Source organism: Protomyctophum parallelum (genome assembly GCF_964188405.1).
Source record: "Protomyctophum parallelum genome assembly, chromosome: 14".
In the NCBI taxonomy this organism is placed as follows: Eukaryota; Metazoa; Chordata; class Actinopteri; order Myctophiformes; family Myctophidae; genus Protomyctophum; species Protomyctophum parallelum.
The window spans coordinates 23,524,623-23,594,116 of NC_139709.1; the positions used below are offsets into that span (position 1 = coordinate 23,524,623).

The window sequence follows — 69,494 nt, forward strand, 5'->3', positions numbered from 1 at the left end:
GTGCTGCTGGTATTACAGATTGCAAGAAATGCATGCTTTCTGTGCATGAGAGTGCATCCAATGCCTGCATTTGTGCTCGCCCACGTGGATGTCAGTAGTAGAAAGACATATTTAGCAGAACTAACCACAGTCCAGTTTGGGCACATACAACCTAGGCAAACGGAGAGATAAAGACAAATGTGTTAGTAACAAACAGCTCAGCCCTACAGGAAGATCACAAACCAACCTGGTAGTAGTGAGTGAGTTAAAATTATACTCAACTGGATTGATCGTCCCTTTTTTATGGAGCTGGAAGGGGCTTTAAAATTTTGAATGACCTCCAATAAGTTCAAATAAATTGGCCTTTTAAGGTTTTAGAGAAAGTTGTTTAAAACTGAACGTGGAAAAACGCAAAGTTAAAGATTTAACTGCTTTCCCCAGTGGCATTACTGCAGACCAACGGAGGGCTGTTTATGCTACTAGTATGGGGTGACAAAGCAGTAGTATATGTTCCATCAAAGAGCACCTGTCTAGAGAGCCACTTTATCCGTGCAGCGCTTCCTCCCTTTATATTGATCTACATGTAGGTTTAAAATCAAAATGGTTGTAACCAACAATCTCACTCTCATAGTGTAAAATGCTATGAGTACTATAGATATTAATCTGTGGCACAAACTGTTGGGAAAATCCTATTTTATAATAACAGGCTTCTGGTGAGAGCATTTCCCCTTTGGGTAAAGTCTAAGGAAGGGTCCTAGACCCCTAGCTCATTAAATCTCTAAACGAGTCAAATCACCAGCCAGTCAGAGAGCAATTAGTCACACTCAGTCAGTACTCACTTTGTCAGCAGAACCAGATGGGCCTATGGTGCTGCTAGATGGGATTATGGTGGTGCTGTTCACTGCTTCCAGACCAGAACCAGATGGGACTATGGTGCTACTAGATGGGATTATGGTGGTGCTGTTCACTGCTTCCAGACCAGAACCAGATGGGACTATGGTGCTGCTAGATGGGATTATGGTGGTGCTTTTCACTGCTTCCAGACGCACAGAGCTGCTGTTCACCTGAACCCAGAACGTTGTGTAGTCCTGGATGAAGGTGACGCTGCCATGACAACAAAAAACAGTAAAACCAGGATAAAGGGCAAGTAAAACGCCAGTGACAAGTATAACAAAAATGACTACAAAAAAACCTGGCTACTTTTAATAAAGTGTAGTGATGCTGTGTTATGGTTAAAGCATATTGTTTACCAAATTAGTTAGCATTTACAAAAAACAGGTGAGTTAAGGGCCAGACCTGGGGCAGATTTAGCATAGTAATGATCAGACGTATTAACACTGTTGTTGTTTTATTTGTTGTTTTTTCCAACAGAACCTGTCAAACCATATAGGTGTTTACCTGAAGTAGATATCTCCATAGTTACTGTTGCTAGGGGCCTCCCACGTGACACTGACCTTTGTTTTCTGTTCTGAGGATGCCTGACTAACTGATGAGTTCTACAAACACACACACACACACACACACACACACACACACACACACACAGTGATAACTTTGTTGTAGCAAAACCTCAAAAACCCTGAAATTTGGTTATTGTCTGTTTTTGAGGAGAACTAGCCCCTCCTATGCCAAGCTTTGTGTGTTTGTGTGTACAAGAGATCATTTGATTAATTTGCTGACTTTGTGTGTACCAAATTTGATGAGCATGGAATGATATGATATGATATGAACTTTATTTGTATAGCGCTTTTCAAAACATAGTTCCAAAGTGCTGCACAGAACAGGATTAAAAACAAGAAAAAACAGACAGTAACAAAATTATAAAGGCACACAAAACAATAGCAAGCATGTATGTACAAATTGGCTAATTAAGTAGTTAAAGAATATTCTGTATAAAGGTGGGTTTAAAAATGGGGACGGACGGGGCTACCCTAATGTGCACTGGCAATGCATTCCACAGTTTGGGAGCTCGAGCGGAATGTGTGTATGTGCCCCACACTTCACTTCACTTCAAATACATTTAATACTTATACAAATACAAATGCATTGGACATAAAAAAGACAGTCAAATTGGAATACTAGGCCCAGGCCGTAGCGTAACGGTCTGGGCACCGGACTGGTGATCCAGTCGTGGTGTGCCGCGGGTTCGACTCCCGAACCCGACACGGCCTTTACCGCATGTCATCCCCCCATCTCTCTCCCGTTTCCTGTCAGCCTACTATCTGTCCCTTAAAAAAAATCAATAAAAGGCGTAAGCCGCAAAAAAAATTAAAAATAAAATTGGAATACTAGTCATTAAAGTATGTATAGGGGGTCATGTTTGCATGTTTGGAATTGTAACAGCTGAAATCAATAATATAATCAGTATTCCGATATTAACCTGTAGGCATCATTAACTGAAGGTGGGGGCCGCCAGTTGCCCATGTACAGTATGAATTAGACCCATAAAACACCCACTTCTATTCTTACAGGAAGCAGTGACCAATGCTACACTGGGCCTATATACTGAGGTTTACAAATTAACCAGTTTTAATAGTTTTATTATGCCATTTTATCACACTTGAAGTTCCCTACAGGGTTCATAGTCTATCTCGCACCTTAGCTTCATTAAACTTATGTATCACACTGACCTGTACAAGTCATTGATGATTTGCCAAAGAAACTTGTATAACACGAGATGTGCAGTGTCTGCATTTATTCGATTTTTAAACAAATCCTGTAAATTTTGATTTACAATTTCACAATTTCAGTACTCTATCTCAGACCTCATATTCCCAAATGATTTAGTTGACAGAATAATTATATCAAAAGTCATAAGATACATTTTATAGTACAGTCCTCAACATTAACATTACAATATATTTATTATCACAATGATTGTTGAAATTATTTTAGTAAAATGTATAATAATAATAATCACAATTATTATTATAATTGGGCAGTAAATAATGCATAACAATGTGACAACAAGATAATTGTCTATTGATAAACTCACAGATTAGATTATTGCTTAAGGATAGATTTGTTCAATTTGACTCTCATATTAGACCACAATATTATGGATTAAAAGAGATCTTATCATCATCCTCATTCTCGACATCCCCCTCCGAGTCTTAATCATTTTGTTTTCCGAGTTACTTTGAGCTTCCCAGGTAAAATCTTCAGATCACCACCAGTAGTGTAAATGTACGGAAAGAGTCTCTCAGTGAAAGTGTGTTTGAAGGTGTGTATGTGTGTGTGGGTATCAGGATCAGAGAATGACAGCTTTCCTTTGTTCCATTCCAGGTGGATTCTGATCTTCTGGGGGTTCTGTGTTACTTGGAGAACAGTGACTGACCCTTCTGAGGTCAGTGCGGTGTATTTACCATTATGTAGTGTTATTCTCCAGTATGGTCCCCCTCCATTACCTCTCCTCTGAAAAGACTCTGCTAACACACCCAGTCTCCAGTGCATATTGTCTCCAACCTCAACATCCCAGCTGTGAGTCCCTGAGTTAAATCCCTCAGAACCCAAAACAACTTTATAGTGGTCAAACCTCTCTGGGTTGTCAGGGAGTTGCTGTCTTTCTCCATCGCTCACTCCGGTCAAATCATCGGAAATTATGTATCGTGGATTGGCTGTGTTGGGGTCCAGAATGACAGGAGTGTAGGAGACAATGTCCTTCATCTTGTCCCAGACTCTGTAGGTCAGGTTACCCAGGTGTTTGGCCACATCTATCAGTGCTCCTGAGACCAGCTGCGGGTCCTGTAGTGTTAACTGGACTCTTTCCGTTGTGGTCTTGTAGTGCAATGAGATGTGTTCAGCTCTCAGCTCCTCTTCTAAGTACCAGATTGAGTGTGAAACTGTTGCTATCTCTCTGTTCAGACCCACAATCTTCTCCTTCATCATCTGTGTTTTCTCCTCCTCTTCCTCTCTGAGTGCAGCAATGCTGGCCTCTTCTTCCTCTTGTAGAAACTGACGAAGCTTCTTAAACTGCGCCTCAATCTGCCGCTCTGTCTGCCGGGCCTGGACCTTAATGTGCTCTTCTGTTTGGTCACAGTTTGTTTTAACTTTATTAAAGACCTCCAATTTTGCCAGTAAGAGCTTCAGTGATTTTTGGACTTCCTTCTTGTGATTCATTGTAGCTTCCTCAATGGGTTTGAATCTGTGGTTGGTGTGTTTCTCTGAATGAAGACACACAACACACACTGGCTGTTGATGTTCCAGACAGAACAGTTTGAGTTTCTCAGCATGCAGACTGCAGAGATCCTCAGACCCCGTTGAAGCTTCCATTGCTCTCTCCTGTTTGAAGGACTCACACAGGTTCTTCAGAGCCAGGTTACAGAGGGAGGAATCAATTGAGGATATTTGCTTACAAACTGGACATTCATTTATTTCCTTATCTGTTCCCCATTCCTGCAGGCAGGCTCTACAGACACTGTGACTGCATTTCAGAATAATGGGATCTTTAAAGATGTCACAGCACACAGGGCAGGTGAGGTTTTCATGAGATGCCTGGGAAGCCATTTTGTCTCTGAACGAAGCTACACAACCTCAGGTAATCAGTCGAAACGCTCCTCAGTCCAGAGTCCAGCCAGTCCTAGAATGTTCCATGAAGTTTACTTCCACTTTGAATCCTGATTCTTGTAGAAGTAATCTGGGTCAGTATACCCTCCTGTAGACTTCTCAGTCTCAATGGAACTTCTGTACAAGTGTGAATAGTGTCAGTCTGTCTCTGTGTGTGTGTGTGTGTGTGTGTGTGTGTGTGTGTGTGTGTGTGTGTGTGTGTGTGTGTGTGTGTGTGTGTGTGTGTGAGAGATAAGGGAGAGAGAGAGAGAGAGAGAGAGTCGTCGAGGACTGTACAGCCAAGGTTCAATTGTACGAACATCAACTCTTAACTGTCACAAGATCATCGGGCGTGGTGGGGACCTCCTCTTTACTTTGAACTTTGAACACCATTCTGGTAATGTATTTAATTTCATGTTGTTGAGGAGCACTAGCCCCTCCAATGCATGCTTTCTGAAATGACGTCATGTGACAGCCAAAGTCTAGGGACTTTAATGTTTATTTAGGGCAGTTATGATGTAATTTGTTTGCCAGCCAAGTCTATAGACTTTAATGTTGATATAAATACATTGGTATAAATACATTGGAAAGAAAGAATACAACTGTAACCAATGTGGGAAAGGTTTCACGAAGAAAGAAACGAGCCAGGACGGAAGAAGGAAAGAAAGCATTGTAGAAAACTTTTCAGAAAAATCACAATTTTTAAACGTCACGTTATGACCCCCACCACATGACGTCATGTAACAGCCACAGTGGGTGCCTACTTCACATGACCCCCTACAGGTCCTAATAAATAATTTGAAGTGATTAAATGTCTCATACCTCTATACCGTTACAGGTCAGCACAGTGAATGTGGTGGCGTTGAGATTGGTGAACCTTCCCACTGCCAGCGTTCCTGATGCCACGCCTGCTAAATTTAAACAACAGCAGTTGTAGTTAATAATAAAATAATGCATTTTAATCATGTATAAAAAGTAAAACACAAAGTTTTTTTCCCCCATGATCTCACCCTGTCCCTCTCGGCTCCTGGCCTGTAACAAGAAACCCTGGAATGCATTGGAATGGTTCCCCAGTGTCTCCATGGTGACTGGATTAGGGGGAGAGGTGAGAGAGGTTAATTTATACTTCGTCGCACAGTGGTGTCAATCACAGAATCATTCATAATATAACAATAATACATTTAGAACACCAGAGGAACGGAGTGGACAGTTTAGGGCAGTGTTTCTCAAAGTGGGGTCCGTGAAGTGATTCCAGGGGATCCGCAGTGAAATTAGTTAATATAGCATCACAATCAGTTTAAACACTTGAAACCTTTGCTATAAAATAAAAAAGATCTACAAGCTTGCAATGTGTTGTGAGCTTGTACTTGCTATTTATTTAATTTTTGAAAGATTTTGAGAGATATTTAAATAGATGTGAACATTTTGGAACAATTCTGAAATGTTTTCTTTTAACACAAATGTTCTCTTGGAGTCCCTGGCACAACACCTTTTCAGATGGGTGTCTGCAGCCAAATACATTTTTGGAGGGTTCTTGACATGAAAATGTTTGAGAACCACTGGGATAGTGGAGGGGTGATGCTAACGGGGGAGGGTGGAATGTGTTAGAGGACTTCATATGCTGAAGGAAAGTGGAAGAAGTGAAAGTCGAACACCAAAAATAGCCGAATCTCACAACGCATCACAATGTGATGGGTTGTGTAGATTGGCTATTGTTGGTGCACGACACTGCTGTGCAACTAACTATAAATCAGGATTTGGGAGAAAAGTGAAGGGGGAGGTCACAGTGAGTGACCTCTGAACTCTGCCCCTGTTACACAACACCACCTCTGGGAGGAGATGAGAGGCAATTAGAAAAGTCAAAGGTGAAGATGGGGGAGCAGAAAGAGAAAGAAGGAAAGTAAATGGGAGATTACAGAAAGGGGAGGTGGAACAGGGGGAAAGAAAAAAAGAGATGACTCAAGGAAAAGTAATTTGTACATTTGTATATAGAGTCAGACCTGTATTAGACCTGTAAGGGTCCATTTGGTTACATTTGTATACTCTCTGAGTTAAAGGATAAACTCTGAGGTTGGCAGTGTATGAAGATATAGGACTTGCATGTCAACATGGTGAAAACCAAGTTGTATAATAACACCACCTACTGTATACGTCACTGTCCACACTATGGAAGACACATTGTTCAACACCAGGACAGACATCATATGTGCCTACTGCCTATATGTCACAGGCCGGTCCTTCCTTAAGCCAATTTTAATCGAGTGTAGAATTGCCCCTTGAAGGGTAGTGCATAAAAGGGGTGACCTGCAGGTTTGAGGCCTCATGTTTGACCAGAAGCCTGATTTGAGTTTCTGTTGGGGACCTGGAGGCATGAGGTGTATAGCCTAGTAGGCTACTTGGTAAGAAAACCTCAAACAAATCATGATCTTTTGATTATTCATTTAGATTATATGGGGATATATTAGTTATATTTTATATTCCAATTACAGATTTCGGCAGGTGTGATGTGATTTTGACATGGAGTGAGTAAAGGGTAGGGGAATAGGTTTTAAGAGGGTTTTTGACATGGAGTAGGTAAAGGGTAGGGGAATAGGTTTTAAGAGGGTTTTTGACATGGGGATAATGTTAGTCAATCCTCTGTACTTCCAGAGCCTCCAGGTCCTTTCATGGTGGTATTCAGTGGGAACTTTGGGAAGCCTTGGTTTTGGTATTTTGTCATAGTAGTCAGTTTTCTATATTTTGTATAATGTAATGTATTTGTATTGTGATCTATTTTAGGAGGACAACTGACCTATTACCTATGTCTAACCTACAACCTTTCACTGTTTTTTCCCCTTTTTCATAGGCCTACTCCTGAGAGGGTTTTACCAGCTTGTTGGGCCATTTGCCTCTGGTTCTGTTCAACCTGTACCAAATTGGGGAACCTTACCAGCTTGCTCAGTTACATTGTCCAACATAATTATACAGTATGGTTAATGATATGGTTAATCTGTTTGTAGGATCCCTTACTCCTATTTGTGAGGGTGGTGTAGTCATTTCATAATATAGCCCTGCTACAATAGCCCATATATGGGCATATCGCTTGAATATGAACGACTCGACGGCGGGCACCACACTCCCTCGAGTCCTTTCCAATGCACATGCCGAGTTTGAAGTAGCTCGGTCCCAACCGGCCCATATAATGCACATGACCATATATGGGCATAGCGGTCGTATCTGTGGCTCTGGACAACCGGTTTGTTTATGGTTATGTCTGAGTCATAGTGACGTCATGGCCGTGGTCTTACCTATATATGGCGATATCAGCTTTGTTTATGGTTATGTCTGAGTCATAGTGATGCCAATTTTAATATACCTAGGCTGGTTCTCACCTGTGAGGATGTCACCGGGCCTATAGATGGCAGCAGAGACATAAACGGTGTATGGAGAGCTGGAGGTGGCAGGGAGGAAGGGTTTGTGTCCTGGCATCATACTGGCACAGGAGTATGCCACAGAGCCATTGGAGAATGACACGCACTTCTCCACGCAACACACACACAACACTGACAGCCCATACACCACAGATTTAAGGGCCATCTGGATATTAAGACAGGAATGAGGTACATATACATTAAATCAGAATAAGTCAGATTAAGTCCTCCATACTGACACGTGGTTCACGCATATAAGCAAATATTTGACATTTTCATTTTTGAAAATATATACAAGCTCATTTTTTGCTATGGATTTTCTTTCTGAAATATCATCTCTGGTTTAGAGTAGAGGCAAAGTGTGGCAAAAGTGTTCAGAAAGTAGAGAAGCTTTCACATGGATAGCTGGCCCATGCCACTGGTCAGCAGTGCTATAGAGAGCTGTGTTCCAATGTTGGCACTTAAGAGGCCATAAGTCTAGCAAAAGGACTATAACCAAGTAAATAACCAGCATGTTTACTTTACTTTCAAGTAATTTGTTGTCATTTTCAATCTGAATATTGTATAATTGGCCAATTTATAGCAGGTTTTAATTTAATTACACATTACACACTTTTAAATAATACAAACCTTAATTACTTAAATTGTAATTTTTGACTGAGGTGAACGTTCAACTGATATAACAATTCTCTTCTGGGGTTGGAACATACATGACAACAAATCTGTCCGACACCTCATACACAAATATTCAGATCCATTATATAAGAATACAGATCTTTATCCAGTCCATTTTTGAGTAGTAATCTAACTAAATGGCGTACATAATTATGGCACACTCACCTCAAGTTCTTCTGGGCTGGAGTTGGACAGAACGTATCCTGTAAAACGGTGCTGTGCAGAACTAAGACAGGTTTGAACTGAACAGAGATGTGCTACTGCAGATGGTTATTGAGTGGTCTGGATGCTTGTGTGTGATTATTAGGTTTCAACAACACACGCATCACATTTCTGGTGATCTTTTAATGACTACCCTCAGTTCTGTTCTGGTGAATGCGGTCTCTGCTTTTCATCAATTATCAATTTACTTTCTGGTTCAGCTCAATTTGAATTACTATGATTGAGTCTTTTGTCCAGTAAATGCTGATTCTTTTTGTTTATTGCATTGTGTACTAAACATTCTTCTACAGTCATGTGAGTGCTGGCAATTCCTCTCTTTATTTAGTGTCCCAAAAAACGTTATTTACCAAGGCGGGGTAAAAAACACGTTTCGGCCTCTGTGGCCTCCGTAAGGTACAGTATAATTGACAAAGGCCACAGAGGCTGAAACGTTGTGTTTTTTACCCTGCCTTGGTAAACGGTGTTCAAAATGGTGTGCAGACTTATTCTTTCTTTTGCAGTCTGTTCTTTTTGTTCGAGCACCCGTCGAATTAGCCTGGGATGTGCGTGCACCTCCTGACAACTTTAGGCTACAGCCTGTGTCAAACCTGGATTAAGGTAAGGGTCTATTTGATTCCTAGTGATCAATCATTTAGCTGGGGACCCTCTAGGACCCTGGACAATCACGTCATTTTGGAAATGTCACTTCCATAGCTCCAGATGCCATCGGAACGTTAGTGTTCAGCTGAACAAAAGACATATTTGGGTTACAAATGGTTGTCCAAAAACTGTTTCTTTATTCCTCACCTCTGACAAAGTAAACAATAACAATAACAACAACAGCTCTGTAAACAATGTAACAACAGTTAAACAACACTTCTAGGAGAGACAGACACAGGACAGATGGATACAGAGCAATACACTAAAAACCCTGAGTATTCGTTCAACTATGAGAGTATAAATTAAAGCCTCTGCACACTCGAAACTGTGCAAAATCTGAAGCATCTTTGTTTTAATATATTTAGCAAGCTTTCAGTCATAGACCCTCCGGCATAAAGCAATCAGTGAATATGACAGTAAAGGTTCAGGGCATCATCACTTGATTGTTGAAAGTGTCACCTGTGGGTGTGGGTGTGCGTGTGTGTGTGTGTCCTGTCTCAGTGGTCACCTGTGCCCTTTGTGTCCTACAAGTGTACAACAAAAAGCCAAAGGACACAAGTGACCACTGAGACAGGACACACACACGCACCCCCCCCTCCCCCCCCCCCCCCCCCCACACACACACACACAGAGACAAAATACCCTAATGAACCCCCAGATTTGTGCACTCTCAGAGTTAAATGAATACTTGGAATTTTACTGTGTAGACAGAGTTTGATAGATCCTTGGCAGCCATATTAGGTCTTAATCCTCTTCTATGGTCTTTAATGAGTAATTATGGTTAACAGTATTGATCGTATTGGCACAAATTGGCAGCCAACATCTCATAGTTAACAAAAAGAGGATCAACACGGTGCCAGTGGTACAAGCTGACCTATCTCTCAAGACAAACGGGATGGCTCCCACAGTTTTCCAATGCTTCTGCCTAGACTGCCTTACAGTATGTACTTTGGAAGCTCTGAAAATGAGTATAAAATAAAGCAGATGTCCCCCCCACTTATCTCCTGTGCAAATGTGTATGACTCTAATGGAAACCAATTTAGTCCAAGCTTATCTAGCTAGCTGCTAGGCAGAAATGGAAATATATTTAAAAAAATACATTTACATGAACACTGCATCGTAATTGGTCGAATACCCCTCCGTCCGGCTTGCTGTTCTTGACTTTTACAGGGTAGAATTACAGTGTAACAGTAATTCAGTGTAGCAACAGTGTAACAGTGTAGCATTGGAATATTGTGGAAGTGATGGTCTGGCTTGAGAGACTACTGACCAAACTCTGCATACTCTGTGTGTACAGCAGAGGAAATGGTTGGGACCGAGCTGAGGCTCGACAGTGATTGGTCTCTGGTCTGGTCTCTCTAGTTCTTGTTGCCACAGTAACGATGGAGCTGCCTTTTGTGTTCAGGCAAAGGGCGCCAACCTACACAGAACACACCCTTCATTGTGGTATATTATAGCACCTTAGGATGAAGAAAGGCCGGGGAGGGATTGGGAAGCTTAAATGGGCAGAGAAGGGGGATTTTAGCACCTTGAAGTCCTGAAGTGACACAGAAAGAGGGGAGGGTGATGCCCCAGGAGTTATATTGGCTCATTCTGTTTCAGAGGTAAAGGGAAGGATTGGGAAGAGATGATAGAGGGAAACGAACGGTAAAGTGTGTCCTATACGTGGACTGTCTTCACATTGTGTGGGGAGGAGGTGATTGGGGACCACGGTTATGGTGAACGTCAGGATCAGGCGTTCCCTGACTAAAGCCTTCTATCTATTAAAGGACCATACTGGTGGTACTGCATGTTTAGACCACACACACACATCACATATACTATACAGTACATTATTGATGACCATTTTCTATTATTGTGGAATAACTATCCGATTTTCCAGTTGCTATGGTGGCCTATGGGGCGAGCCGTTTAAAAGAGGGGTCTGTCTTTGTGTACAATTGGTGAATATTCTTTGTGATTTCGTAATCTCAGATCCACTGTCCCACCATCCCTTTCCTTCATATTTGAGCATGACTGACCTAATCAATATGATGTGATCAGAAATCCCAGGGAAGCCACAATGTTATTAGACCCCATCTTGTTTAAACTCAGGTGATAAATCAACACTAAAATAATCTGCTTCTCTGATCTTTCTTTTAAAAGGAATCTGCACTTTCAATCGCATTAAAACAAAAAACAAAGAAGTAGTGAGTAAAAACAAATAAATCATAAAGTTCATGGTGCAAGTAAGTTTCACGTCTCAGCAAGTTGATTTTCCAAATGTATTGGAATTAATAGAATGCAATGGCTTCCTCGAATGCTTTGTAAAAGTCAGCAGTGAAGGTGTGTGAATTATAGCATTTTTTGGTGGACCCCAGGAAGACTAGCGACCACTTTGTGGAAGCTAATGGGGATCCGAATAAAGAATAGCATGACTCATGGTCATTGGTCTGAACATGCAATACCACAGTTATGGTCATTTTTAAAGCTATGAGAGGTCTGATAACATTTTCAACCTTCAGTGATTCCTTCATGAGTAGGATAGAAATGGGAAGGATGTGACCATTAACTCCAGTAGTAGGGTGTAAATGGCTACTAGGTTAGGGTTAAGGGTCGAGGAAAGCATTTGACCCTCTGTACCAATGGTAGGGGGGGAGTTGGGGTTAGAGGTTGTAGTTGACAGCTCACGGTCTTGGGGCCTTGCAGGACTGGCAACAGGCCTTTCTGTAGTACCAGTGGGAACACAGTTTAACCTTCAGCACTAAGGCACAGTTGGCTGTCGGCTTGTCTTGACAGGAGTCTTCTACTGCTGCTGATGCCACTGGGGCTGGGGCTGAGACGCACGCACGCACACAGACACACACACACACACAGACACACACACACACACACACACACACACACAGATTAGTTGAAAATCAGGTTGTTTCACAGTTATTACAGTCAGTGTGGCGCAAGCCTCTGATCATTTATACTGTTGCAATGGGCATGCACTCAGAAATCCAGTTTATAATGTGTAAAATGAAATACTGGGACCATCTAATCCTGAGATGGTATCAAGAGCAAGGATAATTCCACCTGCCGATGCTCAATGAGTTTGGAATGACTTGGAGACATGCTGAAACGCACGCACCCATTCAGTCCATTTTCCTTCTCTCTCTCTCTAGTTTGTGCCACGCGTCAACACTCCCAAACAGAACAGAGCTCTGAAAGACGCGTCAACAAGTTTTGACGTGTCTACTTGGCGCTTCCAGTAAGGCTACAGCTGTTGTAAACAATGTGTGCATCTGATGCCTGCAGCGTGTCAGGGCCTTAACTACCTGGTGGCTCAGTAGGGCAGCTCTGGACCTCACAGCTTTGTCTGGCTTCTGGCTTTAGGGCAGAGTCACAGCTGTGTCCCCTAGTGATCAGCTCCTCTCCCTGGTAACACTTCACCTCTCGAACACGAACGCCACTGCCACACGTCTTACTGCACTGCAAGGAGAGGAGAGGGGAGAAGACAGCCTTTATTTTATATTTGTTTAACCTTTATTTATCCATTCGAGATATTACGAACAACTTGACAGATACCTGCGACCAGGACGTAGTAAACCATTTGGAGCAAGGTCTTTGGAAGCAGGCGTCGCTTGTCCCAGGCTTGTGGGCGGGGTCACAGCTACTGTCAGGAAACTCTTTGAATACACCTCCTTCCAAACCAGCACACACTACCTGACGCTGACGCGTCCCTCGACCACATGTAGCATTACACTGACACACACACACACACACACACACACACACACACACACACACACACACACACACACACACAACACACACCTTAACATTATTAACATAACATTTGAACAAATCGTTAATGTATAACTTTTATTCAGTTAACGTCAATGGTTTAATTCAGAAACTATACTGCTATGGTCATTTCAGACAGATTAACCTGTTTTTAACCATATTTCTGTATGCTGCGTTGCTGCCCTGTCTGTGTACCTGTTGCCATTCCTGCTCCACCCAGTGAGGGGCGCAATCTCGGTCACCACATGGATACACAGCCAGAGGACGCAGCGATTGGTCACACTGCTCCTCTGACATCACCACCCCACCCGACGACCGACATGCCACTGTACGGAGCATCCTGCCCTCCCCACACACACCTGAACACTGACACACACACACACACACACACACACATTTGAAATGTTTATTAAACAGAAGTACAAGGATGCCTTAAACACTGCCATTGCAGTCAGACAATAGGAGAACAGCCAGTTACAAAGTTCATAGACAGCAGAACATTGTTACATACAGTATAGTTGACATACTAAAATTTGCAAGTGGTTCACAAGGGTTTTCACGTGTCTTCTAGCAGCAAAATGTAGAAAACGTCAATAGTTTGTAATATATATTATAAATAATATTCTCAAAAATGCAAAAAATCATGGTAGAAAAATGTGTTGCATGAATGTGAGTTCCATTATGTTTAGTGCCTTGTTGATAGTCTTGCATTACAGTTAATGTTACATTGTTACTGTTGTTTCTGTTGACTTGTCACTGCACCACATTCCAAAGTAAATTCCTTGTATAACTTGATAATAACTTGATTCTGATTCTAAACATACCCTGTGTTAAGTGATTGTGTGTAAAACTCACAGGTCCCCAATCAGAAACTGTCCATCGTCTGTCGCAGGGCGGGCCTTCACATTCCTGGTTTTCTACTGGTCGAGAGGACTCGTTACACAGCCTGGTTTCCATGGAGCAACGAACTTCGCGAGTCCGTACACCTCGAGACCCACAACGAGCAGAACACTAACACATGTACAGGTACACACAGATAAATACTTAAATCAGCATCAGCTTAATCCGCTAAAATATACAGATACATTTTATTGAAAGAAGAATTCACAAGGGAATATATTGTTGGAGGTATGGTTGAATACTGAATACACGAAATGTAGTGTACGGAAAAGATGTTTGTTTTGTGTAGTTAAACCATGGTCATTAATTTTATGCTGACAAGGTTTGATCATAGGGGGAGCTGTGGGGGGAAAAAGCATGTTAGCAATAGTTCCAGGAAGTGAGGTACCAGGAACAGCTATAAAAGTACTGGAAGTAAGGCAGCTGGGCGTTCCATTTTGGGTATCAAAAAGAGTGTTTGGTTTGGTGGTGGTTTGTGAATAGTTTGGTTTTGTGAGTATTATAGCCAATACTAAACCATAATAAGAAATTGATAAACCACAGCGTTGTGGGTCCAGAAAACTTTGAGATCTGGAAGAAGACAAGGAACATTTCTGAGGATTTATCTCTGAAACCCTTCAGAGCTTTAGGACAAAGGATTTAGGACAAAGGATTTATCTCTGAAACCCTTCAGAGCTTCAGGACAAAGGGTTTATCTCTGAAACCCTTCAGAGCTTCAGGACAAAGGGTTTATCTCTGAAACCCTTCAGAGCTTCAGGACAAAGGGTTTATCTCTGAAACCCTTCAGAGCTTTAGGACAAAGGGTTTATCTCTGAAACCCTTCAGAGCTTTAGGACAAAGGGTTTATCTCTGAAACCCTTCAGAGCTTCAGGACAAAGGGTTTATCTCTGAAACCCTTCAGAGCTTCAGGACAAAGGGTTTAGCTCTGAAACCCTTCAGAGCTTCAGGACAAAGGGTTTAGGACAAAGGATTTATCTCTGAAACCCTTCAGAGCTTTAGGACAAAGGATTTAGGACAAAGGATTTATCTCTGAAACCCTTCAGAGCTTCAGGACAAAGGGTTTATCTCTGAAACCCTTCAGAGCTTCAGGACAAAGGGTTTATCTCTGAAACCCTTCAGAGCTTTAGGACAAAGGATTTATCTCTGAAACCCTTCAGAGCTTCAGGACAAAGGGTTTATCTCTGAAACCCTTCAGAGCTTCAGGACAAAGGGTTTATCTCTGAAACCCTTCAGAGCTTCAGGACAAAGGGTTTATCTCTGAAACCCTTCAGAGCTTCAGGACAAAGGGTTTATCTCTGAAACCCTTCAGAGCTTCAGGACAAAGGGTTTATCTCTGAAACCCTTCAGAGCTTCAGGACAAAGGGTTTATCTCTGAAACCCTTCAGAGCTTTAGGACAAAGGGTTTATCTCTGAAACCCTTCAGAGCTTTAGGACAAAGGGTTTATCTCTGAAACCCTTCAGAGCTTCAGGACAAAGGGTTTATCTCTGAAACCCTTCAGAGCTTCAGGACAAAGGGTTTATCTCTGAAACCCTTCAGAGCTTCAGGACAAAGGGTTTATCTCTGAAACCCTTCAGAGCTTCAGGACAAAGGGTTTAGCTCTGAAACCCTTCAGAGCTTCAGGACAAAGGGTTTAGCTCTGAAACCCTTCAGAGCTTCAGGACAAAGGGTTTATCTCTGAAACCCTTCAGAGCTTCAGGACAAAGGGTTTAGCTCTGAAACCCTTCAGAGCTTCAGGACAAAGGGTTTATCTCTGAAACCCTTCAGAGCTTTAGGAGAAAGGGTTTAGCTCTGAAACCCTTCAGAGCTTCAGGACAAAGGGTTTAGCTCTGAAACCCTTCAGAGCTTCAGGACAAAGGGGAACCGGCTGTGGCCTCCTGACTTGAAGGCTGGGTGAGGAATATTCTCAGTTCCCTTTTTGAGCAATGCATTGCATTTTTATTTGATGACTTTATGGAGTTCTTGATTTTCGGAAAATAGAAGCTCTACAATTTTCGGTTCGATTACTTTTGGATTACTTTTTTGATACTCATTGGAAACATTGAAAGGAACTTTGCGTTGTTATGTGGGAAAAGAGAAAAGAGTATATTTTTTTATCCAGTCAGATAAAGATAATTACATTTCAAAAGAAACAGTTTTGTGTTTTCCTTTTGGTCTGCAATACAGTTTGGTTACCGTATAAAGAATCACTGACACAAGTACAGGACCTTTATTTCCTTTCCTTTCTTTAATACAGACAATTTTATGAACCCCCTATATGATCTGAGACAGACGTTTCTTTATGATCACTAACCAATCAGAACCCCCCTATATGATCTGAGACAGACGTTTCTTTATGATCACTAACCAATCAGAACCCCCTATATGATCTGAGACAGACGTTTCTTTATTATCACTAACCAATCAGAACCCCCTATATGATCTGAATTATCACTAACCAATCAGAACCCCCTATATGATCTGAGACAGACGTTTCTTTCCAACAGACGAACACAAAAGCTTTATTTACAGCACCATCCTTACTTATGAGAAAGTTCCACAAGTGCTCAGTGGATGTCAAAGTATCACTGTTTAAAGCATTCTGCACACCATTATATACGGCTCACTTGTGGAGCAATTACAAGGCTAGTAGTATGCACAAACTAAATGTGGCCTACAACGATGCATTAAGATTACTTATGAGGGAACCAAGATGGCACAGTGCCAGCCAACTATTTGTCAGCCTGGGGGTGCCTACCTGCCCGGCCCTTTTAAGAAACTTGATGTACAAATTCATGTGCCGTCTAGATAAGTCTGATAACAGCATCATAATGGTTTTAACGGACCCTATGAAAAGCTCATGTCGATACACGTCCTTGATCAGGAGACATTGGCATAATAGCCTATATAGATTATAGGTTTGTGTATACTGTGTATATATATAAACATATGCTATGTTGGATGTATCTATTTGTTATTTTATTCTTATTTTTTATCCTTGTGTTTTATCCCCCTGTCTTCTTGTCCTTTGTATGTGATATGGACCTGAGTCTGAAATAAAGATTTATTATTATTACCTCCGACCAATCAGAGACCTCCCACTGCGGTCCACAGCTCTGTCCAAGGCAGGCCTTCCTATTGGCTGGCTTGTGCAAGTCCTGTGACAGACACAACAGGTCGTAGACAGAGGAGTCCAGACCAGGTGACAGCATTTTCCAGCAGCGTACGGTGCGATACTGGAAACCCTCGCCGCAGGTTCGAGAGCACTCGCTCCAACCACTGGTCTCCCACCTGAAGCAACACAGTGTGTATCAAGGGTTAGTGAAGAATAAACAGCTCTGAGACCAAAGGTAGAGGTTCCAGGCACAAGGATGAGTCTTCGCCACAAAATAATTTCCTTGCATCACATCTCACTAATCAGTTTGAATTATGGAGATGACTCCCACCAATTGGTCCAGTCAGTCTGAGAAGTTACACATTCTGTCACACCGTTCTTATGCATTCATTCATTCCTATCTGATCTGTTCATTCTAGAGTACTGCTTCAGTGATGTCTAGTTCACTGTCCAACCACCACCACTATCAAGGCTATGATGGCTCCATGTTCTCAGACTGAAGAGTAAGCATACTTAGGGGTTAATAGATAAACTAAGAGTGCATTTATGGGATATTTAGATGATGAATTTATCTCAAAGTAGTCCAATTATCAACATTGTTTATTTCCCCAGTAATCATCATATAAAAAATAACCAGCACTTTCCTGCCAAGTGCAAATGGCACTTGGCATCCAAATACATACATTAGCAGGATAATTTGATTGTTAGTTTCCTACAGTGTACATTAAATTAATGTAGAGTGTTACATTGCAGATTTAACTGTGTAAAGTCAGTGATTGTAATACCGAGGAGGACATTCCTTTCCGGTGCAGAACTCATGGGTAGGTTCAGGTCTGGTCACAGAATCACAGTAACTATCATCTACTTCAGTGCCATCATACCGCACACACAGGGCATAGCTAGCACTGATACCTGGAAATAACACGCACGCACGCACACACACGCGCACACACACACACACACACACACACACACACACACGCACACACACACACACACACACGCACACACGCGCACACTCACACACACACACACACACACACACACACACACACACACACACACACACACACACACACACACACACACACACGACATGTTTTGGAGGGGGGGAAAAGTGCTGAATCGCACATTCTACTTCCAGAAGCAAATAAAATAGGCAATGGATATTCAACTGCCAGATGACATTGGTAAAGAGAATGCTATTAAGCATTAATAAATACCCTCCACAGAACCTTAGCCTAATATTAACCTCACCAAAACCAGGAACATAATGACAGTGCCCAATCTGAACTCAATTTAATGAATTGAACCACACTAACTGTAATGAATGATTGTGCCAGACCAAATAAATTGGCTTAGAGATTGATTGTGCATTGGACGGACAAATCTACAAGCGCACAACAGCGTGACACGATGTGTATTTCACTGAAAAGATTTGGTTGTAGATGGAAACGGTTGGGCGCCAAGTACAGACACTTGGGGGACCCCGGTCAATGAAGTGTATAGGGTTTAACCCATTTTGGGCGGGAACCCCTTTGGGTGTTAGCATTATGTTATGCTTTAGCTATTGAAAAATTGCAGATCTACAAGCTCGTAGCGCGCCACTCGGTGGCGCGCTATGATCTTGTAGATCTGCAATTGTAGGTCTGCTATTTTTGAAAAATCGAAGAACGACTGACATAAGTTAAGTGGTTAATACATGCAGTAGATATCTTAACAATTTTGTCTGGAGGGAAAAAACCCATTATAGAATGAATACAGCCAAATGCATTTGTGTGCCTATATGTGTGTAGATGTGTAATGGTAAGCATAATATGTTGATATGCAGTACCACTGTTTTGCATGTGTGTGCGCACACATACCTGTGGTACATGTTGAGCTACATGGGGCATAAGCCGAGACTTTCCAGCGATACATGTCTGCCAGACTAATTTCCGGGTCCATACCTACATCGAAATCGTTGCTTGAGGAAAGGAGAAAAGATTTGACTCATAAATTTCAATGTCCTTTGTGTTTCCGAAAGCCTTCTAGTTATAAAAGGACTGACTGATATTTTGTTTTGTTCAATACCGTCGAATACAAGTCGTTTCATCACTTAAACCGGTTCCAATGTAGTAAACGACTAAATATTTATACAGTAATGTGGCAGATGGAATTGAAAAGAAAAACTAAAGTCTGGAGTGGTTTTCTTTCCTCTACCTCTCTGTGCTGGCAGCGTGGCCTGCAGAGACTTGCTGGAGTCGTACCAAATTGAGAGTTTGTGTCTCCGAGTTTGTGTCAATGTGTGTTCCTGTGTTTGAGTGTATGTCAGTGACTGTGGGATTATCAGGGCGTACATCTGAGTGTGCGTCCCTGTGTGTTTCTGATTGTGTGTCTGCAGCGTGCGTGTAGGAGTGTGTAAGAGAATCAGTGTCAGTGTTTGTGTGTGTTTGGTTGTGTTGTGGTCCCTCTGGTAGGCCATAGGGGGAGCTGTCTTCTAGGAAGGCTGATGACTGCAGAGTCACACTACCTGGGAATAGAGAGATTTAATGAAGTTTAATAAAACATTTTTCGTTCTATTTTCTTTTATTCATCACAGAATCAATACAATGATGTAATATGGCATTATGAATACAAATAAAATAATAAACAAAAACAAGATAGTTAATTAAAACTACATAATGAATAATTGATGGAGGCTGCACACTTAGATATTTATAATGATTTATGCTTTTTTGAGAATATACATGCAATTCATACTGTAATAATGATTTCAGTTTGCTGGGAAAAAGGCAGTTACCTCTGAAAAATAAAATCTTTGACTGATTATTTATAATAGGCTAGGCTAATATATCATTTGAAGAAGACAAAAGAAGAGGAAATATCTACAATTCATATTGGGCCAATAAAATAAAACTGACAAAACTTGCTTTATTGAGGCATTTTTGTGGGATTGTCTGGATTGTGGTATATGAGATGGGAATATTTCTTGTATCATTTTCTCGTCTAAAGATTGAGAATTCAACAGACATTAAAATGTAATCATGTAAAATCTGAACTTAAAGCCTTTCCTACCTGGGTACCCTTTCAGCAGCAGTGTGTTGTCTAAACCCGAGGACTCGTTGAGCTGTGGCCCGGAGCAGGAGGAGGAGCCTGATACACAGGGGGCGTGGCCTGGTGAACCAGCGGGAAGTGAGAACAGGAAGTCCAGGAAGTGGTCTGGTTGGCGGAAGAGGAGGGGCTTGGAAGGGTGAGTGATATTAGGACTGGACGGTTGAATCTCAATCGAGTTGGAGGCACTCCCTTGTTGAAGACGGAGTAGATCAATCAATCAATCAGTCAATCAGTCAATCAATCAATCAATCAATCAATCAATCAACAGATAGACAAGTAGACAGACAGACAGATACAGCAGATGTCTCACTCACGGTAGCTGGCTGGTGCTGGAGGTCCTCGTTCCTCCACATCATTGTGGCTGAACACATCGCTGCTATCCTCGGCAGCCGGCCTGTAGACCAACATGGCCACTGGCGGTGGCGGTGGTGGGGGGTGGGGTGTCTGAAGCGTGACATCGGATTGGTCCACAGCAGCACCCAGGTCAACTTCAGATTGGTCCATGGCTCCCAGCTGGACATCTAATGGGTGGAGAGATGACGCCACAACCCCTCTTGTGTTGCTGTGGTTGGCCGAGCTGCTGTGACCTTCCCTGGCATCCACCTCGTTGTTGGTGTGGTTGGGGCCTGAGGCGATGTCATCTGTGGCTGCGCTGACGTCATGAGGGACGGTGTACTCGTAAGTGATATGGGGGAGCTTTCCATTCAGGTTGTAATACTATGTGGATGTGCAGAAAAGGATTGGTTAACATTATTATGCATGTGGAAAAGACCTTCGCAGAAAATAGCAGATTTACAAGCTCACTACATGTCATGCTGCGATGCTTGTAGATCGGCTATTTCCATCAAAGATGTTGCTAATGTAGAGCGAAAACAGAATAGTCACTAGTATAGAGCCCTGATAGACTCCGGTCCACCAATATAGGGTTTTTGTAGACAAGAATGCAAGGTCTCCACTAGCTGCTGGACCAAGGGTCGATATTGATTGATTGATTTATTAACAGTATGTAGAATACAGTACATTTCAAAAGAAAGACCAACTCAATACAAGAACTGTTACTGTGGACGACACCATGATTAAGCATTACACTTGTTTACAACATATATGATTTAGTATTATACCTGTACAGTATGGTATGCTATGCTATGGTATGGTACTTTTTGAACGGCGCTGGTGCCAGAAAATAACTTGCCATTCAATAATATTCCATAGACGTTTCACAAAATATAAATCAAAACGGGAAAAGGAATCTTCTCAACACCTTTATGCATATTTATGACTTCTCTCTTTGTCTCTGGCTGTGTCTGTAAGGTTGTGAGTATATGAAGGCATTACCATGACATTTAGGCCCTGCAGTGTGGGGCCCTGGGCAATGATGTACTCTAGCCCCTCTGAGAACACGTTGCTGGGACGACGGTATTTAAACACCGTTCCCGCCACACGGAAGTTGCGAGGGTTGTCGATCACTGCGTTTCCGTTGAAAAAAAAATGGCCTGCTTCATCTGATAGGGCTAGAGACAGGAAGAGACACGTCAGCAGGAAGTGGTGTTCACAGACCAGATGGGGACCCAAAAGGTAGTTCACAGTTTACACATGCCGAATGAAACTAAAACAAATCATGAGTTAGTAGTAGTCAATGTAAGGCAAATAGGTTGCATAAAATGATGAGCTGTAGTAGTAAGGTAGCATCCTTGATAGGAGAATAAATCAGAATACCGATGAGCTTGGGCTGTACACAAAATCCATTTCGAATTGTGAGGAAAGATTACAGATATTTTGAAAAGCTGGTTGTTGACGCCGAACGTTTGAGAACTGGACAAATTTTCAGAACTCTGTTTTGATTAAATTGTGACTATTGATTGTTTCCTGATTTACAAATGGATACCGTACACCGTAGGTTCTAATTGATTGTGGTAAATTCCTCTAAACCTCTTGGGTTAGCTTACCAAAACGTTCTCCTTCTAACACAAGGGTACAGTTTCAAAGCCATTGTGCAATCTGTTGTTTTCTTACGCTGTAATATGGGCTTACAGAAGGTTGTAGGTTCTCACCCAGGATGTTCTCAGTCTTGCGTCTCTCTATGATCTGAATGTCTGTTGCTCCAGTTGGGATGTTGGTGATGAACACATAGCCTAGAGGTGACAGATGAGCACACACTGTGAATACGGGGAGACGGATGCACCTGATGCCCATCATCCAGGAGCTGAATGGAACCAACATAAAGAAAACCAACAGAGGCTGACCAGTGGAGGCTGACAACCATCTGTTCCAACAGATTTCCTCTGGAGTTCCGGCACAGAAGAGCAAGATTAATCTTCCTCTAATTAATTAATTAAGCTACTATTTAATACTTGAGTTATTAAGTAGTTTATATATTTTATTGTTACAAGCAATGTTGCTACCAGGCTCTATATTGTAAATGGATGTGACGATAAACATCCTTGCCCCTTGAACAACCTTCACAACACTGTGTGACTTCAGTCCTTATACACTAGGCCTACCATATTTTAGCTTCAGGAATCATGATATCATCTCCACATTCTTAAAATGCTCCTCACCTACACCGTCCTACAGCATTGAATCCCAAACTTTTCAGCCCACAACCCCAAAATAAGACTACTGAACTGTGAAGACATCTTATAAATAAATAAAAAATATTTTACATCAGAGCAGTCATAAGTGGCAGACTCTGAATAAGTTAGAAACTATACTCAATCCACATTCAATTCATGTCAGTAGAGAGAGAAGTGTGTGTGTGTGTGTGTGTGTGTGTGACTGTGTGTGTGTGTGTGTGTGTGTGTGTGTGTGTGTGTGTGTGTGTGTGTGTGTGTGTGTGTGTGTGTGTGTGTGTGTGTGTGTGTGTGTGTGTGTGTGTGTGTGTGTGTGTGTGTGTGTTTGTGTGTGTTTGTGTGTGTGTTTCTCTTATGTACGTGTGTGTGTTACCTAACTGTGCGAGTCCCTTCCTGTATGTTCCAGAAACCCGGTGACAGGAGGTCCCATTCCCTCCACATTCACCGCACAAGTCAAGGGTTTTACTGCTATATAGCAGCCCATCACAACCTACAGGCTGTTGGAGAGCAGAGAGAACACAGGAGTGGAGAAGAGAGGAGTCAATATGCTCAAATAATCAATTATTCTACAATCAGTAAGTCACCTTGTCAATAGTCAGGTAATCAGTATGCTGATTGTTCAAGTCAGTCAGTTCATCATTTTGTTATTTTACTTGACATATTTTAGCTATGCAGGCTCCGGCTACTTTGCATCAGCGGTCACGTAAGGATTTTAAACTGCCGGCCAGAATGTCCGGAATGATTATAGTTAACTGGAAATCTGGTATAAAAAACCAGATGTCCGGTAATGATGCATGATTGTATCATACGTATTAAGTGGTAAGAGACATCCATGTGTCTTTTAGAGCCAGCGTTGGAACAGTTGATTACACTTTTGAGGAGGTCTTGTATGCTCTCCTCACAGGACTTTTCAATTCGACTGGTAACATTTAATGGACGGGACCTGTGTATTCCATTTCCATCATGTCAATCTTTGTTATTCACGCCGTGGTTTCACTTGCATAGTGCAGTGATGCTAGTTAATGTACAGCTCTTGTGCATTTAGGCATCCGTTGGATGCTTTGTCTTCAGTATTGTAATTGATTTGAGGTAGGACAACTTGGCATTGTACAGCTTGCATTTGACCTTGCTTTGATACACGAAAATTCTCATACGTGCCAATCTCTCCATCTTTGTAATACTCTGTATTGCCCTGCTGTGTTAATTGTCTGTGATCGTGATGTTTGTATATGTGAGAGAGAGGGACAGAGAAAGAGAGAGAGACAGAGAGGGAGAGTCTTTTTTTTACTGGCCAGCGGGGGTTTTCCGGCATTTGATATTAAAAATAGCCAAAACTGGCAATTAGTTACTATCCAAATGTGACCATTACTTGATATATATGGGGGTCGAATTTGTTATAAATGAAATTTCATAAATTGTGAAATTAAATGACAATGTGTTGTAGAAGCCATTTTTGCAATCTATGATAAAACAGAATATATACATTGTAGTTGGATACTTCACAGCTAGTTGTTAGTTTAAAAAACAATTAAACTTATAACCGATACATTCCCTCAATATAGACTCCCTGGCCCTTGGCATCTACTTTTCTGGTCAGTCAGTCGAGCAGGCAGTTAGTCATTTAACAGTATGCTCTACAATCTACGATCTACAATCGCAACATGTTGTGAGAGACACAGGCATGCAACAAAGAATTGATCAGCTTTTATTCACTCTGCTATTTTACCTGACATAAGCCCTCTATGCAGACTCCTTGGTACTTGGCATCGTGACAGAAGGTACCATCGTGGGCTGGCACTAGCAGCTGTCGCTCACCGCTAACAGTCGTGCACTGCAGGTCACATGGCTTATTGGAGATGCTGATATAATCATCTTCACATATGACATCAGACGGAGAAGAAGTAAATAAATGAATGAAACTAAACTGCTAATTTCATTGCGTTTTGTAAACTTGTCTCCGGGGGTTATGGGAGAAGGGCTGATTTAATTTTGCCTTTGTAAATCAACAATAAAGTAATCACCCAGATAGATATACATCAGCATTTTACCAGGATATAGAGGAATCCATTGGTAGTGTCTCCTTCCAAAGGCCTTAGAGTTGAACTGGGAACACTGGTGCTGTTTGAAGCTGACGCTGGGGCTGGGACAGGGCTAAAACACACACACACACACACACACACACACACATAAGCATGACATAATACAGTATATGCCAAACACTCATACGTACACAAACAATTTCAGTTTAAATCTGGTGATGGACATATTATGTCCATCGCCATATACTACTATATTCTGTATGTCAACCTTCTGTACATACGTTTGCTGTCACATGTGGGTTCCCGAACTTTTTAACTCGAGACCCAAAAGAGACTTTGATGTCTCCCTGGAACCCAAACTAGTGAAAATAGCCGATCTACAACACATCGCGATGTGATGTTTTGTGAGCTACTAGATCTTTTTTCCCCTCAAATTAAAATTCTTTAAATGTTTTATGTTGTTTAGTTTTTTAATATTTTGGGAGTTGTTTTATTATTATTTTGAAACAATATGTAGGAAACAAAAACTAGTATAGTGAGATTAGGTTAAACGGATGTAATTAGTACATATGTATTGTAACCATCATCAGTAATCATCACCAGTGCTTCTTCTTAGCATAGGGTCTATTGAATAGTACCTGGTTAGGACAGAGCTGGTAGTGTTTAGGCGAGCCAACACAAAAGGAAGCGTTAATGTTCTGGGTAGATGACAACCTGAGACAGAGAGAGATAATACAAGGAATACAGATAAATAAAAATGTCATGATGGGTGAAACATTTTGTTCATTAGAATTATATAATGTTTAGGTATTGTCGTTCTTGCTGTTCTATGCATACAGCAAACCCGTCGAAGAAATCACAGGTTGAGGCTTTTATGAAATATCCCAGACCATTAGGGTTTTAAGGAAGATGCATTGCTTCTGAATGTGTTATATTCTGATACTTTGACCAATTTAAACACTCTTTGAACACTCTTTATTCTATTACTATAGTTTGACCACTTCGAATACTCCTTAATCGTAAAATAACTAATAACCGAAGGTCTTCTTCTGAAGTCCTGATTATTTTGGTCCAACACCCTTTATGTTATTTGTTGTTGATTCCGTATATTGTTTTCAGCACATAGAGGTAGGGCCCTACCTCACAGCTAGCTAGTCAGTGCTCACTGCTCATGTACCTCTATTACTTTTTCACAGTAACTTGGATGGAGGAAGCAGTTTGTCACTCACTACACCTCCCTTTAAAACTAAATAAAGACAAAGCAAAGAGTGATACTTCATTTTATCATACTATCATAGAGGCTTTCCTCTCTCCATTTCCCCTTTATATGAGGTCATGCTAACCTTGTGCTATGTGTTTCAGTATTATATGAGGTCATGCTAACCTTGTGCTATGTGTTTCAGTATTGCTGTAACACACATGCAGTCAACAATATGTGTCAATGTCAGTGTCAATATAATACACTGTCACCATAACAAATTCTGTTGCACTTATTTTATTATTTTTATCCCTGTGTGTGTGTGTGTGTGTGTGTGTGTGTGTGCGTGCGTGCGTGCGTGCGTGTGTGCGAGCGAGCGAGCGAGCATGTGTGCGAGCATGCATGAATGCATGCGTTCGTCTGTGTGCATGCGTGCGTGTGTGTTAAAGATCTTTCCTCCGATACAGAGCTGCTCCATCTGTCTTTCATTAACACACACCTCTCCCTCTTTCTTTACCTCTCTTTCTCTCTGTCATTCTCTCTCTCTCTCTCTCTTTCTCTTTCTCTCACTGAGTGTTTTTCTTGCATCAGATAGTAGAGTGGGAAGGACAGGAAGAGAGGTGAGTGTGAGGTCACTATGTGAGAGTGTGGGGCTTCGTGGGGGGTGGGGGTGCCGAATCTAATCGCTGAGAGGTGAGCATGAGGAGAGGGGGTTCAAATCTTGGAGAGGAGAGGAGAGGAGAGGAGAGGAGAGGAGAGGAGAGGAGAGGAGAGGAGAGGAGAGGAGAGGAGAGGAGAGGAGAGGAGAGGAGAGGGCGAACAAGGAGAGCAGGGTGGCGTTAATCTTGGCTGACAGAAACTTCCGGAATCCTGACGGGGCCAGGGCAGAGGTCACATGACTACCAAACACGCACACACGTGCACACAGACACTCGCACAAGCATGCATGCACGCATGCACACGCACGGGCATGCACACACACACACACACACACACACACACACACACACACACACACACACACAGCTACATAGTTCTGTCCTGCTCTGTTTCTGTGTGCTGTTTAGTTCTTCTGTGTTGAGGTAGCGTCTATCACCACAAGTCGCTGGTATGTCAACCTACTGTACATAAATACTTAGTCTGAATCAATTGCTTACTTTCGGTTTGGAAAGCTAGCCTACAAACAAGTTAGATAGATACAGTATGTACAATTTTAAAATGATAATGACGATCCATAAGTTATTTTGTATGCATATATTTCAGTGTGCATATAATTGGTAACAGGCTGTAAACAATAGCATCACTGTCTTGAATGTTCCAACCTTAGTGAACTTCCTCTTTGCAACAGTTACCCTGGGAAATGACGTAAACTATCAGAGAAACAGCTGTTAGCTAGCCTACAAATAACTGTTTGTTTACTGTTAGCTAGCCTACAGAAATTGTCTGAAATTTGGTTTTATTCATTATTAGACCTATTAGTGTTATTTAGAACAGTGGTTCTAAATCTTTTTTGTCTCAGGTCACCCCTGTAAATATCTTTTTCAACCACAGCACCCTGAATTACATTGATACTTAAAGTTTATCCCATTTAGGACGGAAACTCCTTTTGGGGTTGTTGTTGCTATGTACAGCATATAGCAACAGCAACATACATTCGTTGTAATTTTTGAATAAATATTTAACATTTTTCAGAAAAGGCTTTAGAAGGCTTTTTTTTCGGCCTCAGGTCTAAATGGGTTAAAGAACCTTCATTGATCTCATATTAATGGTACGTAAATATGTAAATCTTTCTCCCTAAGATACAGTAGGGGGAAAGATTTAGAGAAACTTTAGAGAATAGTAGTTTGAAGTTTCCATTATACAGATTGAAAATAACTTGACCCTTGTATTCTGAGGAACCCCTGGACTTGCTGCATCACAGCACCCTGGGGTGCCACGGAACCCACGATTTCAAGGGCTGTCACAGGTCTCATCATTACCTCTGTATGAGGCAGTGTCTCACAGGTCTCATTACCTCTGTATGAGGCAGTGTCTCACAGGTCTCATTACCTCTGTATGAGGCAGTGTCTCACAGGTCTCATCATTACCTCTGTATGAGGCAGTGTCTCACAGGTCTCATCATTACCTCTGTATGAGGCAGTGTCTCACAGGCCTCATCATTACCTCTGTATGAGGCAGTGTCTCACAGGTCTCATCATTACCTCTGTATGAGGCAGTGTCTCACAGGTCTCATTACCTCTGTATGAGGCAGTGTCTCTCAGGCCTCATCATTACCTCTGTATGAGGCAGTGTCTCACAGGTCTCATTACCTCTGTATGAGGCAGTGTCTCACAGGTCTCATCATTACCTCTGTATGAGGCAGTGTCTCACAGGTCTCATCATTACCTCTGTATGAGGCAGTGTCTCTCAGGTCTCATCATTACCTCTGTATGAGGCAGTGTCTCACAGGTCTCATCATTACCTCTGTATGAGGCAGTGTCTCACAGGTCTCATCATTACCTCTGTATGAGGCAGTGTCTCACAGGTCTCATCATTACCTCTGTATGAGGCAGTGCCTCATCATTACCTCTGTATGAGGCAGTGTCTCACAGGTCTCATCATTACCTCTGTATGAGGCAGTGTCTCACAGGTCTCATCATTACCTCTGTATGAGGCAGTGTCTCACAGGTCTCATCATTACCTCTGTATGAGGCAGTGTCTCACAGGTCTCATCATTACCTCTGTATGAGGCAGTGTCTCTCAGGTCTCATCATTACCTCTGTATGAGGCAGTGTCTCTCAGGTCTCATCATTACCTCTGTATGAGGCAGTGTCTCTCAGGTCTCATCATTACCTCTGTATGAGGCAGTGTCTCACAGGCCTCATCATTACCTCTGTATGAGGCAGTGTCTCACAGGCCTCATCATTACCTCTGTATGAGGCAGTGTCTCACAGGCCTCATCATTACCTCTGTATGAGGCAGTGTCTCACAGGTCTCATCATTACCTCTGTATGAGGCAGTGTCTCACAGGCCTCATCATTACCTCTGTATGAGGCAGTGTCTCTCCTGGCTCCTCACTCCTCCTCCACAGCTTCGGGAGCAGGAGGACCAGCTAGACCACTCCCCCCACCACTGAAACACCTCCTCCTAGATGAGAACGTACACAGTAAAATAGAAAGTGTACAAATGGAACCAAATGGACCTCAGGATTTTACAATGTATAAACTACCAGAAAAAAAAGAAAACAGTGAGTCAGATAACTAGAGTTAGTTAGAATTGGTTGATTTGTTGAATGACTCACAATATTCAAGATAACTGCCCTTTTGCTCATAATCTAATTCATATATAATTGCACAAAAGTGAGTGACTTCAGTAAAGTTATGTTTATTATTTTCAGTCTATCAAAATTGTATGCATTGTGTTGAGGTCTTCTTCTCTTTAGGGCACTCTTTATTGAGGGGTGCTAGGGGGTAGAGTGACCGGATGGGAACCGCAAGGTTCCCAGCTCGAACCCGGGCTCCCCCAGAGTTTGTGTCGAAGTTTCCTTGAGCAAGACTCTGAACCCCTAATTGCTCCTGATGTGCAGGTTGGTGCCTTGCATGGTTTCCTCCGGCATCGGTGTGTGAATATGTGTGTGAATGGGTGAATGTAATGCCTTGGATAAAGGCGCTATATAAATGCACCATGCAAATCGTCTATTTTCGTCCTGCACAAAAATTCCCATTGGCAATGAATGGAGAATTTACGTCATAAGTGTCTGTGCAAATCGATGTTATGTCATGATGATGTACGATGATAAGAGCGCCCCTCACTTCACACGGGGGTGATTTTTAGGATTATGGGTAGCGCAGTTGATTCCCGGTTGATTCCAGCATGTACACAAAATGTGTGCAGGCAATTATTTGCCCTATATTTGGGCAAATAATATTGCTTGTATGTACCTACAAGTAAATCCCTCTTGGGTGTTATTCCTAATTGCGTACATGTGTGCATGCATTACCTGTGGTTGTCGGCCAGTCTGTCTTCCATGGCTATGTTTCTGAAGATGTATCTGGTGCACCTCCCCTCTCCCCTCACTGCTGTCCTGGCACGCACACACGCACACACGCACACACACACACACACACACACACACACACACACACACACACACACACACACATATACATACACATGAATACACTCATGCGCAGAAGAAACATGACACGCTAGCACACACACACACACACACACACACACACACACACACACACACACACTTTGGTTCTACAGTGAACCGAGGCATGGATTTTAGATCAACTCAGAGGGGATAGAGAGAGATAGCGAAAGAATGACAGTGAGAGACAACAAGATAGCATGAGGGGGGAGAGAAATTAAAACCAGAGCTGGCTGCAGAAGGACAGCAGCCAAGACTTTAACTACAAGAGAGAAGGAGGGAAGAAAAAGAGAGAATAGAGAAAGAGACAAAGAGAATGAGTTCTAGGAAAAACTACACTTGAGTTGGACGAGTGAGTAACAGTTGCAAGACACAGTGAAAGTGCTGGAGGTGAAAGATTTGTAATGCGAGGAGGAAAGCATTTCACTTACTACTGTAACACCGCAATGCCATAACTTGTCCATGTAGCTTTTTAAGCCCTAAGGTCTCAGTTCTGAAAAGACAGCTGCGCTCAAAAACGAGTGTTAAACAAACTGGGGTCTTCCGTATATCAGAGAAGATTCATTATCTATACTATGATCAATCTATAGCCACATTTATTTCCCTAAATGTTCACTTTTGTCTGAGGCTTCATAATGTAGTGCTAACACGTATTGGAAGTGTTAAAGTGTGCAAAACATGGTGTTTGAAGTTGGATTTGGGTCAACTTGGCTCAGTGTGTAATACAACACACTTGTGCCAGGTGTTTTCAAATGCTCCAGCCTGACTACTGTATCTTGAGTTGTATTTCCACACCAAACAAAAGCCACACAATACAAATTACGGTCACATAAAACAGATCACTGGTGGTTACACTACAGACACATAACATTCATCTTGGCTAAGCACATTTGGATAGAGCTACAATAAACCATGTAAATCTCTAAAGGTGTCAATGCTGCATTGAAGATGTGCCTGGTATCCTGAAATGAACAATTTTGTTTGGAAAGGGAAATACCACATATAACAAATCCATTTTATTGTCTGACATCTATCTACACAATGTAAATATCGTGGATGAACAGTAATCTCTATTTTGCAGAAGGCAGAGCTATTTAATCTCAGCATGGACAGCAGAGTTGGATTTCAAAGCCAGATGTAAATTAAATCTGAATAACTGTCTTATCAGTAGTATACTTTCACATTACATGTTAATACAAGGGGAAAAATGTTTTGTCCCCGCGGACAGCTGGTTTGTCCTGCACAAAGCCAGAAAGAAATATCTGGGTTTGTCTTGTTTCTTTCAGTTTCTCTCTCAGGTTCTCCGCTCCAAGCATGCTCGCTCCATGCATGATTTATTTATTTACAATTTGCACTTTAGGCATTTAACAGATGCTTTTAATCCAGAGCAATTTACAGTAAGCAAGGTAAACACAACGTAATACATCAAATGCATAGAGATAGTAATCTAGGATCATAGGTAAACCTATCATCAGTCTAAACAGTATAATATAAAATAATAATAATAATCTCAATCTGTAAATGTTTTAACCCTTCTACCTAACGCAGCCTATACAAATAAGTCTACTGTGTGCGTACCGGCTAATGGTCGGAATAATGGGATGTCGGATTATGACCAGACCCTGTGTCCATGCCATCCCCACTATTGGGGGCGGTGGTGGCTCAGGGGTAGAGTGGCCGGTTCGAACCTGGGCTTCCCCAGAGTTAGTGTCGAAGTGTCCTTGAGCAAGACTCTGAACCCCTCATTGCTCCTGATGTGCTGGTTGATGCCTTGCATGGTTTATCGGTGTATGAATGTGTGCATGAGTGTGTGTGAATGGGTGAATTGATGCACAATCTATATAAAGGCGCTATATAAATGCACCATTTGTATGTATGTATGTATGTATGTATGTATGTATGTAAACTATGTATGTAATATTTTAAATCTATATTTTTCTGCCTTTATTTGATAGTATATACTCAGGAAACACCGAGACAGTAGGCGAGTGATATGTAGCAAATTGTCCAGCAGCTGTCAGGGAACTGAACCGGGGACTCGCTGTCAGGCATTAGAGCCTATGTGGTACGCACCGTAACCACTCAGGCATTAGAGCCTATGTGGTACGCACCGTAACCACTGGGCTCCAGACGCCCCTTGACCAACCTAGCCTCTGTCCCAGCCTTACTCATCTGCAAAGAGAAAAGCCTGGTCACGACCTAAGGCAGAGAGTGCATAGCCGCAAGTGTCGGGCTGGAACATCCGTCACATGTATTTCCCCCGGATACAATATATTCCGAATGTAAACACATTTGTAAAGCATCAACGTAATTTCCTTGAGTGGTACTTCCACCCAAATCCTGCTACTTCTGCCAAATTCGAGCAATGCACCAAGCATATTAGCACATTAGAAGAAAGTCCTCAACGGTGAACAAGGAAAGACAGCTTTCATTTATTATGCTCCACACAAACTTGATGACTCTCTGAAACTGGTTCCCTTGGTCTTGATAGAGATATTTAGGGTGCTTTTTGAGGACACTACATAGTGACTGCAACTGTTTCATCATGTAACCCTATATTTATTTGCATCGTGCCGTTGTAATGTGGTCCAAATGTTTGTTATTGTTTTTCATTATATGTATTGTGTTGTTGTATAAGCTGTGATCAGGGCGTCCTTGAAAAAGAGAGCTTCCTCTAAATGGGCATCCCTGAATAAAGAAAGGAGATGTCCCGCTGGGGCGGGACATCCCTGATAATGATGACATGACGTAAGTGCAAAATGGCCACCATGTGCATATGGTTAATGCTGCAATAACACGATTCAAGCCCCGTTGTGGCACCATTGAAATCACTGTAATTATAGAAGGTTACAGTGCATTATGGGTAACGACTGGTTTGGAAGACAATCCAGTCTTTGGGGGAAGAAAATCGAGGTGATGATGTGCATAACTGCATAGTATTTTTTCCCATGTATTTTATTCTGGAATGAATCAACTTATTCCACAATGATCATCTTCACAGCTGGTGAAGCTGGAATTGTTTAAGATTATTGCTATGGGCCTTTTCTATTTCCTTGGCAACTAGATGAGTCAAAAAGGGGGCATTCCAATAACAATTTATGGCTAATTGTGGGAGCTGACAGAATGTGGATATTGAGCAGACTTTAAGTGCAATAAATCCTCCTACGTACTTTTGTTTATAACAAGAATCTGGCACATTGGTGGTGTACTTAGTGTGTTATAAATCTGAGAGTAAATGTGCATATGCATGGTTTCATCTTTTTTTCCGTACACAACTTTCTTTTTAGTGGTGAAGCTATGCCAAGTTTTACACAGGAGTGGAGACCCTAACACCGCCTTAAATGGGGCCTGCTGCCTGCCCAACGTGTATAGTGCCTTTAACCCTCCATGCGTGAAGGTTTCAGACAGTGGCCTTCTTGGAGTGGTAGGTGAGACAGCAGCCTGACAGTCAGTTAGGTTTAGGACATCATTTTACCAGTGTGTCAACTGGTCAGTCAGATAGTCTGCTATAGCCTAGTTGTTGATTTCCATTTGGAAATTGGACGTTGTGCATGACTCAGGCACTTTAACAGCCAAAACGACGACAGCCAGTTGAATTATTTTTCATTACAGCAACGTTTTGAGGTAATAAGAGTTGCGTAATAAATGCCTCCAGCCAGGCTTGACAATAGTGATGAAGTCAGTACACAATGGGAAACAAACGGATCCAGGAACAATTGGTCACTGCTGTTAGTAAATTGCCCATCTGCAGAGCCTACTACTACCTTCTCAAAATGTTGTGTATCATGGGACCACCATTGCTTACGCACGCAAAGCACGCGCACACACGCACAGGAAGGGAGGGAGGGAGGGGGAGAGAAGAGGGGGGCAGACAGACAGAGAGACCCCCACTGTGCTTTGATCTTGCAGCAGAGAGAAAAGGAGGACGACAGACAGGAGTGGAGGAGGTGAAGAGAGCATAAGAAGTCAAAGTGTGAAAACTTTGTCTTGATAGGGTTGTGGTGGTGGAAACACTAGTACAGTCATAACACAGTCATAACACTAAAGCGCAATACAACAATACCAAGGCTCATTGCATCATAACACCACTTATGCATTCAAAAACGAGAAAACTATACACAACATGAACCGCCTGACTTTGAAGTCCAAATGCAGCCATATGGGGCGAATTGCTCAAGTTCAACAAGGTTGTCGGAGATGGAAAATCATTATCTTCCATTATTTTTCTCCTTTATATACAGTTAATGACGAGGAAGATGGAATTGATGGAATTTGTTTAAAGACCCCCGTCAGTTCGCTCACTGAACTGCGGACCCTCAAAACCCGAACAGAAAAACTGCACACTGCAGCAGATTGAGTAGAGTTGACAAACGTCATGCTCAATTTACATATTGAAGTAAAGATTGGAGTGAACTGAGCCCCGTGTCGCGTTGAAACGACAGTTTTGACCCATTCGACAGACATGATGTCCAACTTGTCAACTTTGAACAACTGACTGAATGCAGATCAGCTCACATTCCGTTACTGAGTTCATATTTACCTTGGTGGCCCGGTTGGTGGTTACTCGAAGAATCAGAACCTGCAGAAGGAGAACGGAGCAGGACGGGAGAACTGACCGTCTGTGGCCGAACATGGTTCATTCAGGAGCCGACAACACCTCCCCTCCACTCCCTCCCAACCCCACTCCTCTGCTCAAACTTCTCCCTCCTCCTTCTCCTCCTCCTCCTCTCAACTTCCCTCCTCTCACCTCCTTGCTTTCGGCAGAGTTTAGATCCCATGGTCTGGAGGGGCAGGTTGACTAGTTATGTTTCCTCATCATTTAAAATAAACGGGTTTGTTTTACTTTCTGTGATTGTGTAACTATGACATACCTGTACATGGGTAATATGTTTGTTGCTGGCGCCGACAGAGGACATGTGACACATTAACAATGTGCCTCTGACAACCAATTTAGCCAATCACAGCACCACTGTCGTGACTGTCCGACCAGGTCATGGGATCTAAACACTACCTTCCCTCGATCCCTTTGTGGTGGGACCACGCCCCTGGTATATTCTCTCTCTCTCTCTCTCTCTCTCTCTCTCTCTCTCTCTCTCTCTCTCTCTCTCTCTCTCTCTCTCTCTCTCCCCTCTTCTGTCCTCTATTTGATTGATTGCTTTGATTGAATAAACCTACTTTTAGGCTATTACTTTATTAACAGTTAAATAGCACAGGAAAGTACAGTTCAATACATTGATTGATTGATTGATTGATTGATTGATTGATTGATTGAAGTATTTATTAACAGTTTGGAGAATTACAGTACATTTCAAGCACAACTCAATACAAAACGGTTAACTGTGGACGACACCATAAAGCATTACACTTGTTTACAATAGGGTCCACCTCCACCATTTTCAATTCATCATACATGGTTTACTAAGCTTTCTTCCAGCCAAGAAAGCTTATTGGCTTGTCTCCATTGGGTCCTTCAAAGGCATGGGCATGATGGGCATGGTACATTTAGCAAAGCAAGTGCAAAATGTAAAACCAAGAGTGCTTTCTTTTCTCATAGTGTATTTAATTGGGAGTCAATTGGCTGTCATGATGGATTGATTACCAGATTAAAAAGCTTGCTTTACTGAAGTATAATAGCTGTGTAGGCTATTTGTTTAAACTTCCCAATAGCAGTCACAAAGTAATGCACTTATTAAAGTGTTACTTGTCTTCACTGCTCTTTGTATGTGTTTCAGTGTAATTCTTATAAATAACTAGAACTGCACTCTGTCGAGTGCCTACTACCCTACTTGCTTGTTGCACACAAGTAGGCCTAGTGTGCAAGCAGAGCGTGCAAGTAGGCTACTGTAGACCGCTACAAACTTTCAAATAGCAGCCTCTCTGTGAAGGAACGTTTGCAATATTGAATTATTAGGTTTAGCTATTTGCTACGTACCTTGCTTTTGGAGGAGAAAAAGTAGTATTTTGAAGTATGGTAATGATTACTTATGCCTGTTATGGCAGTGGTGTCAGATTACATACATGTATACATAGGGGCATTACCTTTAGTCCACCCGACACTGAAACATGTCATTGTTACGTCACCATCGATAACCAATTATACCCTGGCATTGGTACATATATTCATCACGTCATATGCTCATATGTCTATATGTGTATATGTCTATATGTATATGTAATTTCTGAGTGATTAGTGGTATAATGTGGTTACTCGTGTGTTTTGATGCGTATGTCCCTGACTATGAAACATATCATCATTACGTCACCATCGTAAACCAATTATACCCTGGCATTGGTATATAATCTTCATCACGTCATGGGACATCCGTGGAAAACATACCTGCACGGTCTGCTTCCGTATGTCCGGGGCCAGCATATGACGACATATCATATGCATTCCAAGGGACATTGGTACATATCTTCATCACGTCATGGGACACATATGCTTCGTAGCATGATGGAAAACATACCTGCACGGTCAGCTTCGTGCCAGCATATGACGTCATATCATATGCTGGCCCCGGACATACGCATTGTAGCAGTGGCACCTGACTGATAACATTACTTGCACGCTCTGCTTGCGCAAGTAATAATGGGTCTTGGTTGATTGATTGAATAGTCCGAAATTCCACATGTTAGGAACTAGGCCTAGTTTCCATTGTGGTGGTCCTATGTATCCAATTCATCAACATAACATAGAAAAAATATATATGTTGGTATGTCTATTAAGGGGGGCTGATTGTAGGCTACTGTAAATACTGTCTGTATATCTACTGAGCTTTTTTTGTATTGTATCTGTAGGCTATTGTATTATTAATTAATTGAGTATTGGAGTTCATCTAGCTCTAGCCGATCTACATTGTTGTGAGCTTGTAGATCGGCTATTTGAAAATGTTTTCAAAATAGTAAAAAATGGAAAATAAGTGCTAAGGGCTATAGGGGTGGCGCAAGATAGGCCTATAGCACTTATGTCTGACTTACCTCGATCGTGCTATTTCTGACTAATCAATCAATCAATCAATCAATCAATCAATCAATCAATAATTCAATCAATCAATCAATAATTCTCTTTTGGGAAAAGTAAAATAAAAAATAGAGAACAGTAGCCTATAAGCTGTGTCGATTTAAATACCTTTCATCGGTTAATTGTGCCACTGATGCTCTGACTGACTGGATACAGGATACAGAATAGGGACATCTATGCCTAAATTATTTTGCCATTTTTTACCATTTTGAAAAACATTTTAAAATATAGTTCAAATAGCTCACAACGTGTCAATGTAGATCGACTAAATGGCTAATAAGTTTAGGGCGCATACTGCATACATATATAGCCTTCCAAACCATAGTGATCCAAACACAAACAACAAATTAAAACTTTGATGCCATCTAGTGGCAACATTATAGTAGGACTTTACTTTTATTCATCCCCATGGGTAAATTCACCGATTCACGTAATCTAATAATGCAATAGGATCAATTTAATCTCCAGGTGTGCTCATGACCAAATGAAAAAGCAAATGCAAATCACATTGCATTTTCCTTTGTCGAATCGTACACTGCGCAATGAGTGACAGAAAATGCAATGTGATTTGCTATGCTTCTACTGCTGCAGCAGCTGCAAAGAAACAGAGCTGCATCTTAAATCAGATTTGTGTATACTATTTAAATAGTCTTGAGAAAAAATGCTGCTATTTGCCCCAAATGCTGCTATTTGTTTCAGAAAAGCTTTATACCCTATTATAACATAACGATCAACTGTCTTTATTTATTGTATTTTGACACTTGCTTTGGCAATGTAAGACTTATGTTTTCTCATGCCAATAAAGCTCATTTGAACAGTGTACCTACCTTGGCCTAAACATCAGCAGCACAGGGAACTACAACCAAGCTGTAAAAGACCTGAGAGACAAGGCAAGAAGGGCATTCTATGCCATCAAAAGAAACATCAAAATAGACATCCCAATTAAAACCTGGCTTAAAATACTGGACTCTGTGATAGAACCAATTTCCCTCTATGGTTGCGAGATCTGGGGACCTTTAGCAAACCATGACCTTGAAAAATGGGATAAACACCAAACCGAGACCCTACACACAGAACTCTGCAAATCCATTCTCCGTACCCAGCGGAAAACACCAAATAATGCATGCAGGGCAGAATTAGGACGATACCCACTCATAATCAAAATAAAAAAGAGAGCACTTAAGTTCTACAACCACCTAAAAGAAAGTGACCTAGATGCACTCCATAACAAGGCACTCACACACAGTGAAACTCTAGAGAGATGCCCCCTCAGCCACCTGGCCCTGGAACTCCGGGCACAAACACAAACAGAGCCACGAGATAGAAAACCCATTAGACTAAACCAAATTATAAAACAGCAAAAGGAAAACTATCTGACACATTGGAAAGAAGCAACACAAAAGCAGAGTAAACTAGAATGCTATCTGGCCCTAAACAGAGAATACACAGTGGCAGAATACCTGAGCACCGTGACCGACCCAAAACAAAGAAAAATCTTAACTAGGTACAGACTCAGTGAGCACAGTCTCGCGATCGAGAAAGGCCGTCATAGGCAGACGTGTATCCCGAGAGAAGACAGACTATGCACTCACTGCACACAAAATGAAGTGGAAACCGAGCTACACTTCCTAATCATCTGTCCATTGTACCAAGACATCAGAGACACATACTTCCCACTGATTACAACCACACACAGAGATTTTGAAAACATGACCAATGACAAAAAAATCCCATATCTGCTGGGCGAAGTACAACAATGTGCAAACACAGCAGCAAGATTTGTGAGTTGCTGTGATAGGAGAAGGATATCAAATGGAACACAACCACCCTAAAGACTAAGCATTGTGTATATTCCTGCACTATACCTGCATCGAGTGACCTGGGTACATAGAATTTGATCTATTGAAGATTCTGACTTTCAAATGTACATAATTTTTGTATTGATTGTATTGCTGTATTGTTGTATTGTTCTTTCTGCTTTGGCAATGTAAACGTATGTTTTCTCATGCCAATAAAGCCCTTTGAATTGAATTGAATTGTGTGTGTGTGTGTGTGTGTGTGTGTGTGTGTGTGTGTGTGTGTGTGTGTGTGCGCGCGCGTGTGTGTGCGTGTGTGTGAGGCTGCAAGCGTGTGTTGATTCAGTGTTTGGCACATTGCCTACAGTTCCCAGAATGCACCGCGACAGGTAAATCCGCCATATTGCCTATGCCATAACGCGCACAGTGGCTAGCTGGATCTGCTCTGCTGGATCTTACAGAAATGTAAGTGTATAAACAAACATTATTCTTTAAATCACAGTTAGACAGCGTAACCCACAGTAGACTGGATCGTGGGACAATAATTGTTTATAAATATTGATGTATTGGTGTCGAAAAGGTGGAAGCGTCATTTTGTAAAGCACAAAGGGGATTCGTGCGTCGCCTCTTTCTGTTGTTGTTTTTTCCTCTGTCACAGCGCCAATTATACACAACCATTCGCCTGCAGTTTATTGTTTATAGTTTGTATTTAATCCTGCAAACTTAAATAAAACCACGAATTTGAGCCCTATAGTCGACATGCCGCCTCTTTCTCTTGTATTTTAACTTGAATATGTCTGTCGATAGCATTACGAAAAGCAGCTAGCCTCTAAAGGCTAATTTAGACTTCGTCGGACGACCGTGTCGCTCGACAAAAAATAACGTATTTTAAACGTAAATTAGAATTTTGTATTGTCAACTGATTACGTCTTGATGCTGCTTTTTCTTTTACCAATCGTTACGGTTGTCTTGGCTAAGTATAAACTGAGCTTCAAAACGAACTAGCCGAGCTTCCTACACAACACATGCACATTGTGTAAGCTATGTATGGGGGTTGGGATCTGTCTATTTACTGAAATGTGCCCCCAGCTGCCGAAGAGGAATAGTTTAAAACACGTCTGCCTCAACCCCTACTCCCAATTATCAATCAAACTACTCGGTCACTCACTACTCAGTCACATGTATGTAGTAAATGGTCTACTCTAGAAACATAATGTATGTTGCGATACAGAAGTGGGGGATGGTTGCAGTGCTAAGGATATAGCAGTTTTCATTGGGAGGTGTGGCATCATGGGAGAGCTGACATTTAACATTCATTATTATATGTTTTGTGAATGTGTCGGACGTCCAAACACAATGACAATGTTGACTAGCCTAGACACCGGGCCATTTGTTAGAAAAACATTTTTGTTATTAGAAAGCTCTCTATCCTTATGACAACTGCTTATGAGGGACGAACAATGTGGGTCTGTTGGTGGATTCATATTGATGACAAATATTCCATCATTTTGAACTTGACAACAATTTACAATTTAGGCATTTAGCAGACGCTCTTAATCCAGAGCGACTTACATTAAGCAAGAACAAAAAGCATGGGAATACATCACAAAAAAGCATTTATCATGAAACATGCGTAAGCTAAGAAAGTAACAGTGGAATATCTATATTATGAGACTATACATATAAACTATATATCTATACTACTATGCTATACATTTGTACTATGTCGTGCTATGACTATATACAATGCAATTATAGTGCTGTCTACATAACATGCTATAAGTCTGTATCAAATGCTATCTAAGTCTACAGAAATGCTATCTAAGGGGGTAGGATAAGACAACATATTTAAGATCGATATTTGCAGCCCTGTAACAATTAAAACCCAATCAGAGTACCAAACATGCTCTGAGGAACATCCAGAACCCCATTTCCCCCAATTCTGGCTGTGATGAAGATGAAGGTTGCAGTTGAAACATGTTGGCTTAGCCATGTTTTCAATTTCCTTTATTATCGGCTACCCAGTTTTCCCTCCTGTTATTCTTTCCATATATTATTTAGACGTTACAATCTCAATCCAGAGATTAATGTGCCTGGTAGAAATGTGGCACTGATAGTTTACTTATTATATTATTATTAGTCTCAAATAGCCTGCATCCTTGGACTCACTAAATTGAGAAAGGATGCAATCATGTCACCCTCCGGGGGTCCTGGGATGCAATACTGTACTCTTAACGTTGTTGAAGTAGAACTCATAAAATGTCCCAGTGGGACCCATCTAAAAGACTACCCCTGGTTACCGGGATCCATTACTTTGAAAACCTATTTACATCACTGATTTAGAGAGATACCTACTTGTTATCCTGGTTACTTACTTATTTTCTTAGGACTCTTAATTACTTCCTTACCATGCCGATGGTTGACGGTCAAAACACACTGCCACCGAATGACAACAAGTTTCAATGGAAGATAATTCCTTACACTGGGACTGGTGATGCAAATTAATAACATAGAAACTATGCTCCCTGGTGCGTAAGGACTTTTTTAAACGGGAGTTGTGAAAACAGCATTGTTTATTGACATCCTCCACACACCCCTCCCCCTGATCTTTCTGATCATACAAGTGAAGATAGATAAATAATAAATATCAGATTATACTAATACTTTCAGATGTGTGTGCATCATCGTTGATGAGTGAATGTTCTTTTGCATCCCACTGAGCATAGATTCATGTAAACGTTATGAATAAGCAGGGTTTCCTGCACAATGTTGTTGGCATGACGCTGCGCCATGCTTGAAATAAATCGCGCCATGCCAAGCTTAAAAAAGAAATATGTATATATATATATATATATATATATATATATATATATATATATATTTTTTTTTTAGGGGGATAGTGAATCATAGTATGTGTGATATGAAATGTCCAGTACCTCCCCAGTGCCTCCCCCAGTGCCTGCCCAGTTTCCGCCAAGTGCCTCCCCAGTGTCTGCCCAGTGGCTCCCCAGTGTCCCCCTGAGTGCCTCCCCAGTCAGTGGCTGCAGTTTCTCCCCAGTGCCTCCCCAGTGTCTGCCCAGTGCCTCCCCAGTCTCCTCAGTGCCTCCCCAGTGCCTGCCCAGTGTCCCCCCAGTGCCCCCCTAGTGTCCCCCCAGTGCCTCCCCAGTGTCTTCCCAGTGCCTCCCCAGTGCCTGCCCAGTGTCCCCCCAGTGCCTCCCCATGTCTCCCCAGTGCCTCCTCAGTGCCTGCCCAGTTTCCCCCCAGTGTCTCCCCAGTGCCTCCCCAGTGTCCCCCTAGTGCCCCCCCCAGTGTCTCCCCAATGCCCCTGCAGTGCCTCCCCAGTGTCCCCCCCAGTGCCTCCAATAGCAATACAAGAGCAATAATCCAAATTAATCTTAATTTATTAATCAGATTAATTAATTAATTAATCGAAATTTTCGACGCGCAGCCTTTGGCCGTGCGCCAGAAAGCCCCCCCCGCGCCCAGCACCATGCCAAGGCCTTTTCCTGCAGGAAACACTGATAAGATATTGGATGCATATATATATAATATGTTTTCCATATTTATTCCAAATAGTTGAAATCCTCTTAATACCCCTTGTGAAAGACAGAGAGATCACAGAAAAAAAAAATTTTTTCTATGAGAGTATACAACTTCCATAATGGATGAAATGAGGTCTTTCATCGTTACTACTGTAGTAGAATGCAGTGTTCAGTGTTCACACATTTTAATTGAAGGTTGAAAGGCTAAATGTATTCCACATTTGTGACCTTAATAGGTCGTACTGCACTAAATCCCTGCCAGAGGTCACATCTCAAAGGAAGACAAGAAGCAACCATCTCACAGACTGCTCCAATTTGATTACAATTTAAACAAATGGCTCATGTACAAGATTCTTTTTAATTTTGTTTTTGTCTGTCCTTATGTATTACATGTCTTTTGAGGATTTCTAAATTGATGGGGTTGTGTGTGTTTGTGTGTGTGTTTCAGTATTCATGATGACCCAAACTGTTCAGACCAATGGGGTCCAACCCCTGAGTAAGACCTGGGAACTGAGTCTCTACGAACTACAGAGAACTCCTCAGGTAACATTGTATCCCTATTTACTTCCCTTTTACTACTGGCATCCACAATAACGACGAACCTAAAAGACTATTAACACCTACAGTGCACACATGACGTCTGTGATGTACATGACTATGAACACATTTTTCCTGCAATGAAGTAAGTTAGACTAGTGCAGGAGTGCAGGCCTCCACCAGGCCAGGGTCTGCTAATTTTGGAAATCGGTCATAGCCAGTCGGTCTCGGAATAGAGTATGATACATCTTGAGTGATATGTCTTGATCACATGACTCCAGAGATTATATGTACCAATTTGTTTGAGCAGTAGCAAAGGTGAGTTTTAAAGAAACCCCCAAATTGCATCATGATCCAAGGAATGCAGGAAAAAATGTATTTCATTTATGTCCTATGGTTCAAGATTTATAGACCAAAATGTGAAATGGGTGCCACTATGAGAGTGTACATCCAAAGTTTCACACTGAACAATCCAAGGGTGCCGCAGATTAATTGCTGACAGACACATGGACGGACAGGACCAAAAAACCTAGTCTAAGACTATCCGGCTTGGCTGAGACGATAATTATTTGAGATCTGGTTTGTGTGGATCAAGAATTGTATATAAATTAAAAAACATCTAAAAATGTATAACAATAAAAAGAAATGTCATGGAGGTGCAGATATTTTGCAGCACCTTTGTTCATTAATCTACAATGAATGAACAACAAACCTACATTTGTCTTAATATTCCTGTTTCCTCTGTGATTCCAGGAGGCCATAACAGATGGACTGGAGATAGCGGTATCACCCAGGTCTCTCCACAGTGAACTGATGTGTCCGATCTGCCTGGACATGCTGAAGAACACCATGACAACCAAAGAATGTCTACACCGCTTTTGCGCCGACTGCATCATCACTGCACTGAGATCTGGGTGAGTTTGGTCCCATTATGCAATCCAGACTACCCTATAAAGATGTTTTTCTTTAACAAGCCCTGAAGCTGTTGACGGTGAAGAGATGGGGATGTTACCACAGAGACAGAAGCATGTTATTTGACACTGGTATTTGTATGCTAACTATGTGGTCAGTGTATGAACTGTTTGAGCCACCAGGGCACCTTTTCTAGCCCTGTTTAGCTCTGCTGTGCAAAGCATTTTAACCCCTTTGGCCGTGAAGTGTAAATCTGGGTAGTGCCGTTTGTCTTGGCCGCTGAATTTGGACAGAACCTGTTTAGCGTTGGAATTGAAAGCAGGCTTGCTCTGTTTTACATTTAATTATGGCCAGACTGCTAATGTGAAATTAGCCAGTTGTAAATTAATATGTAATCTACTTAATTTAAAGGACAAAAGGCCCATCAATAGAAGTTGTTCATCGATTCCCACTATCAGTCTATATCCCCCACTAATATCTCTCTCTCTCTCCAGTAATAAGGAGTGTCCTACCTGTCGTAAGAAACTAGTGTCCAAGAGGTCACTGCGTCCAGACCCAAACTTTGATGCTCTGATCAGTAAGTATCTTTTAATGCTTTAAAGGGTGCGTTCAGATATAGGCACACCGAGCACACTTCCAATACAAATTAAAAGGCGAGTGCGCTCCAGCTGCACATTTCCGAATGCACCCAAAGTGTAGTTTGATCTCGGTATGCGCAGAACATATCCTGAAGTGGCTGCAAAATGTAACTCTGCTCGGTCAAAATCAGCTGGATGTTGTGTAAAACACCCTAACACCCTGTCAGAAAGGGGACCATTAGATTTCTAACCATGTCAAACTTACTTTAGCACCTTATATTATCAGTAGGATAAACATTAAATGACTGACTACTGTCATTGCCTTTTTGTTTTCATAGTAACTATAACAATATAGTTGCATATGATTAGGTATTTGCAGATTGGTTGCACATCCAAAGAAGATCACAATGTTTTAATCTATATTTTAAAGCTTCAAAACTATTTTGCATTTTCAAAACATTGAATATATATATATTATTTTTTAGGTAGAAATGATTTTAATGGATCAGATCACTGATGTTTCTAATGTGGTATACCCTAGTTTTCAGTGGAAAACATTTTGACCACACAATCGTCTTCTGTGGCTGTGTGTAAATATAATGATCCTATGGGTATCTTTGAATATGACACTTATATCGTACCACCACAGGACTGTGAATGATCTTGTGAGGGGTATGGGGCACGACAGCATGTGTTGCTGGGTTACTGAGATTGTCTTGTGGTGTCTTAGGTAAGATCTACCCCAGTCGTGATGAGTACGAGGCTCACCAGGAGAGGGTGTTGGCTCGCATCAGCAAACACAACAACCAGCAAGCTCTGTCTCACAGCATAGAAGAGGGGCTGAAAATACAGGCTATGACCAGGTACACACACACGAAACGCAACAGCAATCAGGTTTTTGTGAGGTAAGAAAATGGAAAATCACTGGCACTGATTATTTTGAATGAGTTAACCCATTAAGACCTTTTATTGGAAAGCCTATAAGTTGTTTAGCAGCAGAGCATCTGTGTAATTTTGTGTCTGCACCAGAACGAGATAATCTCCTGAATAGCTATTGTATCCAACTGTGCCATCCATGAGATTTGATTAATAAGCATTTAAAAAAAAGTTTACACATGATACACAACATGTATGTGGCTCAAATATGGCGGGCTATCTCTTCCGGGTTGGACGGAAGTGGTCTCTTCTGTGTTTTTCATGCATTACACTGGCAGGAAGGAATGTGTGAACAAACAAGCTTTATAGACATGTTTTACGCATACAATGCAAACGGTTGGAGAATCTGAATCTATTCAGATTTCTACAAACAAACTGATAAACGAAAACTTTGGTGAATGAGTTTGTGTAAATTAATGCATGTAGTAACTTATGGGATGGAAATTTGTTTAGCTCACATTTGATAAATGAGGTCCTGTGGGGGTGTTTAGTTATTATTGCATGACTGTGTGTTTTTGTTACAGACTGCAACGTGGTAAGAAACACACAGTTGAGAATGGCGGCAGTGGAGCAGAGGACAATGGAGACTCCTCCCACTGTAGCAACGCGTCTGTTCATAGTAACCAGGTGTGTTGATGCCACTGCCGATTGTTCAACTCTTTCATGTTTTTCAATTAAGCATTATCAGCTTTGTATTACCTCTTTAGAAACTAACATATTGTTTTGTGCTGCATACATACACTTAAAATCCAGGTGAATTCACTCGGTTGTGAGAAAAGCATATGGACAGAGAGGCGAGGGCGCTGTCTAGTTAGCTGCTAGCTAAGACCCAGTGGATGTAAACGGGACACCCAGTGCGTGATTCAAACATGTACTAATAGCATGTCAAATCACATGTTTGAATTTTCAGATGAAAAGGTTAAAAGACTGGCTGAGCAAAAACATAAAGAGAAGTGGTGACCATGGTGGTGAGGAGGAGGTTAGTTGGGGTTTGAAAGGGGAGCAAATGGATACACATTTATTTGGAAATGCCAAGCTTTTTAAATGGTTTTTCCATGTTTCCAAATACAACTGTACTGACTGTATGTCCAACTAGACAGGACAGGCGGTGAGGCAGGGAATCTCAGATATGAGTGGAGGCCAGAGCAGAGGAAACAAAGGAGATGCAGGACAGAAGCATAGAGGAGAGGAGCAAAATGCAGCTGCAGCTGCTATTGTTGTACCAGGAAGAGCAGAGGTAGGAGACCCAATGACAGCAAGACTGCTGCTGCTACATCACGTCCGAGTGTGTTGTGAGGTTGTACAGATGTAGATGATAACACAAACCATGTAGATTATAAGGTGTATCCACATTAACCTGTGTATTTATCTATCTCCGTTAGGCCGATCTCGCCCCCCCAAAGCCAGCTTATAGCACCAATGATGGCAGATAAAATAATTTGGCTACTATGATGTTCTTATGTCCATTGTGTCTAACTCTGGGTTCCGTCTAAATCCACCAGGAGGCAGGCCCGAGCATCAAGCGCACAAAGACCAGCGATGACAGCGGTTTGGATATGGACAATGCAGCTGAGAACGGGGGCGGGGATTCTGTCATTGAAGGAGGCGCCAGCGAAATAGAACTGGTTTTTAGGCCGCATCCTACTTTGATGGAGAAGGACGACGCTCAAAACAGGTACAAACACACTGCCACCTCTTTCCTCTCTTACCTTTTATAGCAAATAAAGCATGCCCCTATAGAGCGGCGCAGTCCCTCCCCCTTTCAGAACAACGAACGGCCCAGGAAATGAAAACGCAATGCATTTCCCCATAAGCAGTTTTTATTTAATTTATTTAAAGACCTTTTAAGCGTCGTACGAAGCCAACTCTTGTCGTGACAAATCATGACAACACACACAATATTTCGGGCCAAACAAAGAATTAGAAAGTAGAAAAAAACGGCAGGTTACAACACTTTTGTTGTCGTTTTTCTTCTTTGTAATTATTTGTTTGGTCCAAAATATTGTGTGTGTTGTCATGATTTGTCACGACAAGAGTTGGCTTCGTACGACGCTTAAAAGGTCTTTAAATAAATTAAATAAAAACTGCCTATGGGGAAATGAATTGCGTTTTCATTTCCTGGGCCGTTCGTTGTTCTGAAAGGGGGAGGGACTGCGCCGCTCTATAGGGGCTGTCCTTAGTCTGTGTGCTACAACGACTCGCCGTGCTTAATCTTTAGGTTTATCTGAATAATTGGGATTTAGGAGGGCAAACTATGATGATGATGGTGTAGTTTAATGTTAACTTAATATCAGCTAGAGATGTCCTGAGACTCTTATTCCAAGACATTTAATGAGTTATCTTCCCATACTTGAGCCAATCTTTGCATTTTCCAAGATAATAAAGCTGCACAGTGCACTGTCACTGCCAAGAACATTATAAAGGACTGTTAGTAGACGCCTCTTGAAAAACTATACAGTACATATATTTGCCATTCTTCTTGTTCTGCTTCTGTGAATGTCAGCCCCTCTCAGAGCTCCGATTTAAGTGAGTTCTGGAGATGAGGTGGACTCTATACCATTTATGAGGCTTGAAATCCTGTCCAGGCTCAGAGTTGGCTAGACAGATATGTGTCAGTGTTGTTACTGCTCGACATGTGCCGTGTCTGGTTACTATAGTAACGGAATGCGGCGTCAGGCACAGTGGTAGTGAGCGCCGTGAATGTTGAATTCATAGCATGGACGATTGATATCGTGAATAATAAAGTGTGCGTCTTCCATGTTCAGGACAAAATAGTTTGACAGATAAAAAATATCTCTGTGTAATCCTTTGCCAACTGTTGGTGAATGATTGCAGTCGGACAAATCAGTGGAAAAGCCATGCATGACACTCCCTTAAAGGGGCATTCCACTCATTTTCAACATTTTACTATGTCATTAATATACCTTAGAGCTGTTGTGTGGAAATGATTAAAAAGTCCCCCCATTCTGTGTTTCCTAGAACTGGAGGTCTGAAAAAAAATCATTAACATGTTGAATCACATCTTGAGGATGTCATCAAGATGTGATTCACCATGTTAATCATTAACATGTTATTTTACAAAGCTTGTAACTTGGCAGGTGTGATGTGGTTTCCCTCAAGTGAATTTAATCTAACTATAAATGCACCATGTCTCTGTCTGTACCTACGTCTGTACACCGGGAGGGTGTACAGATGTACACAGTATATCCATAATATATATATAGCCACCTTATATCTGCTCTGTGTCTAAAAAGATGGCCAAAAATGTAACAGGTTTTCTCACAGCTGTCCTTTGTCAACCCTTTTTTTTTAACTCAATCTGTCCAGTGTGGAGTTTGTCCCTCGTTACATAAAGACATCAGGAAATGCTACAGTGGACCACCTGTCTAAGTATCTGGCTGTCCGGCTGGCGTTGGAAGAACTGAGAAGAAACGCAGAAGCCAGTCCTGTTAATGTAGAAGCTGCCTCAGAGAAACAGTACACCATCTACATACCTACCGCTGCAAACCAGTTTACTGTAAGTATAACACTAGTGTTTTAGTCGAGTCCAAGTCAAGACCGAGTGTGGGAGGGGGTCGAGTTTTATTTTTCACATTTGGCCAAACCGCTCTCTTATGACTAATGTGAATTGGCTCATAGTATGGGTATAATGCATGTATTTATTACATTGTAGTGACTTGTGACTCGAGTTGACTCAGTGGTGGAAGAGTCCCGTGTCCTTTGGTCCCAAGTCAAATTAAGGTCGAGACGAGACAGAGAGTAAATGAAAATTTGTGGACTCGAGTACTACAACACTAACACACATACACACACCGTGACACGCTTGAGTACACTTGTTCATGATCAGCCAGCCAATATCAACATGATTATTGTTAATAATTGAATAAGAAATAATGATTATTGTTAATAATTGAATAAAGAATCTAACATAACTAATCCCACAATTGTACCTCCACTTTTTGGTATGACAGTCTCTTAAGTTATGGCTCATTGACTAGAAGTTAAACGTGTTGACAGAGCCAAGTGAAAGAAAAAAGAAAGCTTATTTTGAAGTAATGTTTATGTCTGAGATAAAAATTCATTGGCTTTTAACACATTCCTTCTCAAACTGTGTTCCATTATTAGGTCCTCAATGGCTCGTTTTCTCTGGAGCTGGTCAGTGAGAAGTACTGGAAAGTTAACAAACCCATGGAGCTGTACTTTGCCCCAACTAAAGAACACAAGTAGAGACACAAACTCAAACATCAACACTTATCACACACTCATGTAACACACACACACACACACACACACACACACACACACACACACACACACACACACACACACACACACACACACACACACACACACACACACACACAAGGTGAAAGTGGGACTGCTAAAAACATGTTGGAAGGAGGAGAGCGGGGCTTGCAGGCTCCTGAAACGAACTCATGTAAAAAGAAGAACTTTTTTGTTTTTTTTTGTTTTATATTCTCTGTATCATTTTCTTTGTCTCTGTAGTTGAAGGTAGCAGGTCAGTAAAGCAGCTGAGAGGTCAGAATTTGATGTAGTCTCTTCAACTTTTGAGAAGCAGGCTCAATTCACTCATTTCTCAAGTGTCATTTAGGTTATGACCATAGTTCAACAACACAAACCATGTTAAGTTGTTGTGTACAGTTTTGTCTACAGGGCTGAAGAGGTGTGTGAAGGGGTGAAAATTCTGCCTGCATTTAGTGAATGTAGCACCTGCTTACAGCCCTACATACCTACATGTCTACTAGGTCCTGTCAAAAGTTTATCTGGGTCATAGAGGACAACCTCAAAATGCAGAACTTCCCCCACTGCACTGAGAGGTTCATTTCACTTAACGGTACATGCCAGCATTTGTTGTCTCTCAAGGAAACCTATGATTGTAGGCAGGCACGTAATTTTAAACTGCCTCTCTGCCAGCAGAGACCACTGAAGAAATCCATGTAATGTAACGACGATTCACAGACAATATACTGTAATACTGTAGCGTACAAGCTGCTTTTCTGACCGGTTACCTGGTAGGAACAGACAAACTGTTTGTCTTCTAATATTTGTGCACAATTAAAATCTATTGTGTTCATTTAACTCTGAGTGTAAAAATTATCAATTTGTACACGCAAAGTTAAATGAATGAGGATTTTACTATGTACTAGTAGCTACCCTCTGAATTTGCCCTTTTATAAATGTCTTTTTGTAATTGGGGAGGGAAAAGGGGGTGGGATGGGTTTGGGGCTTCTTATGCAGAGCCTTAGATACTTTGGATGTTATAGTTAGATGTTATAATTTTCTCTGGACGCCATATTGTCGCAAACCTGTTCCATGGCTGTTGGTAAGTAACCAGTGAAACAAACTCATAATGACCTTATGAGCACCTCACCAATCACCATGATGATGATATGGAGGAAATTGTTTCACGTTTACCTCCAGCACCTCATTCTATGTTCAAGAGATGGGGGCGACCAAACTCTTTGTGGCTCTGCTATTTTGGACAGACCATACAGCAGCAAGTGTATGAAGGTTAATTTTTTGTTGTGTATCTGTATGTGAACAGACAAGACGGCATGGGTTTGGCAGAATGTGTGAATACAGCTTATTTCTTACTCCACCTAGCGCCTTTTACACCAAGTATTTGTGTGTGATCTCAGTTTATACAGATCGGGGTCCACATGTCCCACAATAAAGGAAAGTGCTCCTTGCACTTGTTACTGTATGACTGCAGCATGTGTGAGTGTTGCGATGCCAGGTACTGTGAGGTACATATAATAAATGTCAACCTATAATGTGGTAGAGTGGTGTAAAGTTAAGCAGTATACCAGGAATTCTCAAACCTTTTTTAAACAAATTTGATAAGTGCTGTTTCTTACTAGTTGATGTACAGTTAGCAGTGACTCTTGTAATGTAAACCAAAAACCGGCAACATCTAGTGCCTCCCGAGGCTCCCGTGTACTAGAAGACTTTGGGAATACTTTAAAAAGAGACCCGATCACGTCTGCCATACACTAGAAAGACTAAAGTCTGTCAAGTTGACAACCTCAGATCTAAAGAAAATATGTTGAGTAGATTATCTTGGGAGGAAATAATGCAATTATATCTGGCATTGGTCCTATGAGAAGTGATTCTCAGTAGAAAGCCTAGTCATAAGCAAAACGTATTTGCCAAATAAACTACATGAATACATGACTGATACAGGAATATCTGCTCAGGGATTGTTTTTGGGTCCACTTGGTTCTACCATAATAGCCAAGAGAAGAATGAGAAATGTCTATTAAATCTGGCCAGTACACAAGATTATGCTTCTAGTACACGACTATGGAAGGCAAAAGTCTGCGGACAGATCAATTTACTGTAGGTCCACCCCGTTTGAAACAAGCATCTCACGAGCATCATGTGCCAAGACTTCCAATAATATTAAACATTCGGTTTTTGTCCAGTGAAGGAGACTGACTTAAGACAGCTCAGACTGTGTTTTATGACTACCTTATACCAAATGATTGAGATGGTATCACAAGACTTAAGTCCACAACTATAGCAAAACCTGTGATGTTATTCCGATATTGGAAATTTGTCTGTGACTGTGCTTAAAAAACCTTTGGGTGTTAGGCCGCCGGCATAAAGTGACGACTCTTGGTTTGGGAAACTGATGTAAAACAGATTACTGTATAATATGCACCCCAAATTATGACTTATTTCCCACGGAATTAGCATATTGACGTCCCACAGAATTCACATATCTCCCATATTTCAGCTTTTGGATTTTTTGGGGTTCACACATTTAATTGTGAAAAATAGTCTTTGGATCTTGATTGTGAATCTGGTGCCTGTTCAGCTACAGAGGGATTAAGGTGAAGGTCAACAGTAGTTTTAAACTAGCAGACGGCTATCATCGGAGCGCAACACCCTACAGCACATGCAAAAGAGATTTTCTGGAAGCTGTATTCCTTCCTTATACCAGTGCATTGCTGAGTAAAACACATTGCTGCCTGGCATAATGAAACTGCTTCACACATCTCATTCTCTTTCTGTCTGTGCGTGAAATCTGTAAAAATGCATCATTTTGTTTGACAATAAACCTCATTCTATGTGTTCATTGAATTATTACTTTACTACATTAGAGAAGTAGTTCACACGCTAATTGATACCCACTTGAAGTGTTGAGGTTGGGCTGCTAACTACTTAAATCCTAGCCTGGTTAACCACTCCCCATTGAAAAGAAATGCAATGTGATTTCAAGGAGGAGTTGTTAACCAGGCTACTTAAATCCAGCTTTTGAGTAGAAGTATCACTTCTGCCGACTGAGATGTTACAGTTGACATTGCAGGCTATATTACCACCACTTGGTTTTAAAATTGCATGAATCTTCCTATTGTGAGACTAAAACTCTGTTTCTTACAAAAAAAACAATTTAGCATGTTTTGGGGAACCAAACTGGCTGTGGCCTAATAACATTGGATGTAGAGCAATTATGTGTAAAGAAAAAAAAGAGGAATCACTATGGTAATCTTGGAACACCCTTTTGCATTATTTGTCCATCAGAATTTCAGTTCGAAGAGCCTCATTCAACCCTTTTTTTTATTGACTTCAATTACGGTCCTAGGCAAATATGACATTAAACATGTTTCTTATTTAGTTAAATTACTGTTCCAGGCAAACATAATGACACCTATATTGTATCATTTGTATATTGTTGGACATAATGCCAAGTCTTTCCCATAGTTGGTTTTTTTTTTTAGACGTCTGAGCAATCCATCGTCATCACTGACGGACAGATGCCTATGATGATTTCAAAACCTTTATGGCTTTCCTGGAAACGATTAAGTGATCAGGATTTTATGACGAGGAAGGGTGAGATGGAAAAATCCTGCAAGCATTCTTTTTTTAGTTCTCATGACAGAAATTACATTACACATTACAATGTGTAGGTCACAATTCCTTGTTTGAATTCCTTGTTCTTTGTTTGCTCAACTGCTTAGGCTATCTTATCTAGCCTACTTGTTTTATTGCTGAAGTCTCTAGTTACGTCTAGTACCAGTATAATTTCTCTTCCTGTTTCATTTATTGTCTTTATCGTCAATGAGGGTTTTGCAACAGGCCATGAAGCATTATATATTTACACACCTCAGTCGCTCAGTCAGTTTACTTGGTGGATTGGAAGACTACTTTCTACTAGGGGTTCAGAAATGGGACCAGTGAAGACCTTCAGCGTGACAACCTATAACCCCAACAATAACAGTAACACGTATACCAGAGGTGATGTTGTCTCAGGGAAACTCACACTGGAACTCAAAGAAGACCTTAAATTTGTTTCATTGTCTGTGAAGTTGAAGGGCCAGACCAAGGTGTCCTGGGTGGAATACAGTACATCTGGCAACAAAGTGTACAGCGCCAAGGAACTCCACTGCCATCTGCAGCAAGACATCCTTCCAGAGACCAAAGGTGGGTGCAGGGGTGTCATTTGGGGTCCCAGGAGATGACAGTTGCCACCCCCACTGTACTGTTTTTTGTTAAGACTGCTGGTAACTCCTTTTTTTTTAAGGATTGCATTTAATTTTGCACCATGACACTTTATCTACTGTAGGCTATATGTGATGGTGTTGGTAGCTTTTTAGCATTGGGTTTCTTTTTAAATGTTCGTTTATGCTGAGTTTTAACTTTGGTCTTTTAATGTTTCTTAGATAGGCTTGATGTTCTATGTTGCACCGCAAGTGACTGAGGGGAAACAGTATTTCATATCCTGCATATTAATTTTGTTCATATTCATTTTTTTCTCCATTATTTTCATGCCTATTTTACAGTTCAGCACTGTGTGTATATATATATATATATATATAATATATATATATATTTTCCTTTTTTGTGTGTGTGTGTGTCACGTGTGTGTGTTTGTATATACACACACACAAATCATGTACAGTATATACATGCATATTTGAGTGGATATCAGCAGTTACCTACGTGTCATTTCAGACAACCATGTTCTCACGGCTGGCTCCCATGTCTTCCCATTCAACATACGCTTCCCTGACAAGTATGATGTTTTTGTTTGTGTTTTGAATTATTTGCCCGTCTGCACACTCTTAAAAGTAATGGTAACTGCTTAAAGGGTCTACTTTCCCCCATTACTGGTTATATGTACCCCAGTGGTTCTCAAACCTTTTCATGTCGAGGACCACTAAAAATGTATTTGTAATTGGCAACGAACCCCTACCAGAAAATATGTTGTGCCAGGGATCCCCCATGCAAGATTTGTGTTGTTAATTTTTTTTTTTAAGTATTCCATATTGCTTTAAAGAAAAATGTGTTTGCTGATTCAATTTAGCTGGGAACCCCCTCAAGGACACTGGAAGTCCCTTGACCCCACTTTGAGAACCACTGATTTAGCTCGTGAAGTGGAATAAGCATGGGCATACACATATCGCACCCGATTCAAACATATTTGCTACTCAACGAAGACTATTATGCATGACAATGTAAATTGTAAAAGGTTATTTCATGTAGTAGCTGGATGACATCTTACATGACAGATATATGACATATTACATGTTACATGTCACAAACAGTCCATGTAAAAAGGAGTCTATGTAAAAAGGAGAAATGCTATGTTAAATATTGTGACTGTCTCTCTCTCTCTGTGCAGAATGTAATATAAGATACAATGTGTGATATATTTTAATGTAAACATTGTGTTCTCCCTGCAGCAGAGGGGATTGCCGTTACAGCATCAGTAGAGAACAAGTCTCCCATTCCTATAGATATACACTGTACCCTCTACAAGAAGGTCAGTAGGATATATTTTACCAGGGTAAAAAAGGACTTAACCATGGTTACTCCACATACAGAGTCTGCACTAGTGCACATGCACATGCCAATTTAACCTTTGAAGTATTTTTTATCAGGGGTTCTCAGGTTCACATTTGCTACATGACCCTCCATACAAGTTATGTAATTTGCAATATGCGAGTGTTTGTGCATTCACTCACTCCTTTCCTTACTGTAGTAGAATGATATCATTGAACACAATACTGGCATATTACTGTAGTTCTTACAGAGCAACAACTCACCAGTAATGCTAGTGTCATAATTCAGAAATCAAGACTAAGTAGAATCCTGTAGGTTTACACTCTATAACATACGACAAATTAGACCGTTCCTCACCCAGGAGTCAGCCCAGCTCCTAATCCAGACATCAGTCTTGTCAAAACTTGACTATTGTAACTCCCTCCTTACTGGCCTACCGGCATGTGCACTTAAGCCCCTCCAACTGATCCAAAATGCCGCAGCTCGCTTGGTCTTCAACGAGCCAAAATTCTCACACGTCTCCCCCTGCACAGAATACAAAACTCTGACGCTAGCATTCAAAGCAACCAAAGACATGGCTCCCCCATATCTTACAAGTATGATCGAACTATGATCAAACCCTCCCGTGCACTCAGATCAGCCAACGCAGGGAAGCTGGAAGTACATTCACTAAAAACACTGGGACAACGCTCCACACGTCCCAAACTCTTCTCCCTTCTGGCTTCAAAAATGTTTTTTCTCCCCCAACTATGACCCAATGTTCATACTCTTGGTTGAGGCCAAAGTTGGTTCTATTGATTCATTTATCAATGATTAATGCTTAATGACTTATTGGCATTAGCTGTGATTGGACACACCATTCTTATCTGCTTGTTGTGTTTTGCTATCAGGTCACTGGGGTGGTGACCATAAAGAAGGTCAAAAAGAAAGTCAGCACCAAAGACGTGGCAACAGATAATCTGGACACTGTTCCCCCCCAACACCAATCAGACACACAGGGAGGTTGATGACCGTCATCAACCTCCCTTCAGACTGCAGTCCCTCTCTCCTCAACAGTGACATCCTCAAAGTGGAGTATCGCCTACAGGTGTGTGTGTGCGTGCGTGCGCGTGCATGGTCTCACCACACGTATAGTTCAGGGTTCATGGTTCAGCAGTGTGCTGCTGTTACTTCAACAGTGCTATGCTTTCAGAGTTTCAGTTTGGAATAACAAGTTCAAAAATCAAAATGTATGTATATTTATTCTCTCTCTCTCTGTTTCTCTGTCAACTTCAACATGTCTCTGCACAGGTCATTGTGTCCATAAAAAAGGCATTGAACCTGCTGTTCAAATTTCCTATCGTGGTACTCTCTGACTCACTGGCTTCCTCTATAGAACCTCCGCCACCGGCTAAATGCCTGCCTCTTACCTCCGGACTGGGGAGAGATGCTCTGCTACTATCTGCCAATTCTGGATCACTGTCTGTTTTCCCCGATGCAAACCAGCATGGACTAGCATCCCAATATCCACACAACCACAGAACCACATATGCTCACCCTGGACAAGACAGATTATGTTAATGGTATCTCCAGATACAGGCCGACATCTCCCTCTGATGGTCCACAGACAAATGGATTTTACGCTGGACCAAAGCAGCCTGAGCTGACTTCTCCTTACACAGATAGGAATGGACCACCACCACCTCTATACTCTAGACAAGAGACCCCTAGAGTCTATTCTGGGACTGCTCCGTATGCAGGCAGATATGAACCCTACTCGCCCTCCCCTGCTCCCAAGGTAAATTGAATATCTCTGCTGCTCTCTGCTGTGGGAAGGAAACCACCTAACTCCAAAATGTTCATTTTTGAGGAAATGAAAAATATAAAAATGTCAGGAAGTTAAGAGAACCTTATATTTTGAAAAAGCAAAACTGCCCCAAAACGGTTGGTGTTGTGACTTTATATATTGTCAATTACTTGCATGAGAAGGGGAGAGGTGGTACAGTTAGTTGTTTTAGCAGACAGTTTGAGGGTCCAATGGTTTCGTCCATCGCATGTTTTACTACTTTCCATTGGTTTAATATTTTCGAATCAACACACAGACGTAAATAGTGATTCAATAGTGATTTATGCAAAAAAGATCAAAAACCTCAAACATGGAGTTAGGTGGTTTCCTCCCGACAGCAACGAATAAGAGTTGGACTTCAACTTGTCCTAAACAGACAATCCACCGGCTGACTCATTGGTTGATACATTCTATAGTTTGACTGCTTACAACAGTACTATCTATCTCTTCCACACTTGACCATAGAGTATTTGCACTTGACCCATAACTCAGCGGTCCTGTGGTTGCAAAACAACCCAGGATGCTTCTTCTTATCCCCCGACACCAAACCCTTGGGTTCACTGACATTCCTCATTTTATCCTCAGAGAAAATAAATAAATATGTTTTATGTTTCTAATCCTCAGGCCATTTCTTCCTTTATTTTTTCCAAGCTCGGCTCCTACTCCTCCACCTAAAGCCAAGTTGGAGTGGACACCAGCAGAACCTTGCCACCTCGCTGTTCACACTCCCTCCGCCTGACTATGGCACAGCCACAGAACAGGTATTCCTTGTCAAATGAACATTTGTTTGTTGCGTTTGTTCTGGTATTAAATACCTTTAGGGCTGCAACATAGTGTTCCTGGAAATATGCTGTCGGAGTACATGGTTTATAAAGTTGATCATCAGTTCATTGTCAATTAATGTTTGTGTTAGGACAAAACTGCACCCCACTATAGCTAAATATAGGAGGGGCTAGTGCCTAAAAAAAAGTTCTTTAGTATCAACACATGTAGAAAATAGAATTTCTACATCAAAATATAGGCCTACTTAAAGTAATTAAAGGTACCCATAATGCAGAATGTCCCATTTCACAGGTTACTAATAATAATAATTATAAAAAATCTTTTGAAAATTGTTAATGTACTGGTATGTTTTGTAATAATAATCCAAATCTACAATTTTACAAAGTAATTAGTAACTAGTTTTCTAATAATTGTGGTGGATTACCACAAGTACCTCAAACTTGCAGTTAATGTGCTTACCGGTAATTACTTTTTGACCTCTGAGTCTCAGTGGCGTTTGTTACAGTTTACAGTACAGTTTTTCTGAAGTAATCTGTTATTATATTCAACCTTCTGTTCCCAGCAGCGGTCTCAGGACTACAGCAGATCCCTATGGGGATCTCATCAGGGACTCAGTCAGTCTGATAGAGGCTCAGGGAAAAACCAGAGAACCCCCAAGCCCAATACCCCACACTACCCGGCCATTAGCAGTATGTATACATACACATTTCTGCACTGCGATCTGACATAATCATATAATATTCTTGTGTGTGTTAGGCTAAAGGGGTATAAGAGAATTAAATATAATTCAGTTTTAGTTTTTTTTATAGGAACTGGTTTTGTTGTGAGCACCAGTAGGCACATTATTTTAATTCAATTGCACATATCTTTCTACAGGTGTTCCACCAGCGGGCTCATGGATAGACCAGACCATGAAACCAGTCCACGACCACAACCAAGCCACGTGGAAGCCAGGACCACCTCAACCTGACCCAGACTGTAATGTTTATGAGCAGCATTGGAACACCAGCCTGCACCAACAACCAGAGATTACACCTACACTAGAATATGCAGGTATAAAGTATTACAAATAATTAAGCCAATATTTCATCCTGTGAATGTTTGCGAACAATGCATTTGTAAAACCTACCCCAAATTCAACATTTATAAATGAGCAAACGTACCTTCCAACCTACACGGAAATATATCGTACTGGTACATACGTGTTGGGACAATTACATGGAAAACACGTTGTTTACAGGTTAGCCTACATGTCTGCAACTCAGAACATATTTTAGCTGTATTTACACACACGCGCGTGTGTGTGTGTGTGATAAAGAGAGAGCGAGAGAGTCTAAATCTGTTTCTCAGAGAGAAGCCTGTCATGTTTGACAGTTATGTTGTTTTTGAACTGATATATTTTGGATTTTATTAGCATTCAAACATCTTGTTTCATCATGAAGCCAAATCCAGATGATAGCAATTAAGGATATTACTTCAAATACTTAATTACAAAGTGGTACTTTACATATAACACTACATGGAAATACATCATCTCAAATTAAAATATGACAAAACCTCTCATCAAACATTATGTAATATGTAACACTATAACAACCTACATGCTTATCCACATGTATTGAGCTTATTACTTCTACAAGTTCATTATCAGCTCTCCCCACAAAGCCTCCTTCACTCAAACTAAAACAAAGAGCTCATAATATTGTATTGTAAGAGCCACAGGATTAATAGAACACTCTTTTCAGACTACCTCATCACCTACAGTAGCACTTTTCAATCACTGTCACTTCTTGTTAATGTTTTTTCCAAAATATGCTATTTATATTACCTGGCCATTTTACACTCATTTGTTGACCTGTGTTCAGGTCACTTACTCAAATTTTGCAAGTTGCACCGGATAAGTCTTGCTACTGTAAATTCTGAAATTGTAATCTAGTGTCTTGTGGATAAAACCTAATGTTTTAACATACTTGGTTTATGTGTAAATTAAAGGAGTAAACATAATATTGTATGCTTTTTATTTCACCCACAAATACATGTACAGCATAAAAAACGAGGACATTTCTATATAAGGCAATATTTCCTCCCATTAACTTTCGCACACATTTCCAAACTTCCCACTCATCAATGCTTACTTTCCAAGAGCCTAGAGGCCTTATTTGTACAAAACCCAAATTCAACACTTATGACTGGAATTCAGTCACTGAATACACATAGGAAACGTATGTACGATAATCACAGATTTCTAAACCATGTGTATGAAGTGATTTCAAATAAGCACGTCTGAAATTACTGAAAGACTCCTAACCTAATGTATACCCAACCATGCCACCATTATCAAGAGAGGTTTTGCATAAATTATATTTTCCAGATAAGTCTCATGTCGAGTCATCATTTTAAAAAAAACCACTCGTGTGAAGTGAGGGGAAACGTATCATACATCACATTCCATGCTCAGCCAATCAAATCACAAAAGTCATTCCGACAAATCACTTTTATCTTTAATGTACTTTGCCCAGCCAATCAAATCGTCGCTATGGGATGATCAGCCAATCACAAGCCAATGTTTGCGTTTACACAAAACCGAAAAGCTGGGCATAGGAGGGGCTAGCACCCCTCAAAAATATATGCTGTATTTATTTACCCTTGGAGAACTCATGCCAATTTCTAGTTGTGCCCACACAAAACGTAATAGTTGGTGTGGATATGGGACCAAAACATAAAAGTTTTATCTCACCTTTATCTTGCGAAAAATAACAAATCATAGGGTATTTCAGGTGGTTACACCCACCATTCCGACTTGCTGCATTACTAATCCTAGGCTATCCCTAACCGCACACGGAAGCCACGTAGTCGGAATGCCACCCTGTCCCCATTTTGGTTGTTAGGTAGGTCTCCAGCAATCACTCACTGGAACACACACACTCATGTTATACACATCTGATTCTCTACATCCTATTGCATCTTACAGTGAGCTCTTATGTACAGTTCCAGGTGGATAATGTTTTGGATCTATCCAGTAGATTTGTTGAACCCTCGACTGAATGCCTGCTGATGTTAAGAATGTTGAGTGTTTAACCATGTGCGATTGTCACATATTTTCAGCCAACGTTGAGTTCTAACAAAAGTTCAGCAACATGTCTGTCCAAACTGGACACAGGTGATCCACAAAATTACCATAACATAATACCAAAGTTGTAGCTGAAGTTACGATGAACATGAGGGTATGTTTCAATTACTTTATGAATTAAGACGATGCAATGCAGTAAATTATGGCAACTATTGCAGGAAGTATGAGAAATATTTTCCCTCTGCAGACATTAGTTTAACGTGAGGGCTACAGTAAGTCAAAGCAGAACCAGCTGTGACAAATATTAGTTTGCCTAGTCTATGAAGCCTAACCAGTAAACTGGTTTCAACACCGTAAAAGCTTTCATCATCTGCTGTTAATGCCACTGATGACAAAGGTAGACATTACTAGATAAGCTACTGTATATTTTATAGCAGACTTGAAAGCCATTTTTTGTTGTATATTACTTCAGGCCTGTTTCTATTGCAGGTTGTAGTAGAATGGCAATTGTGCACATTTATATTATAATAGGCTGCTATTTGTGTGCGCGTGTATGCTGGTGAAAGGTAAATTATAACCCGCAGTTTCTCGTTGGTTCTTGTTTTCTCATGACTTTCTTTGAAAGAAAGCAAACATTAATAACCGTATATGAGAAGTTGATTCCAAGAACAACCTCTCGGTCCCACCGACCCAGGAATCAGTGACTATGTGAGAGGAAAAGGAGAGAAAAGAGTTGTGTGTCGGCAGCCTGCCATCTGTTGGCTCAGAGCCGAGCGTGAAGCATGTCCGATGGCTTGGATGAAGACAACGAAGGTCTGAGCGAAGCACAACAATGTGCCATTATTTTTGCACTGCCGGCCGTGTCACCCACACCATCCATGGTGGGGGGTTGGTGCCAGCACCTCCCCATTTGGTCTCAATCAGGCCCTCTGATAGAGGTACAATATACACCTCAATACAAAGGATGTGATTGCCACAGTAAGCACATAAAGTAAAAAATAACTGGGGTGCCAGAAGAAAATAAAATTGGAGTTACCCTCACCCTCACCCACATGTACGTAAATGAAAAAAAGACAAAAAGAAAATGTGGGGACAATGAAAAGTCACATTCCTGTATTTAGAGGATAAAACTGGGTAGTTTCAGGTAGGTCTGATAACTTGGTGAGGGGTTGTTCTCTGACGGTCAAACTGTCTTCCTGGCGGTCAGAACTCTGACGATAGAGCCCAGTCCTCCGACAGCCAGAGCCTGTACACACACACCCAAAGTTATGCGGTTAGATGTTCAGCCAAGGTTGTCGCTTGTCGGCAGATAAAGTAAATCATAAGAGTACATTTCACAGACAATGACAAATAATACCGTAATTATAAACAGTGGATAACAATGATCAACATTCAACGTAGGCTATATGTCATGTCAATACTGCAATTGACAAAATAATTATTCATACTTTTTCCCCCTTTTGTTTGTTTTTCATTTATACATCCACACATTACATACCTTTTCGTGCCACTGTAGCAGGACGGCACTGCTGTTATCAGATGGTTTCTCAAACCCTTTATAGATGTATTTCATCAGGAGGTCTACCCCTGCCTTGTCCAGCGAGCCCACAGCCTTCTCGATGTCACTGCTCTTAAAGCTACTGAGCACCTTCAAAACCAAGGCCTCCGCACGGTCCTACACACAGAGACAACACAGAGGTGGAGAAAGACAGAGAAAGAGATGGCGAGAGAGAGAGGTGGGCCAAGACATTGAGAAATAGATTTTTTTATTATCACAATTCTTACTACAACCGATTATGTATTGAATTAGCCGCAATTTGCAACTCTAGATTTTTTTATAATGGGATGAATCTAGAGTTGCAATACCCTCCATTGACTCCCCACTCATCTTTTTTGGTTTGCGATCTGCTTGTCTTGAACTACGTTAAAATCACCAACATTGCAGCTGTAGTACAAGCTTGAATTATCCTCTTTCAATCTGCCGAGCTTGTTTTTCATAAAAATCCACCGTAGAGATGTTATGAGCTACTTTCTGTCAAAACAGCCTCTGCAGTGATTCTTTTTTTAAGTGTTGCAGTTTGGAAGCACTCGTTTTTCTTAACGGGTCCGTCGCGCTGCTGCCTCCTGCATTATGTGCAAATTCGAAACAGGTGGAACGCAGGGCTGTTCAGTGAGTTGAGTTAAGTGCTTCCAAACTCCAGCACTTAGAAAAAGAATCACTTGCAGAGGATGTCTTGACAGAAAGTAGCTCATAACATCTCTACGGTGGATTTTTATGAAAAACAAGCTCGGCAGATTGAAAGAGGATAATTCAAGCTTGTACTACAGCTGCAATGTTGGTGAGTTTAACGTCAAGACAAGCAGATCGCAAACCAAAAAAGATGAGTGGGGAGTCAATGGAGGGTATTGCAACTCTAGATTCATCCCATTATAAAAAAAATCTAGAGTTGCAAATTGCGGCTAGTATTTAATGTGCATATCTAATGTGATTCAGCTACAGACAGGTATAGATTGTGGTTCTATATGAGACTTGTACCTTGACATTCTGGTTCTTGGTGTTGATTGGAGGATTCTTCAGCACTGCATGGAGAGCAGCATTCAAGTTCCCCTTGGAAGATGAGTCAAGGAGGACCACATACAGAACGGAACCACAGCACACAGACTGGCCCTAAATTGCTATACAATTTTAAGGGGAAACTAGACTTCAGGTGACTAATCTAAAGTAAACCATAAACTTTTTACATGTGGTGGACTGGCTAAAGGTTTGCTTGCTTGTCACGGCTAATAATAACCATCTTCCTCTTCTGCTTATGCCATATTAGGTTCTTAGCTTGATTATGATTCTTGATCTTCTATGTATTTGATGTATTACCTTGCATTGTTCCTGCCTACTGTAAATCACTCTGGATTAAGAGTGTCTACTAAATGCCTAATTTGTAAATTGTAGACAGTGTGGAATCGAATGATTTAAGTCAAACTCCACCCCAAAGTTACAGAATCATTGGGGTGTGTGTCTCACACACGGTAACAAACCTTTGGTGTATTGAATTATATGCCTACTGATGATTATTATTATTATAGTGGAAAAATAGGGGAAACTGGACCACGCCCTGCCTCAAATGAGAGCAGTCTTGACAGCTCAGCGTTTAAATCGACACAACTTTAGCACTTTATTTGCACTATGCAGTATTACATCGCATTAGTCTCGTTAGAAGCCGATACAAAGTATCTTTTATAAATCATGATTTTTGGGACTCAAAGCCGCCCCACCCCGTGTGTCTGTCTTTTGGTTAGTCATCACACATTTATTTTCTCCTTTTAAATAATACTGCAGTCGGTGAATGCGCTTTCGCTCTGTTTGTAAAGCAAAAGAAACACATGTTAACCAGAAGGAAATACATAATAATAATAGGCAACACATACTAATACCCAATAATTAAGGATATTGTCTTATTAGTCCGTCTACTTCAGCTTCATCCGGGCCGCCCTGGTTCTCACCGCTGTCATCCTCGTCCACGAACTTGTTCTCGTCGTATTCGTCAACGTCTACTTTCCTAAACCGGTCTGACACTGTGTTTTTGGACATCGTTGACGCGACAACCGGCGTGAATACAATATGATAAAATGGTATGTATGCAGATTGCAGATAGTAAGTGGCAGCCAGGAACAACTGACAGTATAGTAGCCGCCCGCTAGTGATGGATGCGATGTTGTTGCAGTATGCAATTTTTCAGAACGCTTCCGCCTTTTTTCTATCTTCCTGTCCTGAATAAGTTACTTCCGTATCTCTGGCGCCCTGCTGTGGTGAAAGGTGGTAATACGTTAATAATCTTTGTGTGATGTGATTTTGATTGATTGATTTAGATAACAGTTTGCAGAATTACAGTACATTTCAAGTACAACTCAATGCAGAAAACTGTTAACTGTGAGTGAGTGGACGACACCATAAAGCATTACACTTGTTTACAATAGGGCCCACCATTTTCAATTCATCAAAACATTTAGAGACACGAATATACATTTCTATATAGTCAAAACAGGAAATCATCATAGAGGAGGTAAAAAGGGAAAAGAAACATATACAGTGAGGGGGAAAAGGGGTGGGTGGTGGGGGATTCAGATCTTACGGGGGCCAGTTTCGAATTGCAGTGTGTATTACTTGACAATGACAACTTTACAAAAACATTGGTGAAGAAATGTGTAGAGGGTATGCTCATGCATAAAGTGAATGGCAAATCGAGAGGCAAAGTGAATTTAGCGTAATTTAACGTTTTTTATGCAATCAGATAGGAGTTTTCTGTTGTTGGATGTATGGGCTGTCATGGCCAGAAAGTAGTTTTTTGCCACTCAGTAGGCATTCCCGCATATCTTCCGGGTATGATGATGTCATGCGCATACCCTCGATTGAATTTATTCCCAGATAGATTGGACATTGTTCTGATAATGTTCCCTGACTTTAGACTTTCTTTTTGCAGATAAGTAAGCCTGGGACCGAGGCTAGACTTTAGTAGGAGCATGTGGTGAATGCACACCTGACAGTTTGATTGAAGACAGGTGGCGGGAGAAACTCTGAGATCAAAGCAGCTGGTAGATCTCCAGAGATCACAGCTCTTGGGAATGAAGGTTATTATGTCTGTTATATGGATGGATAGAAAAGGGAGAGTATTTGGGGCACACCAGAATTCTTCTCAGGCCCTCAAAATCAGTCACGGCACTGCTAATAAATCCATTATTATACCTTTACTGCCGAGGAAGTACAAACCGCTCCTTATTGTAAGTCTTTAGATGAGTGTTGGTAAAATGTCTTAACTCAAAATAAATCTCTCATTCTCTGATTCATAACATGAGGGTGTTATTAAACTTTAGTTCCCTCCTTAGTAATGGGAACTAAAGAAGTAAAATTATACTCTTCCACTGACACTGCAGACCATAATTATGCTCCTAGTGAGTCTCTCCCCTCCCCCTGGTCTTTAGTTTCCTGTGTCTCTCCCATAGACTCTCCACTCTCCTATAAAAGGTGTACCGGTAATAATAATAAAGAGAAGTGGACTCTTTTTCACTCAATGGGGTAGACAGAAGCAACTGAATTACATCCAAAATTGGGTCATGGTATCCTAGGTACCAGCATTTTATAAATACCAACAACCCTGTCGTAACCTAAATAAAGACTTGTTTAGGTTTGGTTCCCCCTAGTTTGTTTTCAGCTACTGCAGTGCACAAAAAACCCACTGTAGATTGGCACAGTCATGACAACAAACAGTACACTAGACATTTGTAATAATCCCTGTGGTTTTTAATGAATACATATCAGCACAATGATATAAAATGTATAAAAGTATACAGTTGGTACATGGCAAGGCAATGTGAAAACACTCAAGTGTATAAAGGCTGGTGCATGTACAGTGGTTAAGCTTCATCTCGCCCTTGCTGGGCCTGCATGCACACTTCCTCCTTTGTTTCCCTATGCTGTTTTCTTCATGGTTTTCCTACCGTTTGCCTAAGTAGGCCTACATAAAAAAAGAAATACAATCGGGGTGAATGATCGCAGTTCAGGAAAAAAATGTTTTGGATGTGCCTGTTTTTGTAAACCTTCTACAGTATATAAGTACTGTATGAACAACTATCAACAGTCACTCTGTCTCCAACAACTCTATAAAAACATCTGTGAGGTAGACATGATTCGAAGATTGTATCCATATGGATATTTTGACTGTTCCTTCAGTTTCAATGATTTAACACTTTTAAAATGGCTAAACTCAAGCCTAAATAACACAAAGATAATTGATAAACGCACAGACAAGAGAGTTTTGAATAGTTTTCATACTATGTCTGTGTGACTACATTACATGATGGAATTAGTATTTATTGTGGGCTATGTAGAAAACGTTAGTGTTATCTATATACAGTACACCTATATTTAACTCTACCAATTCGATATTTAGACTATTGGTGCTTTCAGAAGATAGTAAAACAAGACAATATTGAAAAATATATAAAGTGGATATGGTGGCCAAAAAGGTAGAGGTTTGTTGTTAATTTCACTGAACTAGAACCGTCTATTATGTTCCAACAAATTGCCAACAAGAAAGGCAGCATAAGCATAAAATTACAATGATCAAAATCCCAGATGATATCTAATCTCACAGTATGAATATATCAATATACTGTCAAACTTTAAAACACTGTCAGCACAATGGTAAAAATGATAGTTTAAGTAGCTAAAAAATAAAATAAAATAATTGCGGTGGTTAAATATTAGGCAGCTTGTGTTTAGTGTGCTATATTTTGAAGTCATTCCTATTGTAACGTGACTGTTAAGTCAGTCTTCTTCACCTTTAGAAATGAAAACATCTATAAAAAGAGAAGAGATGAAGAGCAGGTCACAAGAAGTATAAAATAGCAGGAAAGGCAGGATATGTTTGGAGTGGAACAGATCCATAGAGTAAGACAGAGTTACAACAACTCTGTTCATGGGGCCAGTCCAATGGCGGCTCTTCTACATAGACTTCTATTGGCGAATAGGGACACCGGAAGTTTACGGAATGCATTGGAGTCTATGGGCTCACGCAAGTACAGGGCTGTTTTATGCCCCATCAATGTCGTAACTCTGTCTTACTCTATGGCTCTGGAGTGGAATAAATGAGATAGGTGTAGAAGAAAAGAGTGTTCTCTATTTGAAAATCTTGCTTTTGCCTCCGTCACAGGGTGACAACATTGGCTGATGTGATGAGAAGTAGAGAGATTGCTTCCTGCGTTTCCAGATTACCACGATAATCCGTACCACCAGGAGAACACACGCTAGTATCAGCAGTATCACTGAAAAGAAAGATGCCAATTCAAATGGTATCATCAGAAAAGGTAAGGTGCCCACCAGAAACATATCACATAACTGCCAACTTCCATTCTGTGTTGCACAGCCCCTCCTCTGCCTGTGTTTTTTGTGACACTTCACCGTGTTATCGACATAAAGCAGATCATTCAGATACCTACTAGTGACAGTCTCATATCCACTGTTGATACATATATCTCTTCAAAGGCAATAGATATAAATGCATATATTCACTGGTGATAGATTGTACACTACACTATTGTAGTTGTAGACTAAGTTTATTTATTCTTATTTTATTCTCTGAATTTCTTATCAATGAGATTACTTTGAGGGGACAATGGTGGGGTTAATAATATCCAGTGGATTTAATACCTTGTTGTGCATGAAACCTGATTTTCTCAAACAACTCACCCATAAAGACAGAGTTAGGAGTGGGGTCAGCTGGGTGGTAGTGTCTGGCTACATTTCCCGCCAAAGCCACGATTGCCACCGGGTAGACTGTCAAAATGTAACGCACCCAGCGGTCCAGCAGACAGTTCTCCAGGATGAACCTATACAGACACATCATAAAAGTGAGACGGACAGACAGGGGCAGGGCAATCATTCTTTTGTTGTCATGGTTCCGATCGTCACATCTCATCCCACTCACCATGCCACCAGCTCCACAAGCAAGATACACAGGGAGGCCGTGGCCGCCGTGCTCTTTTCCACACCCCACAGTTGGAGAACGATTGTTAAGTTGATCAGAGTGGCAATGGACGTCCATGTGGCGTAGAGGGCCAGTCCATTCTGGACCTGAAGACATGAACATCCACAACAGGCTGCATGGGTTGGCAGTAGTGATCGAAAAGGTGAGTTGAACCCATAGATTGCACTCACATTACGGCACATGCATTTTATCAGTGAGCTTTGGTCCCATTACCACTACCACTGCTACTACAACTAGTAATAATAGTATTAAATGAAGGAACTGCATAATACCAGGTGTTTATAATATTGCAACTCAAACTGCAATTGTTATGTGACAGTGACATAACATTGTGTACAGTACATCTGCATACCATACAACTTGCAGACAGTGACATAACACAATTACAGTACAGTTTATCTGAATGGCATACAGACAGATAAAAAGACAGACACGTACCACTATTCGGAGACAGGCCAGGTCTTTGGGATAGTATTTCTGCAGCCAGAGTCCATAGTAATTGGTGGCATAGCAGCAGAAGAACACAGTGCTGTAATTTGCCAGTGTTAGCATTACACAAACAAACAAAGCCGCCCCCATCATCCTGATAGAGAGAGACAGACAGACAGACAGACAGAATCAGACAGTGTCCAAGTGCATCATAGTATGCACTAGGCTCAATTAATTAATCATTTATATTCTGAATTATTAATCTATTCACACCCCTTGTCATAAATAAATGTTTTACAAGTCAAAGACTACAAAGAGTAAATCACCACAGCGAGCAAGATCATATTACGTAGCGAAAGAAATAGGACCTTTAGAATGCACATTATAATTCACATTATATATAGTCAATTATTGTCCTACAGTCAAAACAAGAAAATACACAAATA

The 69,494-nt window shown here is 41.2% G+C and overlaps 5 protein-coding genes and 1 long non-coding RNA gene across 9 annotated transcripts in view; 2 read left to right on the forward strand and 4 right to left on the reverse strand.

Annotated features, from left to right (window-relative positions):
• Nucleotides 1–1,377: 1,377 nt before the first annotated feature.
• On the reverse strand, nucleotides 1,378–4,485 carry LOC310870270 (E3 ubiquitin-protein ligase TRIM35-like; the record flags this gene model as incomplete). Its single annotated transcript, XM_083781429.1, has 2 exons — nucleotides 1,378–1,475; nucleotides 3,387–4,485. The coding sequence occupies 2 exons, from the start codon at nucleotides 4,483–4,485 to the stop codon at nucleotides 1,462–1,464; spliced, it is 1,113 nt and encodes a 370-aa protein (XP_083637555.1). The 3' UTR covers nucleotides 1,378–1,461.
• A 5,112-nt stretch (nucleotides 4,486–9,597) lies between these two features.
• On the forward strand, nucleotides 9,598–10,824 carry LOC310870793. Its single transcript, XR_014570266.1, has 3 exons — nucleotides 9,598–9,924; nucleotides 9,972–10,660; nucleotides 10,694–10,824. It is a non-coding gene; the product is annotated as an uncharacterized lncRNA (long non-coding RNA).
• A 1,310-nt stretch (nucleotides 10,825–12,134) lies between these two features.
• LOC310870792 (ADAMTS-like protein 2) lies at nucleotides 12,135–34,906 on the reverse strand. The gene is made up of 20 exons (XM_083782110.1): nucleotides 34,812–34,906; nucleotides 30,116–30,199; nucleotides 29,159–29,262; nucleotides 25,577–25,652; nucleotides 24,948–25,050; nucleotides 24,626–24,771; nucleotides 23,273–23,396; nucleotides 22,381–22,461; nucleotides 21,665–21,840; nucleotides 20,644–21,046; nucleotides 20,291–20,518; nucleotides 19,436–19,745; nucleotides 19,099–19,199; nucleotides 18,019–18,145; nucleotides 17,196–17,409; nucleotides 14,097–14,252; nucleotides 13,437–13,607; nucleotides 13,023–13,199; nucleotides 12,773–12,926; nucleotides 12,135–12,285 (listed from the first exon to the last, which is right to left on the reverse strand). The coding sequence occupies exons 1-20, from the start codon at nucleotides 34,902–34,904 to the stop codon at nucleotides 12,137–12,139; spliced, it is 3,177 nt and encodes a 1,058-aa protein (XP_083638236.1). The 5' UTR covers nucleotides 34,905–34,906; the 3' UTR covers nucleotides 12,135–12,136.
• A 4,583-nt stretch (nucleotides 34,907–39,489) lies between these two features.
• On the forward strand, nucleotides 39,490–52,693 carry rnf2 (ring finger protein 2). Of its 4 annotated transcripts, XM_083782533.1 has the most exons (12): nucleotides 39,490–39,553; nucleotides 43,079–43,173; nucleotides 43,921–44,081; nucleotides 44,574–44,656; nucleotides 45,388–45,562; nucleotides 46,118–46,220; nucleotides 46,504–46,572; nucleotides 46,690–46,830; nucleotides 47,096–47,268; nucleotides 48,921–49,110; nucleotides 49,719–49,848; nucleotides 49,916–52,693. In XM_083782533.1, exons 2-11 carry the CDS (start codon nucleotides 43,084–43,086, stop codon nucleotides 49,818–49,820), a joined length of 1,287 nt encoding a protein of 428 aa, XP_083638659.1. In that variant the 5' UTR covers nucleotides 39,490–39,553; nucleotides 43,079–43,083; the 3' UTR covers nucleotides 49,821–49,848; nucleotides 49,916–52,693. The 4 variants fall into 4 exon arrangements, with proteins under 4 accessions (XP_083638659.1, XP_083638660.1, XP_083638661.1 ...); XM_083782534.1 differs by lacking the exon at nucleotides 49,916–52,693 and having other exon boundaries at nucleotides 45,388–45,520; nucleotides 49,719–49,858; XM_083782535.1 differs by lacking the exons at nucleotides 46,504–46,572; nucleotides 46,690–46,830; nucleotides 49,916–52,693 and having other exon boundaries at nucleotides 49,719–49,858.
• A 7,319-nt stretch (nucleotides 52,694–60,012) lies between these two features.
• LOC310870847 (actin-related protein 2/3 complex subunit 5-like) lies at nucleotides 60,013–64,827 on the reverse strand. The gene is made up of 4 exons (XM_083782186.1): nucleotides 64,528–64,827; nucleotides 63,618–63,690; nucleotides 62,580–62,756; nucleotides 60,013–62,327 (listed from the first exon to the last, which is right to left on the reverse strand). Exons 1-4 carry the CDS (start codon nucleotides 64,665–64,667, stop codon nucleotides 62,265–62,267), a joined length of 453 nt encoding a protein of 150 aa, XP_083638312.1. The 5' UTR covers nucleotides 64,668–64,827; the 3' UTR covers nucleotides 60,013–62,264.
• Nucleotides 64,828–66,352: 1,525 nt separating this feature from the next.
• LOC310870310 (uncharacterized protein) overlaps nucleotides 66,353–69,494 on the reverse strand; it is a 5,356-nt gene continuing 2,214 nt past the window's right edge. Inside the window, exons 4-7 of the mRNA XM_083781481.1 lie at nucleotides 69,058–69,202; nucleotides 68,560–68,705; nucleotides 68,322–68,461; nucleotides 66,353–67,897 (exon numbers count right to left, since the gene is read on the reverse strand). Coding sequence (XP_083637607.1) covers nucleotides 67,752–67,897; nucleotides 68,322–68,461; nucleotides 68,560–68,705; nucleotides 69,058–69,202 — 577 coding nt within the window. The 3' untranslated portion in view covers nucleotides 66,353–67,751. The remainder of the gene's footprint in view (nucleotides 67,898–68,321; nucleotides 68,462–68,559; nucleotides 68,706–69,057; nucleotides 69,203–69,494) is intronic.

Excerpts from the sequence above, each read along its gene's own strand:
- LOC310870792 (XM_083782110.1), bottom strand. The coding sequence starts at position 34,904 with ATGTTCGGCCACAGACGGTCAGTTCTCCCGTCCTGCTCCGTTCTCCTT. Across the intron at positions 23,397-24,625 it reads GCATAGAGGGCTTATGTCAG|CCTGTAGGTTGTGATGGGCT; the intron begins GTAAAATAGCAG and ends GCTCTCCAACAG. Across the intron at positions 13,200-13,436 it reads TGGAGCAGGAATGGCAACAG|TGTAATGCTACATGTGGTCG; the intron begins GTACACAGACAG and ends TGTGTGTGTCAG.
- rnf2 (XM_083782533.1), top strand. The coding sequence starts at position 43,084 with ATGATGACCCAAACTGTTCAGACCAATGGGGTCCAACCCCTGAGTAAG. Across the intron at positions 45,563-46,117 it reads AGCAATCAGGTTTTTGTGAG|ACTGCAACGTGGTAAGAAAC; the intron begins GTAAGAAAATGG and ends TTTTTGTTACAG. Across the intron at positions 49,111-49,718 it reads CCGCTGCAAACCAGTTTACT|GTCCTCAATGGCTCGTTTTC; the intron begins GTAAGTATAACA and ends TTCCATTATTAG.
- LOC310870847 (XM_083782186.1), bottom strand. The coding sequence starts at position 64,667 with ATGTCCAAAAACACAGTGTCAGACCGGTTTAGGAAAGTAGACGTTGAC. Across the intron at positions 63,691-64,527 it reads GTAGACGGACTAATAAGACA|GGGGAACTTGAATGCTGCTC; the intron begins ATATCCTTAATT and ends CTCATCTTCCAA. Across the intron at positions 62,328-62,579 it reads TGCTACAGTGGCACGAAAAG|GCTCTGGCTGTCGGAGGACT; the intron begins GTATGTAATGTG and ends GTGTGTGTACAG.